Genomic DNA, 72,089 nt, shown 5'->3' with positions numbered 1-72,089 from the left:
GAGGTGATGTTTTGTATCCAGAGCTATGGAGGGCGTGTGCTGGTCCACTAGTTGAAATTCCGTGTTTAGAAGAGAGAGTTTATTATTTTCCACAAGGTCGGTCATACGGACAAGTAAGTGTAAATTTTTATTTTTGTAAGAATTTTGGGTTTATATTTGTTTTGGTTACTTTTAGTTGAATTTGTTAAAAAGAGTAATCTAGAAAAATCTAGAAATTAATGTAAAAAAAATCTAAGAGTTAATCTTTTATATAATTGTAGAGTAATTCAACCACAACCCTCCAACATGCCAATTCTCAAATCTCATGCATTTAGGTTTTTTTTTTGTTTTTTTTTTTGTTTTTTTTTTTTTTGCTATAACCCCCAATTAAATAACTTTCACTTCTTCATTTTTTTCTAATAACTTCCACATCTTATATACCGTGCGTTAGCACAGATACAATCTAGTATCTTAGTAAAATCTAGATTAACAATCTAACATAAGCTAGTTAGAACAATCTAGAGTAGTGTAGCTACATCACCTAAGTCGGTTGACATATACTAAGCCTATTACTATAAATATATACCATGCATTTGTATTGTAAGAGAACTAGGAAATAAACCACTCACATGCACTTGTAAATAAACAATTAATCATCCAATAAAAACATCACATTATCTTTCTTTGTCTCCCAAGTCTAAACCCATTTTAACAATCAACAAAACCCACTACACTTCCGCACACCTAAATTCTAATAGAATTCTTGCTAATTTTGTTTGTGCAGTTGGAAGCTTCAACAAATGACGAATTAAATCAGAGTATACACATATTTAATCTTCCTTCCAAGATCTTATGTCGTGTGATAAGAGCATCAACTATGGTAAGGATATATATATATATATCATTTCCCATTTTCTTCCTTTTTTTCTCCAATTGACACATCATATTCTCTTTCCTCCGCATCACTTCCCACTATCTCTATCCTTTTTCTCATTTCCTTCTCTAATATTTCCAACATCAATGAGGAATTGAGGATCCTTTCCCATTTTCTTTTTCCTATTTACATATACCCCACTATATATTCTAATCCGTATCTTTTATTTATTTAATTATTTATTACTACAAGCTAAGCGACACATGAAAATTCGTGTCTGTGTGAATATATCAAGTACGATTCTCGAGTTGTTTTTAGATGGAAGGTCTTTTTTCTTTTCACATAGTAGTTTTTTATAGGTGGTAGTTTTTTAGATGGTAGGTTTGTTTTTTTTAAAAAAATTACAGCTTTTTTAAAAAAAAAAAAAAGAAACACAAAATTGAGGGGTAATTTGGGAAAGTGAAATGTATCACCCAAAAGGCCCTTTCACTTTATATATAATTACATTACATTACATCAATAATCAATAGTACTATATAAGGAGAAAGGGTTTTTTGGGTGATAAATTTGACTTTACCCATAATGCCCTTCTCAATCTTTAAAATTACCTCAAATTGTACCAAAATAGTTGCTCGATTAAAAATGCATAACTGCTTTTGTAAAAAAAAAGATAAAAATAACAAAATTGAATAATTGCTCTTCCACGTTAAACATGCAGTTTGCTTTAATGGATCAACAAAATTGACGGTTACCATATAGCAACACCAAAAAAAAAATCATTAAGCATATCCACTGCTAACTGTTAAGATATGCCAAAAAATATTCTAATAATAAAAATATATACAGTATGTCAGTTCTCACTAATAACTATTAAGCATTTGACGTTCTCTTACTCCATCCGTATTTTTTTTAAGTGTTACAGTTTGACCAGCACATAGTTTTAGACAATTTAATTGATTTAAATAAAAGAAGAGGTAAGTGGGGTAGTTGGAGTATTAAAAAAATTGTTAAAGAAAGATAGTGAGGTTAATAGTATATTGAAAAGTAATGAATGTGAGAAGAAGAATGTAATAATAAAAAAAAGTAGTAGTGGGTTTGAGTTGGGACCATGAGAGGAGAGAGATAAATATTTTATTTTGCCAAAAAAAAAGTGTAACACTTATTAAAACACAGCCGGATTTGGTAAGTGTAACACTTATTAAAACACGGAGGGAGTAGCTTTAATCCTTAAAGACCATAACTGCTCTTTGATTATACTAGCCTCATTAACCTTTCATAAGAAACTTGATTAACCCCAAAAATTTATTATTTGGTCTAATTAATAAACCATAAAAATCGATTTTCATGTTTCAAGAAACCATTTTTTATTTAGAGACCATCTTTTATTTCAAGTTTTCATCTATTTCGAGTTAATTTGATTTTTTCATAATTTCAATTAAATAATGGTATCAGTTGAATTTGCAGGAATTGTTGATTGTTTGATTGGTTTATTTTTTGAGTAACATTATCTTCAAAAAGATTTTTTTTTTAGTGTATGTAAAAAATAAATTTTATCTACCATTGATTCACGGATTCTAAGGTTTGTTTAATGATTAAAAAAAACATGATTATAATAGCATGATATTATATTTTTTGTTTATGATTAGGATAATGTTTTAGGATAGAGGAACTTACTCCGACGATTAATGCATCCATGGGTGATGTGTTGTGTCCTCCACAATCCAAAACTAAAGGGCGTCCCAAAAAGAAGCGTGAGAAGAGTGGAAAAGAAGTAGCAAAAAAGAAGACTAATTGTTCCATTTGTAAGCAACCTGGTCATACAAAATGTACATGCCGTTATAAAGAAAATATTTTCCCCTCACAAACTACAAATGATGGTGATTTTACTGTATCACATAAAAGGAAGAAAACATCAGAGGATTTATGACTAAACCCTATCTTTTCTTTGAAATTTATGTAATGTTCTCCCGACTTTTTTTATATAAAAGTTAAACATGTATATCTTTTTTTTTGACATAATCTATATAATGTATTAATGTGCAGCTTGAAGATTGATAAAGAAAGACTTGATGATATTTGAGAAATTATGTCATATGGAAGATAATATTTGTGAGACATTTGTTTAGGATCTAAGATTGGCTTTTTGCTCAATTTTTGTCATATATATCACTTCGTATTTTTATGAGGTAGATTTCCTTTCATGATAATATTGAGACAATTGTTGTTTATGTTTATTTAAGTTGTATAGTAACTTTTGGATGATACACTTTCATGATTATCAATTTAAGTTGTACAGTAACTTTTGATCTTTTTTTTTTTAATAATTTATTTTAAGGAGGGAAAATTATTTATTTTAGTAAAGTTGGGTGGACATAATTATTGACAGCTTAATTAAAAGCATTCAAACAACATTTAATAGTTTTATTATCAACCTAATACAATGTTTAATTAGATTCCATTAAAATAAGTAAATAGCAGGACCGATAATTGAATTATAATGGAAGATTAGAAGCAATGAAGAACGTAGTTATATCAAAAAGAGGAAAAAAATGGAGATTTACTAAATTTGAAGAAGAAAACAGTCATACATGCCAAATTGCCAAATTCTTTAATGTAGGTACTTCAATGGAGGAAACCCAAGCTTTAGAAAAAGGACGAAAATGGTGAAGAAACTAGTTTAGGGAAATCAACCATGTGTTTATATGTACTTAAATAAGAAAACTAGGCCCCACATGAGTAATCAATATATATATATATATATATATATATATATAATATTAAAACAAACACCATGAATGACACGTGTCACTTCATGGCAAGGGCGGAGCTACATAGGGGGCTGGCAGAGGCTCGGCCCCCTTAGCCTAGCCCCGCGGCCCATAATTTTTTAACTTGGCCCTTGCAGATTTATTGTATATGTATTATTAAGTGAAGACAAGTAATACATAAATAGTTTTGCTTTAGTGGTAAAAAGGTGAAACATGATGCACAAGGTCACAAGATCAATTCTTCTAACTCTCCAACTTTGTTTGGTTTTTTTTTTTTTTTTTCCTTTTATAATCCCACTTTATTTATACTCGGTCTTTTATTTTTGTTGTATAATTTGGTTGTTTTTTTCTTTTATAATCCCATTTCTTTATTTATTTCTTGTACAAGTTGTTAGATAAATACTTTGTCTAAATTTGATTAATTAATGACCATCATGATTTTGCCTTTAAAAATGATGTTGTGACATACATTCAGAAAAAAAACATTGTTTTCTAAAATCTAGATGTTGCATATTGCTAGTTTATATTTCTCTTTGTTTTTGTTAATTGTCAATGATTTAAGAGTAGAATTTGCCTTGATAAGATGTTGTAACATACATTCAAAAAAGCACGTAACTTTTAATATTTTAAATGTTGTATATTTTCAGTTTGCATTTTACCTTATTTTTATTAATTGTTACTAATTAAAAGTATTTTTTAACTTTTACATAGAAGTACGTACTTTATATTTGTCTTGTGATTTGTCATAATTTTAAGGTATGTAGAATGATGAGCTTTGTTTTTTTAGGGGATTTTTTTTTTTTTAAAAAAAAGAGGTAAAATGATGAACTTTGAATTTTGTATAGAAAATTTGTAATCGTCACTAACATGAAAATAATCCATACAAGTAGTTTGGATTAAAATGAGAAGATAATCCATACAAGTAGTTCGGATTATTTTTGTTAATTTTTCCTTCTTTCATTACAATAGATATTGAGAAAAAAAAAAAAAAAAAAAACTTCGTAGACAAGAAAAGAAAATAAAAAACAATAATGAAGAAAATTTCATAATTTTCATTACCAGAAAACAAGTGAGAGAGCCAAAGTGAGCTGTAACTGTAATATGTTCAATTGTTCTCCACCTTCTTAGATCATCCATCACAATTCTCACTCCCTCCCAATTTTCTCTCTCCTCTTTCGTCCTCAGATTCGTTAAACCCTAATTTAACCCCCAATTTTCCCCAGATTTGCTTCTAATCTCAAGCAATTGATCATCATCTTCGTGCTTTCCGTCCCTAAATTCATAGCTATTTTGAGGATTTACATTATTTGTCAATGCAATGGTGGTCTGTAAATGCCGCAAAGTGAGTCCTCTTTTTCTGCTCTTAGATTCGTTAATTTTTCGCAATTTTGTAGTTTGTGATTTGATCGCATGCTTAATTTTAGCTCTTATTGTCAGATTAAGCTGTAGAATTGGATGGTCTTGCTGTTTTAGATCTGATCGAGGGATCTCTGAATTTATTCGCAAAATTAGGATGTATTTTTTGTCAGTTTGTCTTAATTTAAGAGGTTGTAGGACGAAATTCTAATTTTGATTGGGATCAATAATTGGTATATGAATGTTCGGATGAAGTATCGTGGTTTATCAATGAATTTGATATGATATACCTCACCCTTGCTGTGGAAATGATTAATTAGTATGTGTTTTATTGGTGTTGCATGATATATAGCTCAGGAATTGATTCGAGGAGCGGCCGAATGCTTGTTGTTGGTTCCGTCTTTATTTGCTTTGTTGAATTAGTTAGTAGTGCTTACTGATTTTTCTGTGGGTTTCAGGCAACTAAATTATACTGTTTCGTGCACAAGGTCCCTGTTTGCGGAGAATGCATATGCTTCCCTGAACACCAAATTTGTGTGGTAATTATTTCACATTTATGCCTTATGCCAAGTACATTGTTATGTTTTGAATTTCCTATGTATCTCTTTTATTTAGATAATAGACTAATACTATTTCATGTTTTTCTATGAAATAGTATTAGTAAACATAGAATGTATGGAGTAGGCCTACCAAAAGATGATTTCCTTTGGGAAAATCCCAATTTAACTTTCCCTCATGGGTCTATTGCTAATTCGGCTATGTGTAAATGATGGTTACCTTTGTATTGCGCGGTATGATGCAGACAGAGACTGAGCCTCTGTCAATTGTGCCTCACTTGCGATTGTTGTGAGATACGGTTTAACTCTTAACAGGGTTCAAATCATATGTAGATTGTGTCTGTTCCAAATCTTGCTTTGGAATATTCATATATCCAGCTAGCTCTATTAAAATTGTGATTGGTGTCTTACTACACTTTCCTGACTTGGGCTTTGACAAAATCCCTTCATGAAAGCTGCAATTATACTTATAGGTAGGGAAGATATATTTTCTATAATATGACCAATGATAAGACGGGGAATGCACTTCTTCATCTGCACTCTTTAATAATTCCTTATTGCATTTGGGAAACTATAAGTGGATTGTTTCATAAACATTAGTCCCTAACTCCCTACATAATTGCATGAATTTGATTGGCACACTTGCCATTGCACATCTTTTACCTTAAATATCAATAATGGTATATTGATAAAATCTTTAAAGGTTGAATTTATTAAAATGTACATCAAGAGCTATTAAATAAATTTTTCATAATAACTTTTGTCTTGCATATATTAGTTATAAATTTAACTTAAAGTTCGTATAAAATAGTGGAAATATTAAAGAGGTGCTTTATTAAGTAACAGAGGGGATACCTCCTATAAATGTGATGATCTAAGGAAATATCTCTTCCCTAGTCCACTGCTTGCTAAGTTACTTCTGAAGAGATGGGAGCTTATGGAAATCAATCCTTTGGGTTGTCTTTATCTTGTTGACCAAGTATTATTTGAAATTACGCTTCACATGCATAATAAAAAATGTGCTCGCATTATGCTGTTGTGCATCAAGTGGCAGATCCAGAATTTTCTACAAACAAAATACTCTATTGGAAATTGGTTTTTCTGTGCACAAAAAAAAACTTGTTTTTCCTCACCATTTCTTGTTCTGCACCTTGTGGTGGATCCATCATTCTCATATTGAATATGCACAATTGTAAGAATGGAAATTAGGCCTGTACTTTATATTTTTGCTCCAATTTTTGTTTTCGAAAACCGAAGAAACAAAGAAGAAAAATAGGAGGAAGTAGTAAACATACCTTGGCTTGAACTGACATAACTCACTAATCAGCACAGGAGATTATTTTCATATTACATCAGATAATTTATAAAGAATGACAGTGTATGCACATGCATACTCTTAGGAAATTCTGGAGACTTTTTTCTATGCTCCATGATGCCATTATAACAAACTAATGTGTTACTAATTTTGTTTTGTATGGAATTCAATAATTTTAATGGTATGATAATGGTTAAACACATATTGAGTTGAGGTATAGTGCCTGTGACTAACTATACTTGAAAGTTAGATCACTTGGTGTGCTCACTAAATATCTGTATAACATAAAAACATCCAGGCTGGATAATGGTACACTACTAAAATGGAGTGTGCTATGAACTGAGATTTCTAGAGAAGAAGAAATTATAGGTTAAAGAGAGATTTAGATTGATACTTCTGGAATTGCAGCAAAAAGCAGGATAGAATATCAAGTTCTTAAGTACCTTGATTCACTCCCAAGAGCTAACATAACTGAAGACAATAATGCACTATCCAGAATTCTTTTCTCTTTCCCTACTCTCCCATAATTTAACATATTCTAATTCTCATTTCCCTCTGATAGCTGTCTATCTTCCTCTTCAAGGTACTATTAGCATAACTATATTGCACTACCTGTAATGCTCCACCCCTTAGGCTAATTCATAATTAATTGAAGATTATCTGTATACAAATTGTAATACAGATGTTACGAGATAATGGAATGAGATGACTAATCTTCATAAAGATTGAGACTAGTAAAAGAACCCTCGTATCTTGATTATAATATATTATCGTGACAGATCATAAATCATGATATATATACTGAATTATAGTCTTTTTTTTGTGTCCATGGAATTATTGTCATCATATTTACTTTTTACACTTTCTATACTCTTGACTGTTTTTTATTACTCATATGTACAATGGATATCATTATTTTGTAAATGATGCAATTATTGTGAGATGGAGGAAGTATAAGATTATTTGTTTGGCAATTGCTACAGTAATTTTTTCCAATTATTTGTGTTGTTTGATGTAGAGTCAGAATTGTTGCATCCCAACTTTAGTGTTTGGTCAGTGTTGTAATAAATGAAATTCATTGTGGACTGGTGGTAAGTGGTGAAATTTTTATTAACAATTTGAATTTTATGCTTCTTTAGTTGCTATAGAATCTGATCCTGTAATTCTTAAGCAAACTAACTTTACTGTAGAGACTGTTTGTGCTCAATGTTAAAATTATATTTATTTACATTGTAATATATAATGACTTGAATTCATCCATTCTTGCTTTCTTATGGGTAATTAATTTGAAGGCTTAGGTACTGTGCTGACTTATCTATTAATTTGACTTATTTATGCATGTCCTATTCATATAGGTCCGCACCTACTCAGAATGGGTAATAGATGGAGAGTATGATTTGCCTACTCAGAATGTGCTCAATGTTAAAATTATATTTATTTACATTGTAATATATAATGACTTGAATTCATCCATTCTTGCTTTCTTATGGGTAATTAATTTGAAGGCTTAGGTACTGTGCTGACTTATCTATTAATTTGACTTATTTATGCATGTCCTATTTATATAGGTCCGCACCTACTCAGAATGGGTAATAGATGGAGAGTATGATTGGCCTCCTAATTGCTGTAAATGCAATGCTGTGCTTGAGGAAGGAACAGATCCTCAAACTACTCGCCTTGGCTGCTTGCGTATGTTGTTATTGAGACTCATTCGTGATTTGAGTATGCATTCTAATTAGATGTTAATATGAGTTGTATGATCTTTTTACAGATGTTATACACACAAATTGCTTGATTTCACACTTAAAAAGTTTTCCTCCGCACACTGCACCAGCCGGATATGCCTGCCCTGCATGTTCAACTTCAGTGAGTCCTGTTAGATTTTTTTAATGCTCATGTCTTCATTCTCTGTTCACCATGTTCTTTGTTATTGTAAATGCCTTAAAATTGTTGGATAGATAATGTCAAGTAAGGTAGTGATATTTTCATCAAATATGTAACTTGTGGGAATGTTGGATAAAAAGTTATGTTGTATTAGTGGATGTACTCTAAACTTGAGTCAATAATTGCTTAAATGTGGTAACATAAAAGGAAAAAAAAAAATTGCTCTGTTCTCTTTTGATTGCAACATGGGGGAACGTACAATTTATGAGGATAGGAGATAGATAATAAGAGGGACTCATGCTATAAGGATAGAGATAGAAGGAACCATAATTTATTTAAAGAATTGTTGGATTTCTTTGTAGTATCCATCGTAGCAATGTATAAAAAAGCTCAAAGCGCGCTGAAGCGATGAGGAATATGCAGCGCCTAGGTGGGCCTAATTTAAATCGCACTATATAAATCACACTAGGTTCTCTTTGAAGTGAGGCGCACTATATAAACAGCTGAAAAAAATTGGTAGAAATTTGCCTCAGGTGCACCTCAGGCGCCTAATTAAAATTGCCTCACCTAGGCCAAAAAAGTGCTTACCCCGTATCGCCTTACGCCTTAGCGCCTTTGGCACGCTTTTTCAAACACTGCTTAGCAGGATTAAGATGCAATAAAAAAGAACAAAGGAAGTATATATTTTAAATTACAAGTTTTAAAAGAGCTAAGAGAGGATTATATAAGAAACTAGATTAGATCCCGTGCAATGCACGGATTTTACAAAATTTTATTATGAATTATTACAATCTTTGAAAAGTTATTCAATAATTTACACAAAAGAGAGAGTAATAGTTTCTTTTTATATAAACAAAATTACTTAGTTTTATACCCGTTCTTAATTTAACAAAAACACCAAGGTTAGTACCGTGCAATACTCTCTTTATTATAGCCTTTAGTTAGCTCTACAATAGTTTACAAAAAATAAATAAATAATAGAGAATCATAACATTTATAATACGCTTAAAATAGCATGATTTTTTTACCAAATTCATCCAGCGATCTAGGTTTTTAATACTACACTCACTCCCTTACCAATTTAATTAGTCGACAGACTTTGATCAACACATAGTTTGGGCAATTATAATGAACTATCTTATATATTTTTTTTTTCTCCTTTCTGTAAACAATGAATTACCTTATATACAAGGTATAAAAGATATGAAATTAAAAATATGGAATATATATGTTAACTAATTATTGAAAAACTATCTTCGTTGGTAATTGGTATAGTAGAAGATTGTTTAAGAAGATTTGACAAAAAAAAAAAAAAAAAAAACCCAAACACTTTGGAGGGAAAAAACAGCACCGGGATATGAAACGTGTCATTCCCGGTGTCTGTTTTAGTATTATGTTATTGATATGCCCCTCTTATTGATTCATCTAATGGGAATGTCTAAGGTCCACATCCAAAGCGATCCAACATGGGATACAACAATGTTGACCCTTAGGGAAGAGCACTGTTCCCTAAAGAGAAAGGACTTTTTTAAGTCTTGAATTTCAGGCTCCACTATTTTCTTTCGTATCCATGATTAATAATGTGGTTTTCAATTCGGGTGCTCTTTTTTATAGTTTGAAATGTAGTCCACGTAGGATTCATTTGAAACCAAAGAACTTTCCCAGAATGCTGGGCTTTGAGTCAAAGAATGATGACAAATGATATATCTCTTAAATTATCTTAACTGGCATCTTTGATTATGTCGAGCAATTTCTTTCATATGAGGTCTCTCCTATCAAGCTCACATGCTCATTACTGATTTTATTGAGCTTTATTTATTTTTTAAAATCCTTTTTTGTTTCCCATCCTCCATGTGCCTCTAAAAGTTCTTAAATTGACTTTTCGTGAGACGATCATCATTTAAACAAGTAAAGCGTCTAGAGACAGTGGGAATACATTTTTATCGCAGAAGGTTGTGATTCTTTTGAAGGTGTACTGAAGTTATAATAGATTAAGATTTTATGGGTATGGAAGTGTTGCCTAAAGTTCCTTGCTTTCTTTGTTAAATAGTTTGGGAGGTTACTTTTTGTTTCATTTTCAAAGTTTATGTCCTTATAATTGTTTGTTTTGTTGATTGTTTAATACTAATCTACTCTATTTAATCATCATCTAACTTCCAAATGAGTTGATAGCAGCCGCATTTACTTTATTATAGTAATCATATGAATTCAAATTTTAGAATATTGTGATGGGTCGAACAAGAACTCCCCGGGTGGTAATTTTGTGAATTTGGTTGATAAAATGTACTGCCCTCCTATTGTAAGAAACCCAAAATTTTGTTTTTCAATTGATTTAGCTCATTCTGATTTAATTCACTTATACCTCACTAGATACTTGAATACATTATGACTCTTAGATGTGTCATATTGTGCCAGATGTGATACTTGTGACCCACAGCAATATCTTGTTGTATTGCTGTGAATTTATGGGCGATTCCAAAGTAACATAGGTATCATATAACCCTATTATTAAAAAGGGGGGGGGGGGGGGGGGGGGGCGAGGAACTGTTGTGTGTTTTACTTTCTTTTTTTCTTTCTTTTCTGACTTTGCCATCTTGTTATTGTGTGTTCTTTTTTTTAGAGCATTCTGACTTCATTATCTTTAGTATAATTCTTGTTTTTAATTTATTACATTTAACATTATTTTGTGGGTGTAGATATGGCCTCCAAAAAATTTTAAGGATTCAGGATCACACCTTCATTCAAAGCTTAAGGAGGCAATTATGCAAGTAAGGTTTTTTGATGTTTGCATGTCGACTACTTTTCTTCCTTATCCCTCTTATCTAGAAAAAGTTAAAAATTAAGTGCTTTCTCCGTACCATACCTTCATCCCTTTTGTAATTTATATGAAATGTGATATTTTATTGTTTCTACCTATGTTACTCGGACTTGGGTACCACGTTTGTGTCCAAGTGTTTGACTCAGCTATTTTGTGAAGACTGAAGATTTTCCATGATTTTGTACTAAAATGAATTGTCTAAGTGTCCTACCCACGTTTGAGTGTCCGACATGGGTACTTGAGGTAAAATGAAGTGTCCGAGTAACAGTCTACATTTGCTGAATGAGCTATTCTTAGTTATCAAATAAAATAGTTTCTCCATACTCTGCCTTCATCCCTTTTCATTATTATCATCATAATACTAATGTTTCTTTTTCAATGAAACGCTTGGAATGTTTTAATTGTTTAACCTAAAAACATTTTAAATTTGAAGTCTTGCAATCTTCTGGGTTTCTTTATTCTAAGCTGATTGTCATATTGCAGACTGGTCTTGAGAAAAATGTTTTTGGAAGCCATCCTGTCTCGATGACAACGCCAGACCGTGGCCCTCCCCCTGCCTTCTCTTCAGATCCCTTGAAACGTGTATCAGGTGCTGGAGGCATCGAAGGAATGAAAAATGAAGCAATAATTGGGGTTGGAATTGGCTCATCTAATGCTACTACACAAGACATAGTAGAGATAGATGGTTCTAGTCATGAACCTAATTATGTAAAAGCTGGAAGTCCTGCAAGTGTAAGACTTCTATACAAAGGTTTTAGTGTTTAGATATTGTATTGGCCTTGAAATTAACTTAATTTGATCCTCTTTGTTCATTCGATATATGATCGCTTTGCTGTTCATAATTATTCTTTTAGATACTTTAATATCTAAACTTGATATTTATGCAGGCTGGGGCTAGTACAAGGAAAGGTGCCATCCATGTTGAAAGGCAAAACTCTGAAATTTCATATTTTGCTGATGACGAGGATGGAAACAAGAAGAAATACTCTCGAAGAGGTGAGGAAGCTTTGCATTTGAGTCAAAATTAGAGCTTGTTTGGTTGAAAACAACAAATGGGGGAAGGGGTATGTGTGGAAAGTCATGGGAATTAATAGATTAGGTAGTTGTTTGTTGACACAATACAATAAAATGGAGGGATTAAAATTCATGGGAATTTACACTTCCCATAAAACGTGGAAAATAAATTACTAAGCAACCCTTGGTCAAATTCATGGGAATTACAAATTCACTTACTGTTAACCAAACAAACAAGTTAAGAAATTTTCTAGGAGAATCCACGTTAAAATTTCTTTTTATAATACCCACTCTTTTTATTATGGAGTAAGTTTTAAGTATTGGCAAAAGGAATAAAACCGTATAATAAAAAACGTAATTTCTCCCACTACTATTTAATTTAACTTCCATTCACTACTCAATTATATGTAGGAAAGTTTAGTTTTAAAAACTTAGTGCATAATATGATAATATTACAACGAAAAATTTGTCAATTACAACCGGTAAAAGTACCCATTTGCGGATTACAATCATCAAAGTTTATTTTTGCAAATTACAATAAAAAAAAGTCCCTCAAAATTTTAAAGTACAACCAAATCTCAATTTCGGCCATTTCACCGGAATATAATGTCAATATATCAATAAATGATGCCAAACTAGTATTGTATGGGGGTTATTTTTTATATCGTTAAATGATTAATGATGCGGTGAAAGGGGCCGTAAGTCGGATTTTGGTTGTGGTTTAAAATGTTTGGTAATTTTTTGATTGTAATTTCCAAAATAAGTTTTGATGGTTGTAACTTGCAAAATGAGTACTTTTACCAGTTGTAATTGCAAATTTTTCTACTACAATTGGGCAATCTTAAAGTGCAGAATTGACATTTAATCCAATAATCAAAAGAGGGGGAGTATTACTTATAAAATATTAATTAAAATTTAAAAATTTTAAGTGAAAGTAATCGTTAAGGCTTGACCTTATAGAATATGGCAACACCTTTTGTATAAACCTGTTGGGGTAATCTTAAAGTGCAAAATTGACATTTAATGTAGTAATCGAAAGAGGGGGAGTAGTACTCATTAAAAATTTATTAAAATTTAAAGTGAAAGTAATCGTTAAGGCTTTGACCTTATAGAGTATGGCATCACCTTTTGTATAAACCCATGTGCATATAGAGGTAGGTGCACCCAAGGGTAATTTTTTACTCATTTGACATTCTTTTGCTCATTTTAGATTTTAAAATGAGCAAAGAATATTAAATGAGCAGAGAAAATCCTTGGATTGCTGAAGGTTAAGGAAATTCCAAGCTAGCATAGAACATGCCTTCTGAAAGAATCAATCTGTCTTTGAGACTACTTAATTTGCTTTACTAGGATTATAATTCACTTGTTCTCTCAGCTTCATTGTGATAATCACAATTAAAAAAAAAACCTGATTTTTTTTGCACGTCTGTTGATATCTAATTCATTTGTTGTAATTGTTAATTACTCTCTCTGTTCCAAAATGATGGTCGCTGAAGAAACACATTTTAGGAAGTTAGGAGAGAGTGTAGGAAGTAGAGAATGTTTAAGAAAATGTTGGAGAGATAGTGTTAAATGTGGGTTTGTGTAGGAAAAAGCTGGAATGAGTGTTGTATGTAGTGTTTGTGTATGAAAAAGTAAAGAGGAGTGGGTTGCATGTGGGGCCTGTGAGATTAGGTGGAAATAAACATTTGCAAAATTAGAACTATAAAAATTATCAATTAATTGTTCAACATTTGAGTTCCCTAGCTTTTAAAATAAATATTCAAAATCTACCTTAAAAAGTACAAACACTGTTTTTTTTAGACTCCTTAGTCATTACTATTTACCGTCAATGGGCCCACTTCTTTGCTTCATTTTTTTCTCCACTCGAAATGGCATGCTTGGTTTTAAGCTCGATTTATGAACCCGTTTTGCCAACTGAATGCCCCTTAGTATGAGTTAAGAACCTAAACAGCCAATTAAATACTCAAAGTCAGGATTGGATATAAACCCAACTTAGATGTAAACTGTGGAATTGCAAATGCACATCAATTTCTCAGAAAATTTCAGAAAAATATGCTGTAATAACCTACTCAATTCAACTTTTCAAGTACACCCAAAGTTATCAGAATCGGGATTCTACTTTGAATCGGTGAGTGGGGTAGAATCGAATCGGTAAAATCGAATCGTACGATTCTACCAAATTTTAAAATTGGGCTTCAAAATGTAACAAATGACTACATACGTAATTTTATAGCAATGAGAATGATAATAATATGTATTGTTAATAACATAATATCGACAATACAAACATAAAATAGTTTTTGAAGTAATTCGCATGCGCATAATTAAACAGTACACTATAATCTATAAAGTCCAATTATTGGTACACATTTTTAACCATGAGAGTACACGACAATTGTGGTTAAAATATGAAAAAATAACGTTGTTGACTCGTAAAATTGTTTCCCCTAGACCCATTCATAATAAAAAAATCCATTAATAATAGAAAACTAAGTGTCAAGTTAGTTCATTTAACGAGATAACTAAAGAATGACAATTACAACAAACTCATGTTATAAAAGTGCTTTTTATATGCCCAAAGTTGAGTGAATAAGACTTGTGAATACATTCTTATGCCCACAAAATTTATTTGGCTGGATGGAATCTTAAAAGTTATTTAAATTGATGTTTTATAAGCTTTATTATGATTTAGATTGAATAATATATGTTATTGACTAAAGTTAGGTTCGACTATGACACCCTTACACTCTTTAGTGTATAACATAAAATTTATAAATGATATGGGTACGAAACCAATTCTATTAGAAAGTAGACTTCAAGAGCTTTCCAATGATATATTATAAGCCTAATTTCGACTTCGGAATCAAAAGTTATGGGTATTGAAAAATCAGGTTTTTTACAGGAGTGGAATCGGTAGAATCGGTACCGATTCCACCGATTTTTACCGATTCTATGAGCAATTCTACCGCACAACGATTCTACCAACGATTTACATCGTTTAGGTGGATTAGGATCGTAGAATCGTACGATTCAACGATCCAAATCGCGATTTTAATAACATTGAGTACACCTCATAGCTTAGTCTTCAATAAGGCAAACTTTTCAGTGATTTTGGTATATGGATTCAAATTAATGGGGGTAAGGAGACTTAGGGGGTGTTTAGTTGATACGGGAAAGGGAATGGAATCAAGAAAGGGATTGAGACTTGAGAGGGAATGGAAAGCAATTCCCTTTGGCAAAAGGTGTTGTTTGGATTATTCAACCTAACTTCTTTCTTCACCTTTGCTCCACCACACTCTCCCTCATTCTCATAATGTTGTTGTCAACCCCTTTCCGTTTCCACTATTACTACCACAAGTTGCTGTCGTTAAATTCTTTCTCATTGCCTCCACCGCCACCCCTTTCTCTCCTTTCGTTGTTTCACCAACACCATGGTTAAATTTGAGGTATTAAAGGTCAATTTCGAACGTGAAAACTTCGGATCTAGATATTTCATTGTCGAATTTGACCATATCAATGATATGTAATTATTTTTTCCGTTTTTAATCTTGTAGGTTTAGAAGAGTGGTGGTGATTTATAAGCGGGTTGGGTGGGTTTTCATGGAGGTGGGTTACTTCTCCTGTTGTGGTTTTAGGTGGGTGTTAAGGCTGGTTTTGGTGGGTGGGGTAAAGTTTAATGGAGGTTTGGGTTTGTAATGGGTAGTGATAGGGTGGCGATGGTTATGCTGGCGAGGTGGCAGTGTTGGGGTAGTGAATCAGGGTGGCCGTGGTGGTTGCAGTTGTGGTGGGCGGTGGTGGTTGTACAGTTGTGATGGGTGTGGTGATGTATGGGTGGTCTTGAAGATAAAGGTAAAGATAAATATCATGGGGGTATAGGGAATGAGAGGAGGAGTTTGGGGGTAGAGGTAAAGATAATGATTATAATGACAAATCAAATCATAAAGGGAGCTAGCCCTACACGTTCTCTTTCCCTTTGATGAATACCCCAGACCAAACCCCCCTTAAAAGTCCTGAAGATAGAGAGAATTCCTAAATGAATAAAAGGTTAGCTGGGGAAAGTGAAGAAGTGGGGTCAATCAATGGTAATTGTAACAAATTCAATCAAAGGCAGTGCTACTCAAAATTTTTTTGATTTTAAGGCTATTAATTTTTGTAAAATTTAACAGGTTGCTGTTTCCAATAGCGATGTTTAATATGCATTTTGGGAAAAAAATATATATGAAGTAACTTGTATAACCTACAAAAAAGAATGGATGAAACTAGAAAGTGTGAAAGTGTGAAGATCATAGTATGGAGGGTGAGTATTATTGTCATAAATATGCAACATATTTAGCTGTAGTAAATTAACTCAACACGATGATTTTTATGAGACAAGCAGATCTTCTATGATGCAAGCCATGCAACTTCTGTTAGTGGAAAAGTGGGGTTGGTTAAGTACAGGGTTTTGTATTTATCAACTGATTTGGACATTAACTTCAACAGGTCCTTTCCGTCACAAGTTCCTCAGAGCACTGCTGCCTTTTTGGTCCAGTGCTTTGCCCACTTTGCCAGTAACTGCCCCATCTCGTAGGGACTCATTAAATGCTGACGATGGTAAAGAAGGGCGTGTGCGGCATCAGAAATCATCAAGAATGGATCCAAGAAAAATTCTCCTTTTCATAGCCATAATGTAATGTTTACAAATTTCTGCTGTTCGCCGTCTCATCCTTTTATCTGCATTTCTTTGTTCTCCTTCTGTGCTCTTTTTTTTTTTTTTTTTTTTTTTTTTTTTTTTAAAGCTTTCTCGGTGGTTGCAGGGCATGCTTGGCAACAATGGGTATCCTATATTACAGACTCGCTCAAGGTAGCCTGGAGGAGATGCCTAATGATGAACAATAATGATTTGCTGTGTAAAGGTATTAATACCATCCTACACTGACAGTCTGTCTCCGGTAGTTTGATTCATCTAATTTGTAAACTCATAGCTAGGTGGTTGGTGTTTTTTGTTATCTTTTATTTATTTTTTTGGGTTCTTTTAAATGTCACTACATCATGTCTCTATATAGAATTTTTTTTGTTCTTTTCTTCCATTTTAATGGGGAATTAGGGATGTTTAAACTGTTGTCTGCACTGTTTGCTTGAAGAGCTCCTATATGCTCTTCTTCAGCAGGATGGGTTAAACTTCACATTTTCCTCTTCTTTGACCCCCTCTTCTATTTTGGGACTTAAAATCTGTAAAATACTATTCATCATGCCCCCATGTGTTCAATACGCTAAATGTACTCGATATGCTTGGCTGTAGGGGCGTCATTGATTGGACCCCTAGTTTGTTCTTGCCCCGGTTTTGATTTAGAAATTTCAAATATATTTTTTCCGCATTTTAACTCCCTTAGGGCTGTAATTAAGCATCTAATACAGCCTTTAGGATCCGTTTGATGTGAGAAAAAAGGAAAGGATGAGGGAGTGAATGAAGATAGTAAGAAGTGAGGTAGAGAAAAGAACAGCTCGTTTTGTGTGTGGCCGTTTGTAAATAAACAAAGTAACTTTTATAAGCTATAACACTATCTGAGTAGCCCCTTTAATATTGACTGAGTAACTCCCATCATACTGAATAAGTAACCCTACAAGGCTACAATACTGACGAAGTAACCCTGTGATATTGACTAAGTGACCCTTAAAAGTAAAACTAACGAAGTGACTCCCATGATGGCTAGCCACACGGTGTAACCAGCCACATATAAAAATTTGTGTTCATTTTTTGGTTTTTGATTTACCCTCAAATAGAGTGAAGGAACTTATATTTATATACTTAGGTCATGGTCTTGTGAGAACACGTACCTAAACTTCTCCATATATCATACTTCCTCTTCTTTCTTCTTCTTCCCTTTTTTTTTTTTTTTTTTTTTGATGTGGAGTGAATTTTTTTTATTTTTTATTTTTCGTTTATTGGCAAGTCAAATGCTAATGTCAGTTAAATAATTAAAAGTTTAAGTAGCAAATAAAACGTATGTTGCACTTGACAAATGACTAATTAAAGAATATAGAATTTTCACTAAATATCCCCGAGTTTTTTTTTTTTTTTTTCACCAATATACCCATGAAATTTTTCAAATTCACCATGTCCCTGAGCTTACAAAAATTGTTACAAAATACCCAAATGATAATGGACATTAGCATTTGACTTGCCATGTCATTTAGGCTTAACTTGCCATGTGGCAATTTATGATTGGCTGTCATTTATATTATTTAATATTAAAATAAATATTCAATTAATTATCAAAAAAAAAATCAATAAAAAAATAAAATAAAAAACATACCAACCACAACCCAGCCCCCCCAACTACCACCTGCGGGTGCGGATTTCGCCTGAACCAATGTCGGCGCCATCCCGAACCCCGGCGCCACTCCTAACCTAACTCCCACCAGCCAGCGCCCCTTTGCCGATCACCTACTCCCCTATCCTAAAAGGCTAAAAACCCCCTTCTCTCTCCCTCGAAAACCCTTCCCCTCCCCACCACCATCAGCGTCCAAAATACCATCCCGCACCGGTGAACCCAACACGCCCCTCCCCTTGCCGTCTCCACCCCCTGAACCACAACGTCGAACCCCAAAGTAAAAGAAAAACCCCAAAATCGAACCCCTTGATTTTGATTTTTAGGGTTTTGATTTTGGGATTTTAGGGTTTCAGGGTCTCGATTTTTGGATAAGGTGGGCGGCGACGACATGGAGAGGGGACTTGGGTTGCCGACGAAGGGGCTTAGGGTGGTTGCGTGATGTTAGGCTAAGGTGGAAAGGGAGGTGGCTTTGGTGGCGGTTGTAAGGAGGTGGCTAGGTTAAGGTGGCTGGTGGTGGTGGGGGTTAGAGGTGGTGTTTTTTTTTTTTTTTTTTTTTTTTTTTTTTTTTGACTTTTTTTAACTCTTTTTTTATAATAATTATTTAATTAATCTAAATAATAACCAATAACATGCTTCCACGTGGCATAATTAACTCTAATGACAAACGGACTTAACTGTCGTTAGTCATTAAGGGCGTTTGGTGACATATTTGTTAAACTCAAGGGTATATGGTTTGAAAATTTTCATGGGTATATGGTGAATGAAAAAATAACTCAGGGGCATTTGGTGGAATATTCGTAAAGAATAACAATTGCGATGCATTAAATTAGAGATGTACTTTAAGTTGGGTTGGTACTAAGGTCAGTCGAGCATGACATGACAAGTTGTGGCTTGTGGTTGGACATTATGATCAGAATTTGACATGAGTTTAGGCACGAGCACGATGAACTAGTCTTTGTGTTGGCTCTTGACCATTTTGGAGAAATATTGAAATTATAGACTATGCTTGAGCTTCATTTATAAAAGCCCAATACAACTCCGATACTACCCAACTAAACCTTCTATCCCCATGGAGTCCGAGCAAACTAACAAACGAGGGCTCTTCACAAGATGTCCTTTGTTGACTTTTTGTGTGTGTGTTTGAATGAGTTATAAGAAAAATACAAATTATGGGAGGATTTTAAAATGTGCCCTATCATACGCATGTCCTTAATCTTAACCACCGTTGCGCTAAATTGAAAAATTTTCTCCAATTATTGATGTGAAGAAGGATTTACTTTTTTCTAATCTAAAGGGTCATTTGTTAACACAAGAGGTTAATATATGGAGTTGAATTTTAACCAGAAATTTGTAGGTAACCCAAATTGCTGAAAAAACAAATGAGGTCGGTGAAGATAGGCAAATGGTAAGTTCCCAAACATATGCTTAACTCTCATTCTAACTAAATACATTTCTAACTAATATTTAAAGTTAACTGACCAATTAAATCTTAATCTCATTTTTTTTAAAGGTTAATCTTATTTTTAATTTTGCCAAATATGACCTTATTCCAACCTAAACCGATAAGGTAAATTAAAAACAAATAGCCAATTCAATCCTATTATTTGGATAATTCAAGTGACTATATTATTAGCTACAAAATAGGAAAATCAGTGTTAATCAAGAGGGAGGTATAATGAGGGGAAGTAATAAGAGTATCATACTATAATGAAAATAATTAACAATCCTTTAAAACTGGTATATAATTTAAAACCTACATACGTGTATAGAATTAAGCCAATCAAAAACAAATAAAAAATCTAATTAAGTTAATGAGGGAGGCTAGTGGTTCAATTAATTGATGAGTCAAACAAATAATTAGTTGTTATCTGATCTAAATAATTCCCATATTGCATTAGATTAAGATAATTGTACTGGATATTAGAGTATAATCTTAGCATATCCTTAATTGAAAACATTTTAGTTGAATGATGCTAACATGGAGACATAGCTCCTCGTGTGAGTGTAATTCAATTACTTTTGTTAATCAACGCCGGCTTTCCAAATCTCCATTTTGGACCGTATGATAAAACTCTAATTAATTAAAATTAGCTATTGATTTTGTAGGACCTGGTGTCCTACATCAACTGACAATTGACATAATTATTAGAATTAATAATAATAATACTTGTAATAATATTTCATAATAATTACAATAATAATCTTTCAAATATAAAATATAAATATGGTCAAGTGGGATCTTGTTTGGTTCGTTTAAATGAGTACCTTTAGAGTATCAAATTATATAGAATTTGGTTATCATATAATTAAAGACATTAAAGATTTAAGATGTGTATTGGGCATGTTAATGGAAAATGAGAAAAATTTTAAGAAATAAAGAGAGTTATAAACATTAAGTAAATTATACAAGTCAATAAAATTCAACAATAATAAAGGATTATGTATCTCAGTATTTACTTTAATGTAGATAACAAAAAAAAAAAAAAAAAAAACCCTTAAATGTAGTTATATTTTAAGATTAGGTTTACTTAGACACATGAGACAAAGAATGTAGATGATTAGTAAGGTAGGTTTAGGCAATGGTGAATACCCAAATGGTTGGCGGAGCAATGACAAATTAAGTTTAGAATAAGGATGTCAATGAGCCGATGCATTGTGAACCTCAAACAAACTCTGATCAAAGCTCATCTGATTTGTTAAACAAGCTTGTACTAGAATTTCGAGCTGTCCAACTCGAACAAAGTATTACGTACTTGGCTCATTTAGGTTCATGAACGGTTCATGATTTGGTTTAGGTGCTTTTTTGTGTTCATTTAAAAATTTATAAAAAGCTTATTTGTATCTCGGTTAAAGCTCGGGTTTAAATTAAATGAGATACTTGCGAAGTAAGATCATATATCAAAAAACTTATATACATGGGGCAAGCTCGAACAAGCAAAATAAAGCTCGGTCAAGCTCGACTGTACTCAAGTTTGAGCTTGCGTATTACATATCAAGCCCTAGGTTAAACAAGCTAATACTCGGCTGGGCTCATTGACATCTAAAAGCCAATTGACGCACTTTGACCTTTATCATAACTTTGACCATCTTTGTATTTCTTACTCCTCCTATCATATAAAATGTAGTGTTAATGTGTAAGACAATAATCGGATTTATCCCAATATATATTATTGAAATAAAGAGTTTATTAAATATACATAATTAAAAGTAGTGTAATGTTATATGCAGCCCTAAGAGCTGCGTATAACTATTTAATATACTTTCATTTTTAGTATGAAGTTGGAAATTTATCGACAATTCACGAGTAAAAATAGTGTCACTTAAAAAAAAACACGGAGGGAGTATCCTTTCTACGTTTAGCTTCTTATATGCAATCCTTAAGGCTGCATATATCTTTTTCCTTAAAAAGAATATGATAGTTGTTATGATAAAAATCAAAGTGTATTGTGCTAATTATTATGGAACGGGTATAGTATTGTTTTTAATCAACTTCTATCATTTTCACTTCATATAAACAAACGGGTAAAAAGGGGGAAAACATTGGTATTGTACATTGACTCCTCTTACGCAAAAGAAACGGATAATAGTCTTTGTTTTGCACAAAAGAAACTGATGGTTTACTATTTTATTTTTGGAGAAAATGTCAAAGAAAATTATGTAATGGTTTTAAAATTATTAACAAAAATATCTAATCTTCTAGAAACGGAGGTTACATTCGCATTTCCTATTTCTTCAACAGAAAAACATAAGTTTGCACACTAGCACTTTGCAGTTTGCACCCTTGTGGATTTGTGATAAGTTGGTAACACTAGTAACTAGTAAGGGCCTGTTCTCTTACGTTGAAATTCAGTTCAGTTCAGTTCAGTTCAGCTGAGTTCAGTTCAGTTCAGTTCAGTTCAGCTCAGCTCCTAATATCCTTCTCTTATAAAATATTAATTTCAGTTCAGTTCAGCTGAGTTCAGTTCAGTTCAGTTCAGTTTAGCCGAGTTCAGTCAATGAGAACAGGCCCTAAGGCTTGCTAACTCCTACAGTCATACTTCGTCGACACAAAACCAACCCTCATTACGTTACGGGTGGTGTATAGACTGTTAGGAGTATAGGACGCAATATTATTATACACTTGGATGAACTAAAGATAGACAAATCTATTTATACCGGTTGCAAATAAGTGAAAAATAACTTCAAATAGATCGGATAGTTTTAGGACTCTTAGCTCAATTGGATCGGGTGCACAAGAGATTTCTTGGTGTTACAACTTACAAGTCAATTACATTTGGCCTGCAGTACGTGTTACCATAAATAATTAAAAGGTTCAAAAAAAAAATTACTTGATTGTTTATGAGAGTAACTAAGCATAGCAAGCTGTGTTATAATTTGTTTATTGAGAAAGAAAAGCCACATGTTCCACATGAACTAACACACACTTGAATATTAACCATTATAAATTGTGCAAGAATTAAGTAAACATTCTTCATTTTTAAAAAGCATAGCAAGCTATGTTATAATTTGTAGAGTCCCTAACTTGTATGTTGAGACATAACAATACTTGGTACTCCCTTCATTTTTAAATACTTGCTCCATTTCTTCATGCGCGGAGTTTTAGAATAAATTGGAGAAAATAATAAAATATGAAGGTAGTGGGATAGTTGAGAAAATAAAAAATTGTAAAAAGCAAAAGTAGTAGAAGAATAAGAGGAGAGAGAGTATTATGTTGGGTCCACTAAGTGTGAGAAATGAATAAAATATTGTAAAAGCTTTCTAAAAAGGAAATGGAGCAAGTATTTAAAAACGATCGGAAAAGAAAAGTGGAGCAAGTATTTAAAAACGGAGGGAGTATAATGCAACGGGTTAGTTGAAATTTCAAAGGTTAACACTGCATCAGCCATGTTAGAAATCTTATATGATCTATATTGATAGCAAAGAATTACTAGTTGATGAAATCGTAAATCAGATATTAAGTTCAATAATACTCTTGGGGTCTGTTCTGTTCACCTTATTTTCACTTATTTCAAGTGTAATAAGTTCAGATAAAGTTTAATAAGCTCTGATAAGAGTTACACAAGTACAAATTACAACTAAATAAGTTTTAATAAGTTCAGATAAGTTCAGATTAGTTAAGATAAGTTCAAATGAGCGAAAATCAGGTTACTTAAGTTCATTTCTATTTAATTTAATTGTTGAAGTTCCACATAAAATAGTACAAGTCAACAATAACAACATTTTATGACATTATTGCAAAAACAAATTAATTTCATTTGACAATTTTTTACTCGTGTGCAGAAATCAGTTTCAGTTAATTAATCATCATTGGTTTCTCTTGTCTTATTATAAAATCTGAATGATTATTATTGTTAATCATTTCTACCATCTTTAATAATCATTACTGATATTATTTGTCAGCTTTTTTTAATTTCCATATCCAATCAGAAAAAGCAAACTGGCCCAATCATTGTTTAGTTTTTAGATTATCTGAACACTGTCTTATATGCCACCAGTACTGCATCTTTCATTCTGTCAAAATGATGTTATGTACATTATATTAATGCATTACTAAACATTACATTCAATAATGATCTCTACAAATATTTTTGAAAATATCATCGGTTGCATGGAAATGGATACAGATACTAAGTACTCGCACCGTATGAACATAAGAAAAGGACATCCGAAAATGGACATGGGGTTATTAGAGTTTAAGTCAAAAATAGTCTATAAAATCACGAAAGTGTTAGTTAATAATTAATTACCTGTCTTAATTCATCCAGCTAATAGATTTTGACAGTTGAAATTTCTAAGTATTATGGATTACTGAGTTTATTTACTCTTAAGAATATTTTGCCTTATTCAATGTGTTTTATGAAGGTTCCTCTGATGTCCCGGTCCTTAGCTGAAATTTATCATCATTAACAACTAAAAAGCTTGTCAATTGTCAAAATGTACTTGTATAATGAAATAATTAATCGAGTTCATTCGTTTGCAATAAAATATAATTCCACGTCGTTGCAATTCGTAGGATAACATTCCCATTTTGCCTCACACCAAATCATACTTGCATTATGAAATAAAGGTCCCTTTTCGTTGATTGCAATCGTTTAGACTTCGTAATCATACGTGTTTCATTTTTATTTATATTTTATAATATATGCTTGAGGCCTCTGAGCCATCAAAAGGGTTTCTTTACTTCTGTTAATCCTTAATTTAATCTACATTCGCCTGCAATGGCCCCATCAATCATTTCGAGCTTAACTACACAACAAAAGTGTCGTTTTAGTATTAACGAAGTCAATCTGCAAGTTGCTGCATAGGCTTTTGAGTATAAATATGTCCTTCGATATCTTTATTTCCTTCAAGCTCGAACAAAATCTAGCAGCTTCCTAACACACTTCTAACACACTTAAGCACAAATAAGTATAAAAAAACATTAAAACAATGATGATGGAGGCAGAGTGGGGATCCTTTAACGGAATTTCTGTCAATGATGAGGCCGATTTTATGGCTCAGTTGTTTCCTAATTGTTCGCTTGAGCAAGAACTAGAATCGTGTAGCTTGGCATTGTCATCCTCTTGCTACTCCGGTATGACAGAGGATGACAGGCTTGACAGCAGTTCATTTTTTAGTACCGATGATAAGAATTTTAATTCATATTGTTTGTCACAGGGAAGTAACTATAGTGGTGGTAGCAGCAGTAGTACTGTTGGCTTCCCCTATAACGAAAACTTCTGTTTGAGCGAAACTCATCAGATTTTTGCAGCTGATGATAATAGCTGCCATTTTCCTGTTGATTTATGTCCATCTGCTGCGAAAAATTTTATCCAGCGCTTTCCAGGAAATCCGATGGAAAGAAGTGACAGCCTGAATTTAGAAATCAGCTGTGGTGGCAACTTTGAAGATCAGTCAGAGTTTTCGGAAAATAAGCATTTACAGCTGAAACAAGAGTATGAGATGTCAGAAGTCGAGCCAGCTTCTGAGGATAGAAGCAGTGGCTTGTTTGAGAGTGGAAAGAAAAGATCTCGAGTTTCAGAGGTAACATTGACAAATTTTCATTCTGAGATTTTGAATGTGTTATTATTTTGCATTACAATGTCTGATCATGGTATTGCAATGTATGTTCAGAAAGGAAAGAGGAGCGTCAGGACAAAGAGGAATCAGAAAAATGGTTCTGATGATGAAGATAATGCTCCTGACTTTACTAAGCAGAACTCGAGTACTAGTTCAGAAGAGCTCGAGGAATGCAATGGGTCTCAGGAGCTGGGTTCAAAAGAGACTCCAACTGTCAAAATGAATGGTAAAACAAGAGCCAGCAGAGGAGCTGCAACTGATCCTCAAAGTCTCTACGCACGGGTAAGTGTTAACATTTTACATATCAATAACAATGCTTATCGCCTTATTTGTTGATCATTGATTAAATATTTAACTTATTTTCGCTATATCGCAGAAAAGAAGAGAGAGGATTAATGAACGATTAAGAATCTTGCAGAACCTTGTTCCTAATGGAACGAAGGTGAGAACACTTTGATTTTAGCATATCTTATTTTTACTATATTCTAAGTCTTTATCAAGAAGTGAAAATCTTAAGGATCTGATTTTGGTTGACAGGTTGACATAAGCACAATGCTTGAAGAAGCTGTCCATTATGTCAAATTTTTGCAGCTTCAAATCAAGGTAAAAGGGATTATGATGACATCCTTAATGTTTGAATTTTAAGACCAGAAAAACGCGTCATGGTTCTTTTCAAAAAATGACTTCATCCAAGAAATAATATTCTACTAATCATTTAAAAAATATTTAATGAAGTCAAATATATGGCAAACCTTATTTTGAATGTTTATGAAAGATACGCCAGTCACAAATATTTTAAAGAATAGTTTATCAATGAGTCCCCTTACAATATTGAAAACATACAATGATCAAAATGCAATAATGTAATATTATATTAATAGGTACTAATTTCTTTCTCTTTGATTTCTTGCAGCTATTGAGTTCTGACGAGATGTGGATGTATGCGCCTCTTGCATACAACGGAGTGGACTTTGGTCTTGATTCAAAGATCAACGCGCTACTATGATGTACCTAAATATATATGGCTCTTGTAACTTCATAACACATGATACCGACACTAATAATAACTAAGCCCTTGTAATCTTATCAGTAAACTAAGTTACAAAGGCAAATATTTTTTGCTGAAACCTGTAAGAATGTTCGGGTGACAGTTTACATTTGATCTGGACTGACATGGATTACCAATTTGTGTCCGTTAATTTTTGCATAATGGACCTTGTTCGAATATACATTGTTTCTTAATGACTTGTTTTGATCACATTGGTTTTATTCTTGTTCTACTGATGGACTCGTTGTTGCGTGGTGTGGGTGATCATGTAATGTGTAAATAAATATGATTGGACAATTAAAACTTATCTCTCAAAAACAATAACAAAAGAGTTACTTTGGGAAGATATATAGAATATTGACAATGTTTCCAAAACTATATGTACTACAATAGCAAAGCCTGTTTATATGGCTTAGAATCTGTAGCAAAGTTTTACTACTCGAGAAAATATGAGAATGGAGTCATGGACTAAATTTCTGATTCAAATGTCAATTCCAAGCTGTTTCTGTTTGATTTAAAGAAGCTCGATTTCCTGGTATCTATAGGTGCACTTTTCATTGCATAAACAGAGAAGCTACTTTCAAAAGAAAAAGAAAATTTACAGTAAAATAACCTCTTTTAAGTTCCTAAAATTGATGCTCACTAGTTCTGTAACTGTCATTGAAATGGTAGCTGTAATACATGTCAAAAATAATTTATAGCAAAAATCAGCAAATTGGAGCCAACACGGCCAGCTGCCAAGTTGTAAGGCCTGTTAGGGGAGGAGCTCAGTTCACCCCAACTTTGATGGCTGACTCAGGTGGTCTGTAAGTGCAATAGTTGTCTTCTCAACTTGTAAACTTCACCCACCATGACTGTGTCAACGGACACAAGTGTCCGCGGTGGGCAGGTTTACCATCGTCTTTGCCTCAAATGCACCACACCTGTGTCATATGATATATAACAGAGGTGGAACCTTCATTATCTTTGGTTTCTTAGACCAATTCCAACCTACAATGGCCGTTTGCAGTTGACATGGATGCCTGCAGGTGGTGAAGAACTCCGCCTTCTCCCCTGCAGCCCTGCTCTGTCTTGGACAGGACTGCTGCCATGACCGTGTTTATAAGATAACAAGCACAAGTGCACAACGGCACATGGCAGCCAATTTGCTCCTACTGTACAATTTTCTTCCTCGTGTTTGTCTATAACCCATTCAGAAAGCTCCATGTTGACAGTCACAGATACATTATGGGAAGGATCTCTTCTTGCTGGTCTTGGTCTGGTTATCAGATATTCAGTCAAACTACTTCGTGGCAATGTTTCTCCTACCTATCATATTGTTAATCAAGCTCAACACAATAGAAGCAGGTACATCAACATTGAATATAACTTTGTCAACAAGCATGTTGATCATAAGTATGTAAGGATTCATATTCAACTAGCTGATAATTATACAAAATGTCTTTCAAGCAATTAATACTATCTATTTAAAGTCGATCTAAACACGATTTCCTCTACACATACTGGAGGATCAAGTATAAAAAGCTTAATTAGTAAATATGTAATAATGCAAACAGTTTTATTAAACAACATTCATATGTGTATTGCCTAAAATATAAAGAAGGTTAGAGCCTTTACTATGGTGTCAAAAACAACCTTTTGCGACTAGTCTTGCCTAAATAAGGGATGTAATAACAGATCACCTTGAACAATGTAACAAGTTTTTATTACAAAGATCTTTAAGTCCCAAATCACAAATTATTCCGAGACAGACGGATCACAAAGAAAAAAATAATAAATCGATCAGACAAAAGTTCTTTGGTGAATTTTTAATACGATGCATGAACTAGTACATGTAAAAGTACATAATCTGGTTGCCAAGTCACATACGATCTTGTTCCTCTCGAAAAATCCCTATAACTGTCTAGGGAGATAGTATACGAAAAACGTTCATTAGCTAACAGATGCAGTTGTTGATCAGGGGATATTGGGTAAACAAGTCATCAATCAATAACAAGCCCTAATCCAATTATTATAATTATTAACAAAAATACAGAACATTGAAGAAGACATTACTAATCAAAAAATGGCGTAAGCAGATATTTGTCTGTATCAAAGTATATTCTCTAAATTATATTATATATATTTAATTTTTATAATAAGGTCTCATTTGTAGCTTGAAAGATCTTAATCTTAGTCTATTTTATTTTTGCAAAAAAACATAGAGAACTCATAGCACGTCCTTGCAAGTTGCTAAGAGGTGGGATTCTTTCTCTAACCCTCCATCCAAAAATTTATTCCTTTTCTTTTTATTATTCTAAAAAAGCAATTAATTGTCTGGTACTACCAATTATATAACTCGTACTACATTCTCTATTCAATCATTGGATTGTATTTGTAACCATTTCTCCATCCTTGTTCATTATAATGTTTTTCTAGCCCCGGTACATTCTCTGGTCCGTCTGGAACTAATAGTCACATATACTAACTCAATTTCTCATTTTACACACACATTGTCACCTTTTAGGACGGGGGATAGGTCGGGTTTGGGTAAGATTTTGGGTTGTGCTAAAAATGTATTGCAAATACTGTAATAATCATTATCATTATAAAATATGATAAATGGGTCAAATTAATGTGATTTTGCGTTATTTGAGCTCATTTTAGGTCAGGTTCTGATTTCTCTCGATAGCTTCAGGTCGATCCAGGTTAGGGATTGCCATCCCTTTGAGGGAAAGAATAGAAATAACACGACTATTACAAAGGATTTATATTGTAAAAGTTTTGTTGTTTGTTATTACAAAAGATTGAGACAATGTGACAACTAATTTTAAACGGACGTGTTATATTATTTTAAGACCACCAACCGAAATACTTAAGTTCCTGCTATTAGCTGTCATGGGTCCCATCGTAGTAGACTCGTGTTGCTGATGTACATGGATAATGACATTAATATTTGTTAATCTTCTCAACAGCTAATCATTTAGTTAAACAGAAAACAGTTTATGGCAAGGTCAATTTTATTCTCTACTTTCTTTGTTCTGTTATTGACATAATATATAAACTAACACATGATCATCTCATCCATCCTCATCCACATTATTAACTAAAGTTTATAAGCTTCGAAAAAAAATAAAACTCGAAACTTAAATAAAACTTTACAAAATTCTAACTATATAATAACAAACACAGCAGCATCCTCCTTCTCCTCCTGCAATACTCCGATCCTACTAATAACTCGAGACAGTATGGAAGGAGGAGAATGGAGCAATTTCAATGCTGCTGTGTGTGTCAACGAAGAGGCCGATTTTATGGCTCAATTGTTTCCTAATCCTAACGACGTAAATCTCAATTACAGCCACCATCATCATTACCACATTATTGCTAATTCTAACAATAACAATAACAATAACAACAATAATGCAGAAGGTGGTTCATCTTATTATTCATCTGATTCCACCTCGAACTCTCAAAATTTGTACCGTTATTCGCAAGAGAGTAGTTTTAATAGGAGCAGTCATGATCATGAGGTTCATTATCACAATTATTTTGGTGATAATAATCATCATCATCATCAACAATTAGCAGCCGCGGCTAGTAATGCATCCTCATTGCCTATTGATTTCCTCCAGTGTCATATGGATGATCAGGAAAATGGCGCGATCAATAATGCAGACGTCGACGAAGATCAGTCTCAGTTGGATCCTGCTGTTGAGGATAAAATTTGTGATTCCTCTTACCATTCTAAGAAAAGAGGCAGAGTTTTAGAGGTAAACAAAATTTCTTACATTTTCTTTTGGTTACATTATTCAGTTTACCAGTTTATTACAGTTTATCTTAAAATAATTTCGTCTCAAAATAATATGACCCTTGTCTCAGAAAATGATATGCCCCTGTCTCACAATGTCTCACATTTTGGTTCGTCTCAAAATAATACACCACTTTATTTCTGTTGTACATTATATTTTGTAACATGATAATTAATGTAAGACAGTACTTGTATTCTTAAGTCAATTCCTATAAAAAAAAAAAAAGGGGGTCGCGGATCAAATGTGGCCTATCATTTAGTAACAGAGGGAGCACAATATTATTTCGGGTGATTGATAGTATTATTGAAAAATGCAGGGTGTTCAAAAGGGAAAGAGGAGTGTAAGGGTGAAAAGAAGCCAGAGTCTATCAGCCTTAGGCGGCGATGATGATGAGAAGGAGAATAACGGAATAGCAGTGAATAGACAGAGCTCCAGCAGTGGTAGTTTAGAGGATGATTGTAGCTCTAAGGGAACTACAACGACGACAATGACAACGACGACTACTGTTCTTAATTCTAATGGTAAAACAAGAGCCAGCAGAGGGTCTGCTACTGATCCTCAAAGTCTATATGCAAGGGTAAATAACTTATCTATAATTTTTACCATAATTATCTTTTTTTTGGCAATGTACATGAACTAAATTGACCCTTTTTTATGAAACAGAAAAGGAGAGAAAGAATTAATGAGAGATTGAAAATCTTGCAAAGCCTTGTGCCCAATGGAACTAAGGTAAAAATACAAGATTGAATAATGTTTTTAATTTTTTTTTTGAGGGCAAAATAATGTTTTTAATTGTTTTTAAATGTTATTTGTTTTTCTCTTCTGTTTCAAAATTTGACATTAATTGACATTACTTATTTATTACATATAGGGTGACGATTTTTACAAGATAATAATTATCGATGTCTTTAAAATTTTACTTACATATCATGCTCGTAATTGCATTTGTATTTGTACATTATAAGAAAAAACAGTCTTGTTATATGTTTCAACCAGAGTTTTAAATATATCCAATTTCATACATGATCAACGATATACATTGAGAAAGATGGACAAGTCAAACCAACGTTAAAAAATAGAGGAAGTATTACATTTATATGGAGTAACAAGACATGTCAATATCATAACCGAAAATGTGACAATTACATTCAAACCAATGTACATTATTGTTCAACTTTAGGTTTTTGTTTAAAATAAAATTGTAAAATCATTTGCAATATAATAAGAGTATTTGACTAATTTATCATGCGGCATAGTAGCAAATTCGTTGAACTATATTTTATTGAATGATTCAATATGGTTAAGGAATGTTCATAAAGTCAACTAATTGTTTACCTGATATGTAGGTCGATATCAGCACCATGCTTGAGGAAGCTGTGCAGTATGTCAAGTTTTTACAACTTCAAATCAAGGTAAAAAATTACAAAAACTATTTTACTTATACATTAAATAAAGTTATTATCGCGTCTTTAAAACTTTGTTATTCTGCAATTATGTGATTTAAATTAAATAATAACCATAATTCGCGTAATTTTTGCAGCTACTAAGCTCTGATGAGCATTGGATGTATGCACCAATTGCTTACAATGGAATGAACATCGGGCTCGATTTCCAGTTTAAATAACCCTCCTAGATGATTTAATTAAAATCGCGACAAAATGTTCCCTTGCAAATTTTGTTCATGATATACGAAGTATACAATCATACATGTAATTAGTAAAACCTTTATACTCCTATACAAAGTTTTCTTCCCATTCTGTTGGGTAAGGAAACATAACAAATCTCATAATTTGTTTCATTCATTCTTGTAATCCTTTGTTTAATTGATTTTTTGTTACTCCATACTATAAAAAGAAAAAAGAATATGAAAATTTATTGTCTACATTATATGGGTCAATGACAATTTATTAGATATTGTCATTTATGCTAAATATATGCATGAATCCATGAAATAATCGACAAATTATTGACATAAAAACTTCTTTGGTTTTAGTGCACAATTATTAGAAATAAGCTTTTTGAAATTATCATATATATACATGAAATGATGAAATCATTGACAAATATTAACTTAAAAAGTTCTTAAGGTTTTTGGTGCACAATAATTGGATGGAAAGAAGACGTTAAGCCCTCATTCTATGAATATTAAAAAGTCATGCAATAATTGACTAACAATTCATTGAAACAAAACTTCCCATCGCACGAAGATGAACTCAATCTAAGGCTCCGTTTGTTTGACAAAAAATCTGATCTTTTATTGAATATCATTTCGTAACGAAAGCAATTATCTTGTGGAATATATGATTATGAAAAAAGTTGTAAGGAAAATGTAACATACTTTTTTTATAAAATAAAGAAAAAATTGTAAGGAAATACTCGATTAACAAGTCAATTTGTAAAAACTACTCGCTGAAAAGTTTTATCAAAAAATTTACCCTCTAAATTTAAAAAGTTAAAGTTTTGGTAGCACTATTCTTGATCGTTTTCCGGCAATTAAATCGAACAAGTGGGGCCCATTTGTGATTCTCTCCAAAAAAAACATCTCACCCTTGCTTATATTAACCAATGTTCCTCTTCTTTGCAAAGAATCAATCCAAAGATTTGGTTATTTGGATGGTCTCCCCTCCTCCCAGCCCCAACCAAAGAGGATGTTATAAGCTAAACACGGATAGCTCGTGGATATCTATGGATAATGAGTGAGCAGGAGGCATAATTCGCTGTCTTAAAGGAATGTGGCAAATCAGATACTCTATGAAGCTAAAGACATCAAAGTTGTAGAGCTAGAAACTGATGCTCAAGCATTGATATATACTTCGTATATGTTAGAAAATCCTGCACACTGAAATTCCTGTCATATATCATCACTAATGTGGTTCAGCTCATGAGCTCAGCTCTTTCATAGAGCCTGGTGTGTGACTATTCTTCATGTCAAAAGAGGGTGTGTGACTATTCTTCATGTCAAAAGAGCAGCGAACTCAAGCCTTTTTTTAAAAACCCCTTCCGTATTTTATAAGTGTTACTCTTTCATTTTTGGCAAACAGTCCTATTTCAATATTATATCTATTCACCCCCAAGTAGAGATGCTTGACTCACACAATAAACATCAACCCAACAAACCAGAAAAAGAATTTAAAGCTTGGGATAATAGAAAATTGTGCATCTCAACCGTAAAATTTTGATTTCTATTTCCACCAAGAGGACTTTTGAGGGTGAGGATCTTTATCCTTGCCACCATTGTGATGATAATTACCCAACTCGTGTGAGGTTCCGACCAAATAGGACCTTATCCTTACCCTAATAAAACGCAAGAAAACCCAATGAAAACATAAGAGTTTAAGTAGATACAGAATTTCTAATTGAACAGAGAAACCGGTAGTCAGCACAATCCTTTTGGCAATTTCGTCAATTCCACTCGGCAACGCTGCCCTCTACAACACTACATGTCATGGTCCAAATAAATATATGGGAAAAAATCCTATGGTAATCTTATTATCCAGCATAATTTACAAAGAGGTGTTGTACACTCAAATCCACAGGATAATAGGGAAGGGCAAATAAACAAGCCCAGATCCCCTCCGATCTAGAGCACTTGTTCTCATGCGCGGTCATCAGAATGATTCACAATTTCTGTCTGGCTATCCAGCGGCATGTACTGAGCCATAATAGCCCTAATTTCTGAATCCATGTATTGCTGCAAGTAGCAATAAATAAATGTTAGGATTGTCTAATAAAAAGTGATATAAAGGGCTGGCATAATGACCTATGTATGATCACTGTAAAATCCATCAAAGTTAACTTCTAAAATTTGAATTCCTTAAGTGTCTTAAGTGTCAAATTTGCAGGGGAAACAGTAAAAGTTGGCCAAGTAGCTTCATGTAGTCAACCAAACAACTTAGCTAATTTTAATCTTGTAGCCTGAAAATAGCAGACACATTATCCCAATGTCTCATAAGTCATATTTAAGGATATTAAGGAAATGACAGAATCTTTTACTAAATGATCGTAGTTGACTGCTTACTAAAATTTGGGATTTGGAAACGAATGTCACCAGCTCACTTTATAAATAAAAATAAAATAAAATAAAAACCACCAAAGAGTAACTTAGTTAAGCAGTAGAACTTACCCTGATCCTGTACTTGTAAAAGAGATAGCCCCCAGAAGCAATCATACCCAGACCTATCAAACTAAGCCAAACCGCAGCCCAGGTTGATTTTGCCTGTGCAGCCGATTTGCCTACGTGACACAGATGACACAATAAAGTGAGCCATAGTTGTAACAAATTATTGAAACAAACCAAGCAGCAAAGTTAATCAGCTCACTTATGCAGGTATCATGGTCCTTCATGTACAACAGATCCCCACTGCATGAGCAGTCGTAGCTACCCCATGTATTCTTACAGCTACAATCAGGGCACTGGCAAGCTAGTTTCTCTTTGCATTCATCGATGTCTGGAAAAAAACAGTGCACCATTAGTAGGATATAAAATCAATTAAAAGACAACGTAAGCAAGCTAGAACAGTAAAAAAAATTCATGACAAATGGCCATAAAGTCAGACGGATAGAAACAGCAGACATGTCAAACTTGAATACTTGATTATAAATAAAAAAGAAACCTTGACTTAAAAGAAACCTTGGAGAATGAAATATGAAATGAGATTGCTGCAAAGATAAAACAAGGTAACTCACCTCAATATGTGAAATTTGACTGAGAGTAATTACAGAAGGTTTGGTGACAGGAATAGAAACCTCAAATGAAATATGAAATTTGATGGTGAGACAGAGAGTAACGGGCCTTGCAGATTATTCCTCTATGTACTGAAAAACATATGGCTCTCCCCTCCACCTCCCCCCCCCCCCCCCCCCCCCCCCACCACATCCATCCACCCAGTTGGTCATGTACTCATGTGTACTTCTATAAAGACAAAGTAGACATCACCAACGAGATAACCCACGGATCTAGTATATGGGAATTACCACAATTTAAAGCAGTAAGGAGAAAATATATGAACAGTTTATTTATTAAAAAAAAATTAAAAAAAAAAAAAAAAAAAAAAATCCTGTAAATTTTTTTGTAAGCCGACCCCCACTTATGGGATAAAGGCTTTGATTGATTTATATATCCTGAAAATATATAATATTAAAGAGTTGCCACAATTTACCAGTGATTTTCTATCTTACAAACACACCAAATGAACTTGATCCATCTTAGATTCTTAATGGAGCTAATGGAAGAGCATCTAGAAAGTTTAGATTTTTTACTAGCATCAAATTATTTACAAAACCTTTTTCTTCACAGAGAAGCTTTTAGCTTTTATTACTCCCTTTGTTCCACTTAGCTTTTTTATACTCCTATTGTTCTATAAAGACCTTTCAATTCAGGTAGCAAAAGGGACCAAGGGAAAAAGTAGATCAATGATCAATTTATTGCCTTTAGGATTAGATATAGAACATGGTTTTGAGTAAGTGGATTCAAGAGAGTCTAACAAGTGGGGTAAGGAAGAAGGGTAGAATGGGAAAAGTAATCATCTGAACTTTAGATTACTATGTTTATTCCTAATCAATAACCTATCACTCCTATACTTGATTGGTTGGGTGTAAGTGACTGAGGGAATCTTTAATTCCATTGAAGTGGAGGAGCATATATTATTCGGTAATTTAACTTCAAATGCCTACCTAATAAGTTCCCGTAAATCAACACAACTTGCTTAGCTAAGAAAGAAAAATTAAGTTATACTTTCCAAGATCATCTATGATATAAGTGTTCTTAGTTCACTAAAATCAATAAACTCATTTGCATATACAGCATAAACACCACCAAAGCCTTAATCCCAATATGATGGGCTTAGACTGCAATTAGGTAATCGTCAACAAAGAGTATATATTATACTTTGTATGTACTTCAAGCATAAAAGATTAGAGACAATTTACCTTCACAGCTATTCACACCATCACCCTTGAACCCTGGAGGACATTTGCAGGTATCCTCGTGATCCTGCCAGCAAAAAAGTCAGAAAAGATTCTGAAGCTATTTCCCATATTAGATTGTCTGAATCTACCTGACCCTTAAATAACTGACTTACCACACAAGCAGTAAATGACTGTCCATGACGAGACTCATGCCAACAGCCTCCATGGTTTATCTTGCATTTACCAGGTCCATTTGCTGACAAAAAATAAACACTGTTAGCTTAATGACATCAAAGCAAGCCGCCAGATGCACTCCTTGTGACATTTTAGCACTTCTCTTACAAGATTTACATGTACAAATCAATCCCTAAATGCAAAGAGATCAAAACTAGATCATAGAAAAAATGGCATCTGAATGTGCTCTTCCTTTTTGTAATTAAATTGTCTTAAACAAAATCTTGTCACCCATATAAAAGGTATCAAGCTCTTAAGCTAACATGTAAAATTTATCTTCTAGAGAAACGTCACAGGCTGCTCAATAAACTCATGAAATTTCAGTTTATCACTTGACTCTAGCTGTGGAAAAAAACCCCTTAAGCTGTATATCAGTGAACCAACCCCCTATGTTAATAGTAGGTTACTTGAGTTAGAATTGTTACATGCCTGAAGATTTCATAGTAATAAACCTCACATGCTCTGATTCTATCGATTTTTTTTTTTTTTTCCTTGATTAGAAGAAAGAGAAAACTTATCATAGAACATAGACTTACATAGAAGATCGATACATTATCAGAAGCATAAAACGGAGTCAAGATAATTAAGAGATGAGGGAGGGAGGGTGAAAGAGCACAACACAGAGAAGCTCAAATATGTAAAATGGATAAGAATCATGTTTGATTAATCAGTTTAAATTTCATTGTTCACATCAACAGAACAAGTTTAAAGTTCATTGTTCACATCAACAGAACAATATGATGGGGCAGTAACACTAACATCTGCATGATCATTAACATATAAATGTATAATATACTCATCTGTACCAAACAAGTTTAGCTCTTAATTTGCCAGAAGTGACAAGTAGTCATCCAGACTCCTTGTGAGCAATAACTAGAAAGAGATCCTTAGTGGGCTGCTGGTTAGATACAAATTTTCTTTTGACATAGATCAGGCCTTTCTAGATTTGAGTTCCTAGTAGGAAAGAATAATAATTGAAGAATGGCTTATTTTGATACCCCCTTGTCCATTATGAGCTAATAATTCACTAGCTTCTTTTGTAAATTATTTCATTGCTTGCTTATGTGCCCAACTGATGACATCATACAGAAAAGAAGTGCAGCAGCCCTCCATTAGGAAAAATAGGCAAGTAATAGACATTGGTCACATGCGTGAAACAACTCAGCCCTGTCCACGTATATTGATGATAAATTTAAACATGTAATTTGATGCAATGCTAGGGACAAACCAGCAGGCACTTACCAGAGACTTACAAAGGGCATAACAGAACAGATTAACGTATTACATTTACATATCTTTTACTTTGATCAAACTGAATTTAAATGCTGTATATTTGATTTATTTATTTCATGGGAAAGGGGAAAATATTTTTGAAACATTATAGAATATAGACAACACTTAAATGCACATCATAAGTCATACCCAAATGGCCAAATCTGAAAGGGAAAAAAAAAATAAAATCCTTTATTCTAACAGAACCCTAATGTTCTGATATTTAAAATTTAAGAGAATATGTAAAAAGCATCCAAGAGTGGCACAAATAGCAACAGTATCTATTGACAATTAATTTGCATCAAAATCATCTTGAATAGCCTAATACTCCCTCCATCCCTTATTTTTTGCCCAATTGCATATAGTTGGGTCAAACTTTCAAAACTTTGACTATATAGTCTCGTTAACCTATATGTGATAATATATTCATGGGATTTTTGTAGGAATTGTTTCACTGTATATTTTATTAATATCAAAGTTTTACAATTTTTACGCGTATAAAAATGGAGATATATACATTTATAGACGTGTCTTGGAGGCCGTGAAAAGTCAAATGGAGCAAAATATAAGGAACGGAAGGAGTATGTATGTATCATACATGAGAAGGAATGATAACACTGACAAAAAAAAGTTGACATATGACCACATAATAGGCTAGATAGCATAAGAGCAAAATCTATATGGCATCAAAATATCAAGCAAATACAGACAGATCATGCGAGTCATGGACTGCTAGCCTGAAAGATTCTTCAAGGTCAAGAGGAAATGACAAATATGCTGGCTATTGACAACTAAACTACCATTCCACTATGTTATAATTTGACAATTCTGAAGCTTGGAATAATGAAAATGAAAGTCAAACTACCAGATTTATAATTTAGGAATGCAGATATTACAAGACATCCATTGTTTACTCTCTCGGGAAGTTAACTTGAGCTAATGAAGTCAGCTGATGCCAAGCATGCACAACATAAATTCCTACTGTGGATTATTAAGAATCTAGTGAGCACAAATATGCCTATGGAGAAGTCAAGATCAAAGACATACGTTTGCATAGACTGTAGCCATCCCCTTGAAACTGCACGCCGTTTACGAGGGGGCATTCACATACTCTTCCACGGAATGTATCCTATATATAAAATAGGGTAGGAAAAACAGCTAAGCACCGAATTATATGGAAGATGGGGAAGAATGAGACTATAAGCAAAGAGATACCACTGATACCTTGCAAGCAGTAGCATTAGCGACTTTGTCTTCCCAACAGCCACCATTGTTATCCAAACACTCATTTGTTTCAATCTCTGCCATGCAAAGAAGGAAAATTTTCAACACAAATTTAACTATCAACGAATAAGGAATTCTACTGCTAGGTACAAACTGCAAAACACCATGACCACAAAACCTTACCATCACTCAAACAAACACCAGGTTCAGTAGTTTCTTCAAAACCAGAGCAAATAGCCTTTAATACAGCTCCTTTCTCCAACTTCCCTGTAGTAATATTGTTTAGACTTCAGGGGGGCAAGATCAACAATGATAATGTGAAAATAACAGATAGACAAAGACTCACCTCGGTATTGATGATTGTTAACAACAAGGGTGGGCAATATGGTTACATCACCCCTAGCTCCTTTGCCAATCTAAACAAAAGTTATCACATCAAAATTAGATAACTGAAAACTGACACATTATGATTTAACCATAAGCACATTGCACATAACACTAGTTCCAAAGACATAGGAAAGTGTCCAAAGTGCACACCTGTGCCTCCTGCTCTTCTTTAAGGACCGGATTATCATCATCAGCTTCTGGATCTCCCATACATTTCTCGATCTTTTTCAGATCAATTCCTGCAGAAAAGATTAACACTAAGCCATCGTCTATTGCGGAATCTTTAAAAAAAAAACAGAAAAAGAAAAAGAAAAAGAAAGGGGGTTGATTCATTGACCCATAATACTTACCCAATGACTTGATCACACCTTCAGCACAATCTTTATTATACTTCTTATCCTTCATGGGACATCTAATCTGGAAATCAGTGACATAATCCCACCAAACCCAGGGCTTTCTTGTCTCATTTGCAACTTTAAATACACAGAGCTGCCTCAAGTTCTCAACCACAACATCCTTACCCTCATAGCCTCTGCTGAAATCTTGCTCAGGATCTGGTGCACAGTATCTTCCATGATTGATGCACTGCGACTTGCACTGTTTGCTTATTGTGAAAGCCTGAGGACAATACCATGTTATATAATGTGGAGTGAACTGAGTATAACCACCCTTTTCAAGTATCTGAGCAGCACCCTTAAATTCCTTCATAAATCCCATCAACATCTCACATTTGACACCACATTCATCATTACTAGTTGTCCATAGCTCATATTCTACTCGATCATCAGGATGAGGAACAGCTTCTCTCCAATCAAGATTCACATTAACCATGTCCCCCCTTTTAACAGATTTCTTCAGTGTGTCACCAAAGCTTCTCTCTATAAGGGCAGAGGGAATGGTAATGTTCTCTATGTACTTTGCAGATACACTATCTTCTTCAGGTGTATCCATGGTTATCAATGCTTCATCAACATCATCTGCAACAAGGACAGCAGCAGCACCAGCCTGCTGTGCATTCCACACCTTCAAAGCAAAAAAGCAATCTGGCCAAAAACAATTTCATTAATATTTTGAACAAGAAAAACACTAATACTCTAACAATAAATGGAACCCCTACATGGGCTATGCACAACCTTGATCAAATGTTGGATTGAGGGTAGGGACGTGTCTTACTCTAACGTGAGGCAAGCATATGGTAACTTATTAAAAGATATTACCAAGCTTATGGTAACTTATTAAAAGATATTAACGGCCATTTTGGTAGGTGGAATAAATTACAATAATGAGAGAGAATTTAAATGTAATCTTGCATCGAAAGTATCGTGCAAATGTCAATGGACATTATGAATACATAATTTTCAGGATAAACCTCCATTACCAGTCGTCACTCACTCGAGTAAAATGAATGACAATGAAACGAATAAATAGTGATATTTTGGGACGAGTTAGCATTACCACTGGCACTGATTTGGGAATATCCTTACAATTTACACACATATTCATTCCCATCACTACCATAATCACCCCCTCCCAAATAGGCCGTAAATTTTATCTAAGTCGCCCTTAAAACGAGAGTTCACTCCCGTCTCAGCTAATCACCATAAATTATTGTAAGTCCATCTAATAAATCATTTTTCCATACAAACATCCATCCTTCAATGAGTAACCCTCAACTAAGCACACAAAAACCCATCTCTTCCTTTTAACTGCAGATTCTACCACAAATTTAATCAAACAACTCTACGCGCAAAGGGTAGCTCAGAAGTTCATCCAATAACACATTAGTCAACAAAACCAGTCCAATCTCACACATTAAATTTCAACCAATTAAGTGATTTAAGTCCAACAAAATTCAACTCCACTTAAACTAATTCAATCAACAATCAAATATCAACAACTAACATAAAGATCAAAACCCAATAATCAACAAATCAAAAACAATTCAATCAAACAACAAATAATTCACAAGATTGAATCAAAATATCACCTCCACGATCGAGAAGAACAAAGGTGGGTAATTGACCAGGCTTCTTCTTGAAAGAAATGCTGAAATCACTGAAATCTTTACACCCTTTATTATTTTCCTTAGGATAAATTACAGTCCCAGCCATACTACCACCATATTGAGGAATCCCAAAGTTTCCAATAGCACTATCATAAGTACCCTTTACGTCATCAGGTGACGTAACCCTCAAACTGTTCTTCTCCACAACAAATCTGGATTCAATTGAAGAAACCCATGTTAAGATTAGAAACCCTAGCAGAGTCAAACTGGTTTTCCTCTGATTTTCTCTCTCCTTTGACCGTGAAAACATCTTACAAATTGAGGGAAATTTCAGGGTTTTTGGGGTTTGATTCCTTGCTATGAAATAAAGGGTATAAGAAGATAATAACAGTGGAAAAGATAGATGATGAGAGAGAAAGAGAAGTGTGGAAGAAGGGTCAAGTAGAGAGAGAAAGGTGTGTGAAATTTCCAGAGAAATTGTTGATGGAAGAGAGAGAAAGAGAAACAATGGAGTTTAAATTTTACTGTACCATGAAACTTGTTAGACTCTTCTTGCTAAAAGTCGTCGTTTGTGAATTTTTTTCTACCATTTGGAAATTTTTGTGCATTTTTTTTTTCGAAATGGTAAAGGATAATGTTGTAGACGAGATTTTGTTTTGTTAGATAGAAGTGATCTACAAAGTAAATGAGGTTTGATATTAGAATTTTGTCGTTTTACAATAAATCGCGTTTGTTGATGTTTATTTAAAATATTATTATATGAAGTAATTTTCTTTGATGATTTATTATTATAAGTAGAAATCAAATCTTAGTAATAATGTAAAAGTACATATTAAAATAGAAAGGCATAATTTTATTTCCTAAATATCAAAAGTGATAAATTTCGTATTATTTCAAACATTATAAAATGAAAGTATAGTGATTAAAAGTGGGACATAACTCAAAAGTGAGATTGAGATGGAAAGAAAAATAGGAAGTACTCCAATTGTTAAATGTGTAACAAACTCAAAATGGTCAAATTTCACGTTCATTACAAAATAATACATTAATATGGAATACTTAGTACAAAGAATATAGTAAAAACCTAAATTTTTGCCAAAATATATTCATCAAGTTCTAATTGGAGTCTATCATTGTCAATTTGTCATTGACAGTATTCATGACAAAACAAAATAAATAAATTAATTAATTAAATTAAATTGTATTGTCATATGTTGATTTCTCTTAACTTGCTCATTTTTCATAAAAGTAAAAAAATTATAATATCAGTTGGAGCTATACAAGAATTATAAAGTCTATTAAAAAAAAAATACAAGAATTATAAAGTTATATAAATATGGACTAACTATTTTAACCAATATAGTTCCATGGATTTTTTTTAAACAAAATATGCAAAATTATAAGAAAATTAAAACAGTGATTAATGAAGTGAACCACTTGCTGTGTGACTTCAAGATACTATATGGAGATTTATAATCAATATAATTTGACTAAATTACCTAAACTATCAAGAAATACAGAAGATATATTAATAATTTAATATAGTTAAATCAAATGTGTTATGTGTAGTATGTCCTACTCACTCCTACTAGTAATTGCTGTTAGAATTGCGTACAATAATTGTGATTTGTTTTATTATCCTTCAATCACAAAATGGATCTTTAAACTTTATAATACTTGTGAATAATTTCCCACGTTATACACGTTATTATTCTTTTTATCTACTTTATTTATTTTATTTTAAATTTTTGTTTGGATGGTTCCTCGTTCTCTTTGATGCTTTAGCGTGAATTTGTGATGTGTGATTGTGTGAATACTGAATAGCCCAACATGGAGACATAATATGTGTGGGCCTCTTTCTTGGTGGTAGTATACTACTATGCATGGCCTCCACACCATTAAATTTGCTACGATTTAAGATTTTTATTTTTATTTTTATTTTTAATTTATTTATTTTTTTTTTTTTTTTTGAAAGATGCTACGGAGTACCATTTAAGATTAAGAGAGAGAAAAAAAAAAAGAATTTAACATGATTAGGAATTTTTTTTTTTAAAATTTATTTTGTATGGAATCCGTAAGCATGATCAAATTTTTGTTTGATCAAATTTTTAAATTTAGTTATCAACTACTTCTTCAATTTTCACTTATCACAAAATGTATGTCACCAAAAAAAAAATATGAGCCATATGATATCACAATGTGTTCATTTATTGTGTTATGAAATATATTATTATGAATGGTCATTATAGCTTGTAAATATCTCTTTTTATGACTACCTTAAGTATGGTAGTAATAACATCCTTGTAACCCTCTATATGTCATTAGGTCACATTAACCCTCTCATGAATGGACTTTTCATTGTCCATATAGGTTACAATGTTCTATCATGTATATATATAGGTGATTTATGAAATGAATGAATATAGACATAACACAATTACCTCTCTATATCTTTCTCTCTTATTCTCCCTTTCCTCTTATTATATAATACGTTATCAGCACCACGCTCTAATCAATTGCATTAGAAGGTCTTGATGGTTCAGTTAAGTGATATCACATACCTTTGAATCATAATACTACATTATCGTCAGTCGATATGTAAGTATCTTATGATGTTAATATTTTGAGTTGAATAATTATGTTTAACTTGTGTGCGTGCACTAACAATTTTAAAGTATTCATCTTCTTGATATTTTAATGCTGCTTTTGGTTTTTAGTATTAAACATTCACAATTTTATTCGTTTTCTAGCTTATTGAAACATTAGTACTTATGTTAATTAAGAACTAGATGAAAGCCCGTGCGATGCACGGTTTTTTCATATATAAATCTCAAGAAAGTATATTTTCGTATAGATTCTAAGTCTTTTTTTAATTATTTGATTTATTTTACTGTTTTATAATTTAATTTAAGACAAAAAAACTTATAATATTTCAATTAAAGTGTTATTCCTATTACAAAAGTATATAATTTTTTTAATGTAATTTATAATGCGACTTTATTTATTGTTGTTTTGTATTTTATTGTGGTTGTTAATTATATGAAAATTGAATTTAAAAATATGACTAAATTGTAAATATGATATCTTTCTAAAAAAAATTGTAAATATGATATTTTGACGGTTACATATTAGGATAAAATCTTTAATGTGAAAAGATATTTTTTTAAAATAATTTAAATCCTAAATCATTATTCGTTGTTTTTTTAAAAACTAAAAATATTTTTAAAAAAAATGATAAAAACATGTGTACTATTTATTTTCTATTTCGACATAATCACCAACTTCTATCAAACTCATATCTCTTTCATCAAATCAAAATGGATAATTAAAACATGTTAGCAAAAATAAAATTTATATAAAATTAATCTTTATATTCTTATAAAATAAATCAATACATATTTACCGAGAAGTGAAAAATTGTTGTTAAATGTGATAAAAAATTTTAATTGTATAAAATCAAATCATTGCATTGGAATTTTTTCATTGTCCCCAATTGCTCGAACAATAGTATTTTGAAAAAATTAAATCATTATTTTGTTGTCACTGACAATGTGTGCAATATTGATTCTTATTTGTAACGATTGAAAAGTATCTAATGGTGTAAATTTTTCTTTCAATTAATTTTGGACGAAATTGTACAAAGTTAGCTTTAATTGAGGCATAAACGTAATCACCCTGTAATTAAAAATAAAAATTAAGTTAATTTGATGACTTGATTATGCTACCTAAATCACAAAAAATTTGATTTAATCATAAATTTAATTAATAAAAACTGAAAATATGTAAATTATTTAAAAAGATATAATACCTCTTCGTACTTTTATTTTCCAATAATTTTTACTCGAATTTAATTCTATGATTAAATTATATCTACATGTAAAAACATAATTTAGTGAACAAAACATAAACATAAAATCATTAAGTATTTCAAATAAAAAGTGACATTAAATTCGTTTGATTTGATTTTGTATTGATATGAAATTTTATTGGTGTGGTAGGATGATAAGTGTTTTATTTGTCCACTTATCATGGCATTTTAAACACGATTTTGTACTCTTTCCCCACTTCAATCCCTTTTTCTAACTCCTCTTGTGCTAATTTGCATCTTTTGGCTTCCCCGTTCCTTTTTATGTGTGTGCTCATGTTTGTAGGTGGAATGAAAAATGGGTTAAATAGCATAAGCATGAAGAAATACCTTTTGGAAGCAAAGGAAATCAGGAGCGGGCGTGCAGCCTATAAGGAGCGGGCGCTCCTACCTGAACTGCTACAATCTGCCTCCCCCTGCACTTAGAGGAGCGGGCGTGCACCTAAATAGGAGCGGGCGCTCCTCCCTGATCCTCTACATTCTGCCCCAATCTGCTGCAAGAGGAGAGGGCATGCAGAGAGCCCAGGAGCGGGCGCTCCTACTAACTGGAGCGGGCGCTCCTCCAGTTCTGAAGCCCGATTTTGACGGATTTTACGATGTAACTTTTGGGCATATAAATAGGACGCTTGACTTCAGATTTGGAGATCTTCTTTTCCCTTTAGTTTTCTTAGGCCCTTAGTTTCTCTCAACCCTCATTAATTAGCTTAGATCTTCTCAAACTCGATCATTGTAATAAATTAATTGAAGATTGTTCTCTTGTATTCCACAGTTTCTCAACTTTGAAGCATTTTAAGTAATTTCTTTCCTCTATCTCTTACTCTTTAATTTCAGTTTTATTTACTTTGAATTGTTAATTCCTCTCTTGATCTTGCTTAATTGTTGTTGCATGTCCAATCTACCTTATTGCTACTACTCCTCTCAACTTGTTAATTTAATGTTTGAATTGGAACTTGTTGTTTTGATGTCCTTCACCATGGTTAGTGAGTAGTTAATTAGCTATGGGTTGATTGATGTATGTGCTTGCATGTTCATTTTGGGTTGATGATTAATTGTTAAAGAATTGGTTAATTGCATGTGTAATTGAATGGCCACTTATTGCTCATGTATTCACTTCTATGCTTGCATTGAGAGATGAAGTCTAGTTGTGAGCCTTTTCTTATATGGTTATGCTAAATTCCTCTTGATTATGGTTCCTTGTTTGAATGATGTAGTAGTATTAGTTGCAACAATCAACAATTAGGTGAGAAATCTCAATTGTTTGTGCCTTAATGCTTTCTTGGACCGATCGAAAGACAACCCCGAGTTAGTAGTCTGCTTCTCATCGTTAAGACTTGGTTGGCCTATCTTGTTAGTTGAGTTTGGTTTAAGAATGCTTAGTGTTGTGGCTTCGAAAGAAGGCAACATTGAGTGCCCTCTCTATCACCCAATTTGTGTTCATGCTTGCCTATTGTTTGATCCATTGATTTGGTTGGAGTCGATCCCTACTTTCCCCCTAGTGTTTGTCTCCATAGTAGTTACCTAATCAAAACCCCCAATTTGTGACCGAATTAGATTGCAACCGTTTCATACTCTCGGTGTACTTACCCATTCCCTGTGGATACGATCCTCTACTTACCCTAGACTTGTCTTAGGTTGGTTTAGGTAGAATTATTGTTTGGTTTTAGGGTGATTGTCCAACGACCGAGATATCCTTTACCATAGGATGAGTCAATTATTTATAGTAGTAGGCATCACAAATTTTAATTTAATTATAATTAAGAAATAATTTTTATTTCTTATTATAAACACTATAAAGATTATTTTAGATATATAAATCCTATATCTAAAGATGATTTTTTTTAAAAGATAAACATAAAGATTATTTTAGATATATAAATCATATATCTAAAGATGATTTTTTTTTTTTGAAGATAATTTTTAGTTTTTCAAATAAATTAAATCCTAATAAATCATTATTCGTTGTGTTTTACCTACGTGACAAATTTCATAAATCTCATTCGTCGCTTTTATATAGGTGGCAAGTGAATTTTTTAATTCTAAAATAAAATAGAAATCTAAATTTTAATTGGTCAAAAATATACTTTTGCTTATGTGGCGCTCCGAATGCTCCCAAAAAATGCCTACTTTATTTATATATATTAGATTGTATGTGGGCTCCTTTTTACATGCGACTTAAGATTACCTCTTGTCACTTGCGTTTAGCCGAAATACTAATTTTGTGCTATATATTTATGTGCGTCGTCTGTTTTATGATCAATTATTCATTGTGATTTGTCTATAACTTAAGATTTTGTTACATATGATTCATGTATATATTATTCTCATACGTTTTTTTGCCTAGATATACACTCTATCCAATATTGCTTTCTGACATTACAAGTTTTGCCATAATTGTGATAATCTGATATTTCTATACAATTTTTATACTTATTATTTCATGTTTTTTTTTTATTTTATTATCCTTATTTGTATACATTTTTAATATCAACCATTATGTTTTGATATGTATATGTTTGATATTTTATGAGATCTTATTTTGAACAATGTTTTGTATAGTGAAAAATGTTGAACCTTGTCAAGTTAGAATTTGTGGCCCTTGATATTACCGGAAAGAATTATTTATCATGGGTGTTAGATGCTGAATTACACCTAGATGTTAAAGGACTTGGTGAAACAATCAAAGAGGCTAATAAGGCAACACCTCAAGATAAGGCTAAAGCCATGATTTTCCTTCGCCATCACCTCCATGAAGAGCTCAAAAATGAATATTTAACTGTGAAAGACCCACAAATCTTTTGGAGTAATCTAAAGGAAAGGTATGACCACCAAAAAACAGTGATACTCCCTAGAGCTCGTTATGAATGGTTGAATTTGAGATTGCAAGATTTTAAATCTGTTAGTGAATATAACTCAGCTATGTTCAAATTAACTTCTCAATTGAAATTATGTGGAGAAAATATTACTGATGCCGAAATGCTTGAAAAGACATACTCCACTCTCCATGCAAATAATATTGTTCTGCAGACACAATATAGAGAAAAAGGTTTTAAAAAATATTCTGAATTAATATCTTGTCTTCTTGTGGCTGAGCAAAATAATGAGCTATTAATGAAAAATCATGAATCACGTCCTACTGGCTCTACTCCATTAACAAGGTCATACTATTCAATAACACTAAAAGAACCCCTTTTAAAAATTTTAAGGAAGCTAGGCTATACCATAGTTTGTGCCTTTCAAATCAATATTTGTGTCAAACATTCAATGACAAGAAAAGCTACTTCTTGAAGTATGTTCTTATATATTTCTCTTATACAAAGTGTTTTAGTCCCTAAGCTTTGAGAAGGAGATGCAATAGACAAGGTGATTAAGAGTTCATATGTTTTCGTTTTCTTGGAAGAGTCAAGAGTAACTCTTAGATCACCCAAGTTAGACAAAAGGAAAAGAGGAAGCCCTGCACGCTGAAAATAAAACTGTTGATTTGGTTCCCAAAGGGAGACCGGAATAAGGGGTAAGTTCCAAGTTCTTTCATCCAAAAAGACAGCCTAAAATAGAAGACAGAAAAATAATTGGAACTAATAAAACAGAATCACTAAGAGTTTGTCCCTGCCGAAGTGAGTGCAGATCACCTCCAGCCACAACTCCATCACCAAACAAGAGTGATTTTCTGTTTCAAAACCAAATACCAAAAGAAATGAAACCTATGCAAAATTCACTAATTAATCACCCCTCAAAACCAAAACTTTTAACAAAACTTAAACATGAAAAAAGTGCAGCAGGGAAAAAGAGAGAAAAATACCTGCTAGGGATTGGCAATGGTTTCAAAGTAGCTACTAATCCAAGTTCTCCTTATTAAAAATGATGGGCTTTGCTAATCATTCTATAAATAAAATACAAAGACAACAAAAAAATTATGGATAAACAAAGAAAGTGAGAAACAGAGTGAATTGTGTCTTAAATTGCTCTTATTCTCTGCATCTAAGATACCTAACTAAATCACATATCTTAAACACTTGGGAGTTGAAACACACAAGTGACAAGTGTATAGCTAGTTGCTTTCATTTCCCTTGACAACCTTAGGGTAATAGTTTTATTTGAAGTAGCATACTATGATTACCCATAAGCACTTGTGTATGGGATTATATGTAGGCAAGGCCGATATTCTGAAGAAACACATGATCAAGCCTAGAATAATTGCAAAAATACGCTGATATGTATCACAAAGTAAACATATCGGCCTGTCGAAATTCGGCACGTGGCAACAGAAACTTGACACTTGGCTCAAGAAGCTTTGCATGGTTGAGAGCCACCTGTCAAGGAAAGTCATTATAAATAGTAGGTAAGACCTCATTAATGAGGACACGAATTACTCTCTCTCTCTCTCTCTAATTTCTCTCTCATACTTATCTTCCTTTCTTCTTAAACACATTCTGACTTTATCATCGGAGTGGTTATCCCCGGATCACCCCGGGGTTAGCTAACTTCTTCTCATTGTGTAGGTTCTCAGCTTGCCGATAGGAGTATCAGGATCTCCGGCCCGAGTTCTTGGGAGATCAGATCCAGACAGATACAATTTGGCGCTAGAAGGAGGGGACATTGATCACTTCTATCGCTTAAGAACCTCACACAAAAGATAGCAACAGTTATGGCCGGAAATAGTGAAACACCAGTGACAAGAAAAGTAGTAAACCAGTTGATAGAACAACCTCAGATAGAGATAGAAGATGAAACTCATACCTTGGAGGATAACTAGTTTCATATACCGCTAACACCCTCTGGAGGTGGAGGAGAGGCAGACCTATGGCAGCATTCACACCAGATGAACTGGAGATAGCAGCAAGAGTGATGAGTGCAATGAGTAAGAAAAGGAAGGAGGCTGAGACGGCACAGGCTGAAAGGGGGGCCGCTCAGGCCGATAGGGGAACACCACACAACAATCAGGGAGAGCAACATAATCAGTTGGCAAACTCACCCAGGAGACCCCGAAATGAGTCGCCGGTAAGAACGCACACTATGTCACGGCGGGTTGAACAATCCTCAAGTCATACCGTTAGCACAAGGACTTAACAGCAGAGAAGTTCGCAGGTAGACGGGCTGGCAGTGCGAACTGTGGTTCAACTAAGGGCATCTCCGTTTGCACAACATATTCTAGACCAGCCGATGGAAAAGGTAAAAATGCCGACTTGTAGGTATGATGGAAGGGGAGACCCGGCTAGGTTTATAACATCCTATGAGGGCCACATGATGTTGTATACCAATTCAGATGCAGTTTGGTGTAAGGTCTTTCCGACTACTTTGATTAGGGCTGCGGCCGATTGGTTTAATAACCTTGGAGTTGGAACGGTGGATAGTTTCGAAAGAATGATCGAGATGTTTGTGGGTCAGTATGTCAGCAATAGTGTGCGGTAGAGAACTTCTGGAGAACTGATGGCCATAGAGCAGAGGCCAGATGAGTCTTTGAGGGATTTCATTAGGCGATTTAATAATGAGGCAAACACCATCCCAAAGCTGCAACAAGAAATAGCTGTGATGGCTTTGATGAATGGATTGGTTGATTCTGATTTCAAGCGTTACCTTACAAGGAAAAATTTGCCGAAATTGGCGGCAGCATTTAACAAAGCCCATGATTACATAAAAAGTGAAGAGTTGATGAAGACAAGTGGTAGAAATGCCGTTGTCGGGAGAGGACAAAGTCAGCACAAAGGAACATCATCTGGAAGTGGAAGGCCGAGAGCCTCTGCCCTAGGAGGGGGGGGGGGAACCGGCAGGATCCAAGGGCGTCAAGGCCACCGATGAGATACAGTTCTTATAATCCTTTGAGTACACCGAGAGCAGCAATTTATTCGGTGAATCAGAATAGAGAAGGGTGGTCAAGGCCGATTCCAATGAAAGCAAGGCCAAGGGATGTGAAGAAATATTGCATGTTTCATAGAGATGTGGGGCATTATTAAGAGGAATGTACACAGTTGAAAGATAACATTGAGGAGCTGATAAGGAAGGGGCATTTGACACAATATCGGCTGAATACAGGTAGGAATCAGCAATCGGCTCAGCCAGTTGAGAGGCAACAGATAGAGGCAAGACCGGAAAGGGTGCAAGGAGGAGTAGTCCGACAAGGAGATGTAGGGCTGCCGCTGTTATCTATTGGAAGGGGAGTAGAGGTGATAACAGGGGGGCCGATACATGGAGGAACAGTTAGTGGAGCAAAGAAGCATTTGGCTGAGCATCGTCATCTAGTGTGTGCCTTAGATGTGGACAATCGTCCTCGGCCAGCTGCGATACCTGAAATAGTGTTCACAGAAGAGGATGCAAGGGGTGTAGTGTTCCCCCATGATGATCCATTAGTTTTGATAACTAAGATAAATGGGGCTGACATTAAAAGAGTGCTGGTTGATGGTGGTAGTTCAGCAAATGTGTTGTTTTTACAAGCTTTTAATGAGATGAACATAGGGAGACAATACCTAAAGCCGGTATCATACCCGGTCATTGGGTTTAATGGGTCTACAGTAAGACCAGAAGGAAGCATAGTGCTACCAGTCAGACTGGGTGATGGTCCACAGGCAAGGGATGTGATGGCAGAATTTCTGGTGGTAGATATTAAATCAGCCTACAATGCAATTATCGGCAGACCGATAATACATGATATGCAAGCCGTTGTGTCAACTTATCATCTGGCGATAGCTTATGTGTCAAACTTGGGAGCTGTAGAAAAGGTGTATGGAGGTCAGGTGATGTCAAGTCTTGCTATGTAACTACTTTGAAAAATCCAGTTTTCAGTGGTCCGGTACCATGCAATCCGGTAAGAGAAGGTGAGCCAACGGTTCAAGACTTAACAATGAAGAATTTTGATACGAGGCCGGAAGAGACCCTCAGGCCGTTACCAGGAGGAGAGACTGTTCAGGTTGAGCTGCAACCAGGTGATCCGAGTAGAACAGTAAGGGTTGGGGCCGACATGGATGTAGATACAAGATGCCACCTGATAAGCTTGCTGCGTGAGAATGCAGATGTTTTCGTATTTTCGGCAAGTGAAATGCCGGGGATACATCCGGAAGTGATGGAGCATAAGTTGAATGTGGATAGAAAGTTCAGGCCGATAAGGCAAAAGAAGCGCAATTTCTCAACAGAAAAGACAGAGGCAATTCAGGCTGAGGTGAATAAGCTCTTAGCGGCAGGGTTCATTGAGCCTTTCACGTATCCAGAATGGATGGCGAACGTGGTGATGGTGAGAAAGCCAACATGGAAGTGGCGAATGTGTGTGGATTTTACAGATTTGAGTAAGGCTTGCCCCAAGGATTGCTACCCATTACCTCGGATAGACAGGCTAGTAGACTCAACCTCTGGTCATGCTATGCTTAGTTTCTTGGATGCGTTCTCGGGTTATCATCAGGTCAGCCTACACAAGGCCGACAGGAACAAAACAGCTTTTATAACGGATGCTAATGTATATTGTTACAAGGCAATGTCGTTTGGGCTGAAAAATGCAGGGGCGACGTATCAGAAGTTGGTGGATAAGATATTTGAGAAGCAGAAGGGCCGGAATGTTGAGGTGTATGTGGATGATACTATAGTAAAAAGTAAGGAGAAAGAAGACCATATAGCAGATTTGAGGGAAACATTTGAGAGGCTGCGAAAATATCAGATGAAGTTGAACCCAGAGAAGTGTGTGTTTGGGGTTAGATCAGGAAAGTTTCTAGGCTTTATGGTTAGTGAACGGGGAATAGATGCAAATCAAGACAAGGTCTACTTGTTATAAAGTCTGGGAGCGAAAAACTCCGTTTTCCGCCCCAAGTGACCTTGTGTGCCGATAGCAGACAAGGTCTACTTGTTATAATGTTGTAAGTGGAAGTGTAACCATTTTTCCCCCTTTTTTTTGTTTTGTTTTTTTTTTTGTTTATTTTTTTTGTTTTTTTTGAGCGGGAAAATAAATACACGTGTTGCAAATCCTGCCGTTACTTTTTTAAAACGATTATTGATTCTAAGCCGTTGGATGTCTGAACCGCCTTTCACTTCAACTGACTTTTCAGTTTCCCCTTTTTAGATCAGAATTCCGCCATTTTTTTTTACTTTTCATTTCTTCCAAGCTTTACTCTATTTCGATCAGAGCTTTTTACCTTTCTTCCCTAAAATCAGTCTGCGCATTTCAGCATTTTCAGCGTGCTTTCCTTCTGCGTCACTTCTTTGTGATTAAAAGGCATCGAGTCAGTGATTTTTGTCGAAGGTATTGTCGTACCCTAACTCCTAATTTTGCATGCTGGTTTTTATTTCTTGTTTTTAAATTAAATGTCTGAAAATAGTGTTGAAGAAGACTTTCCTAATCTTAGCACTTTTAGGCGTCGTTTAATTAGGCAATCCCTAGGTAAAGAAACCGGTAGTAAACAGGGTAATTCTTCTTCCCTTTCTGATAATATAGACTACCCCTTTGAGGTGTTATCTTCTGAAGAAGAAAAACGTGCTTTTATGCTACATAGAACTATTTCTCACCGCGAACAAGCTTATTACCCTACTAACCCTGATATTCCTGCCGATACTGAAATTCTTTACGTTGAGCCTGTTAGTGTTCGTTATCACTTACGCAACTTTGCTAGGAAACGGTATTTTAATCAATACGGCACTAACGTTGGCAATATAGGTATAAACACTATGCCAAGGGTAAAGAGAACCAGTTATCAGCCTGAAGCTGCTGCTCGTGAGGCTGCTAAGGCCGCTAAAGCCGCTAAGGCAGCTGAATCTAGTAAAAGACCTGGGCAAGGTCAAGTTGTGAGTTCTTCCGAAGAAGAAGATGCTGATATCCCCCAAAACCCCCGGGAAGATCCGGTATCTCCCGTTCATGATTCAGCTGTTAACTCGGTTTTAGGAGATGACGAAACCCAAGAAGGTAGTGTCAACACTGAGAGCAGGGAAGATATTGTTGACATGACTGCAGAGGTTATCCAGGAAGAAAATCTAGATGAGGGTTACAATTCCGAAACGGATGGCGCTGAATTCCGACAACCCATTGTTCTCCCTAGTGATGGGAAGGTTGCAAAAGGCAAAAATAAGTGATGCTTTTAGGAAAGGAAATTTTGACTTTTACCACCAAAAAAAATCAAAAAATTGTTTTTTTACCACCAAAACTTCTAAAACTTTTATTTTACCACCAAAAAAAATTCTAAAAATTGTTTTTTACCACCAAACGTCAAGAAAACCGTTAAATCTAACGGTTTAAAATAAATTTCTTCGAATTTCGTGCGCAAAAGATTTTTTCATAGGTTTAGGGGGGCACTTTGGTCTTTGGAACCAATTTGAGGTCAGAATTGACAAAAAATGATCGGAAATGCCTCGTTTTGCGTGTTCACGCAAATCGAGGTTTTTTTAAACACGCAAAACGAGGCATTTTCGAACTTTTTTGTCAATTCTGACCTCAAATTGGACCCATAGGGCCAAAGTGCCCCCCTAAACACTTAAAGAGCATGTGTTTGACACGAAAAACGAAGAATTAAAAAAATTCCGTTAGGTTTTTGACGGCAGGTGGTAAAAAACAACTTTTAATTTTTTATTTGGTGGTAAAATAAAAGTTTTAGAAGTTTTGGTGGTAAAAAACATTTTTTTGATTTTTTTTGGTGGTAAAAGTCAAAAAATCCTTTAGGAAAATGGCAATTGAAAAAGATTATTGCCGTCGTGCTAAAAAGTTTTTCAACCTACCTGATGGGTATGAACTATCAATTCCCCCTTCTGGAACTTCAGTGTTAGATTGTCCGGCAGGCTCTGTGGCCGTTTACATGAAACATTTTGATTTTGGCCTCCGTTTTCCTTTACATTCTTTTGTTGCTAAAATTTTGAAGGCCTGGAATGTTTGTTTAGTTCAAATGACCCCTCCCACCATCCGGGCTGTTATTGCTACTGTTTGGGTTATGCTATATCGGAATTACCGTCTAACCCTTACCGTTTTTAAACGACTGATCACCTTGAAGAGGGATGGTCAATCAGAAGGGTGATGGTCTTTATACACTCAACCCCACAAATACACTGTTCACCCAAAGCTATCTAGCTGTAAGGGTTGGCAAGACGGGTTTTTCTTCATGTCGGTCCCAGAGGACTTTCCTTTGAGGAGAACCTTCTTCAGGCCTCCTCCTCGTTTTGATTCAATCCCCGAGAGAGATCTCGGTAAACACGTACAACGAGCTGCCAATCATTTTGACATCTCAGAATTTGATGATGGTGACGGCAAGGTTCGTCTAGTTCCTAAGGTGTGGGTGCCGAATGTGAGTTACATTCTAGGCAACGCGCCGTTATCCCGTGTCGGTCTCTGTTGGACTGACCATCATGGTATTATCTATTTTGCTAATTTCTTACTTTTTGTCTCATTTACGATATTGTTCATCTTTAAGAATCTTCTTATTCATTGTTTTCAGGCATTGATAAGTTGGACAACAAGCTACTTGGTCTGTCGGCTGACGGAAAGAAAGTTGTCAGGCGCTGTCCTAAAGCTTCAACTTCTTACGACACTTTAGCTTCTGTTTGTGGTCGTGCTCCTGCCGTTAGCGCTAAAAAAAGAGCTAAAATCATGGCTGACGACACGCAAAAAAGAGAAAGCTGACATCACTCGCCAATCGGCGAGGTGGTGGGGTTGTGATTTCTAGCCCTAGGCAAACTGAAGGGCGTGGTGAGAAGAAGAAGGACAAGTCGGAAACCGAGAAGGTTCCCTCCACCACCAAAACTAAAAGCCTTGAGGCCATCGTAAAGAAGGTGATTCAAGGGATTGAAATCGAGGATCTCACTACTGCCGAGTCCCCTCGTCAGCTTCAGCCAACCACTACAGTTTCCCCTACCACCGTTGGGTCGGATTCAAGCATACCGGCTCTGACTTACCGGTCCAACCAATGGATCGAAAGGGTTTCTGGTAGTGTAGACACCCATTTGTGTCTCCCCAAAACCAAACCCGGTGATGAATGCCTTTCACGTCGAACCATAATCGAATGAGGTGAAAGTGGTTGAAAGTCAAGTGTCGCGGTTTAGTTTTTATTTAAAATTCTCTTCTCTCTGTTTTTGAAAATAACTCTATTTATTTTAAAATAGCCAAACCGGTTTAGTTTGGTCCATAATTAAGGTCCAATAATAGTGTAGTTGGATGAGGCTCGAAAAGACCTTTCTAACGATATATTATAAGCCCAATTCCGATGAATATTGAGGAAGTTATGGCCAAAATACTAAACTGGGCCCGGTTAATTATTTACATACGGCCCAATGATCTAGAGGAGGGCCCAATATTAATTATTATTCCTAAAATTATTAAGATTAATTATAATTTTCTAGAAGTTTCTGGAAGGTTCTTTTTAATTCTAATATTATTAGATTTAATAATTATTTATTTTTAAAGTAGACTTTTATTTTGAATAAAACATTATTTTATTATTATTATTATTATCTTAAAAATACGCATTTTATCTTCTGTACAGATTCCGTAGATCAATTTGATTAAAGATTGGATTCCGCGTGAAGAAAACGCGCTAATACAGGTTATCGCCAAACGACAGACTCTGTCGCCTCGCGACAGACCTTGTCGCGTCGCAACAGAGTCGATTCCTGGCGACAGCATGTAGTTTTATTCCTTATCAAATTCTTTATTTTTCCGGACTATTTTCCTTATAAATAGGGTCCCGAATCTCTGTTTTCATTCATCAACTTTCATCAATTCTAGCTATCAATTCTTGCTATCAATTCTCTCTATTCTCTCATCAAGAATTACTTAATTCTTATTTTCTCTCTCTCTTTCTAAACCAACCTTTCAAATACAATTCCGCATTCACAAGATTTAGAATCACCTAGCCAAATTCGAAGTTGCCTTCGCCCTAGACGTGAAAGGTTGATATTTTCTGAGGGTTTGGTCCAAATCTAGTCAAAACTTTATTTAATTTGATGTCAATTTGATTCTTTAATTATTCTTTATTATTTTCATTGAAGTTTACTAACTTGTGTATTTTATTATTAGAAAGATGTACGAGGCTTCAAAGTATGTAATCTTATTACTCTCTTTCAATGTAGAAAGCATGCTTATTATTGTTTAATATTCCTAGTATCATGTTAGGATGTTTTTAATGATTTCTAGTATCATGTTTAGGTGCCTTTACTCTTTTCTAATATTGTAATATCATGTTAGCATGTTAGTACCATGTTAGGTTTAAAGCTTTGATCTTTATTGTTTAGTGACATGCTAGGATTTGTTATTAATCTTGTTAGTATCATGCCTAGGATCTTGCTATTATATTTAAGCTTTATTATGCCTTATCATGTTATTATCATCGTTATTATTTATTATTGTTTATTATTACGTTGCTTGATATATTTTATTGTTATTGCTTGATCACACCTTTTATGCATGTTAAAGGGAATTTGTACTTGAAATCACGCTTAATAAGATAATTAATAATTTGGTTTAGGCTAATGTGATTTTAATTCAAGTGATCGCCAATAATAGTCTTATTTGTGCATTAATTTCAACCAACATAGATTAAACAGGTTAGGTTCAATATAATGTCTGTATGTTATTCGAAAAGCGCACATGAATACGAGCAGAACAAAGTAGAGGCCTATTTTATAGGGCGGGTCCTTTCTTTTGTAGATTGGATTCGTACCCTCATCCCCGGACCCTATTTGGTTCAAGACCTTATGGAGTTGATGGTCCTTTTGGATTATCTTTTAGGTTTACAAGTTCCTAAAACTTGTTGGCGACTCTTTTGCTCTCTTTTCTTTCCCTTTGGAACGCCACCATACTTTAGGGTATGATCACAGTGGGGTTCAAGTTTGGGATCGTAATACTTGAAATATTCCCTACAGGTAGGTTTCTAGATGAAGTTCTAAAAGGCTTCGCTGTTCCGCTGGTCATTCCGGAGACCGTGGGCAACCCAACATGGATGTCGGTCGGAATGAATCCATGATCACCGACGACCCAATGCAAGGTGGGACTCTCGGCTATCGGCTTTTGAGCAACCTTACTCTGCCGATGGACAGACCTGCTGGTCCAATCGCCCCCCTTGCTGCCGCGCACATGCACAACATGATGAAGGTACTGTTATTTTTACACATACTTTTACTATATGCTCCTCATATTTAGTGTATATCTTTAACTTTAAGCATTTCATTTACACCCAGGCCGTCATGTCTGGCACGGAACTTGTTGAGATGTACCGATACTATCAAGAGAAGCATCATCAAGCTTCCTCCAGCCAAAGTGCCATGCAGGAGGTCATTGATAACGCTGAGAAGGCCTTAAATGATCTAAAGAAGGCAAAAGAGAGAGATGACAAGGAGATGACGGACTTGAAGATTAAGGCCAACAAGGTTCCTGGTCTCGAGCTGGAGGTACGTAATCTGAAGGCTCAGATTACTGAGAAAGATAAGGCCATCGAGCGCCTTCCTTCAGTTGAGAAAGATCTCAGCGATGCCAGAGATAAAATCAAAAACCTTGAAGAAAAGGTTCAACAGATGGAAGTTGACAAGCCCGGTATTCGCCAAAGAGCAGTTGGCCGTTATCTAGCTTCTAGCGAGTTCTGCTCCAAGCTCCAAGATCGTTTTGATGGAGGTTGGACTGCTGCTCAGAGATGTATTGCTCATGCTGCCGGTTGGAAGAAGGAAGATTGGGTTAAGGTTGAAAAAGCTTTCAACGATGAAGCTTACAAGATACCTTCCGGCTTTAAAGCACATCAATTCTCAGAGGAAGACTTGTATAATTTGGTGCCAAGTGCTGATGACGGTCCCAATGATCCCAGCATTTTGAACTCTCTAGTTCCTGAGAATTCACAAGCTTGAAGGGGCGGGCAGTCATCACCGTCATCTTCTTGTGGGTCTTGTATAATTGGGCCTTATCAGCTTAATTTGTTTTTTGTTGTCTTTTGTCTGTCCTAACACTTAATTTGACAATGCTGTTTTATCGGCATATCCCCCTTTTTTGTGGTGATGCCTGTCGACTATCAACTTTACTGTCGTGTAAACTTATTATCAACTCATTTCATTATGTTTTATTGCTTATCAATTGCTATCAACCCATATGTTTTATAGATTCAAATGTCTCTTAGCTTGTTAAAGATTTTATATGTCGCGTACTTGCCTACTCTAACAACGTTATCATAACTACGTTGTTTGCAAAAAAACGAAGATATCTAACAACTTTCAACAACACCCAATCATATAGTAATATCGGGGTTTAGCATTATAACAGCATTAACAGCTGTCATTTAAAGATTATTGATATACGATATCTAACTCTTTACTCCCCCTAGTGTACATATTTCGTATTAGAATTATGTATACTAGGAAATAATATGCGTTGCTGGTTCAGAGTACAACATTGGTCACCTACTGCTTTGCTGTTTCAGCCAGTTAAGTACCCTCTCGGCGATCACTTTCTGAGCTACGCCTCATATCGGCGTATACCCGAATTGATTTTGCTGGTATTATATTTTGAACCAGCAACCTTGTGAGTTAATGTGCACAACTGATCAGGTTGTAGATTCATTAACTTCACGAAAGCGGTTTTGAGTTGTCCGTCCCATTTAACGATGTTCTGTTAAATGGAGGATGCCTATTTTCAACACATTTTTTATGAATATTCTTTCATTCATCACTGATATCTTTTATTGATATCAGCTTCACATATTTGAAAAAGTTCATACATTTTATACATAGTACTTCTTCAGCACAACTGAGTTCCATACATTTTTTAGTGGTGCCCCATCCAAAGTTTCCAGATAGAATGATCCCTGGATGACGACATCTTTAATCCGATAAGGTCCTTCCCAACTTGCTGTCAAATTTCCATCTTCGTTCCCTTTTCTAGTTGCCGTTGTCCTCCGCAGAACCAGATCTCCTACGCTTAATGACCGATAAGATACCCTTCTATTATAAGCCCTTGACATTCTTTCCTTATATGCAGCTGATTTAACTGTTGCTTTTTCTCTAAGTTCTGGCAGAAAGTCTAACTGTTGTCGCAAGAGCAAATCATTTTGATCTTCACAGTAATGCTGAATTCTGAATGTCGGCAACCCTACTTCTGCCGGTATCACTGCCTCTATACCAAATACTAAAGTGTAGGGCGACTCACCTGTTTCTTCTCTTACAATGGTCCTGTTTGCCCACAGTATTTCCGGTATCAAATCTGCCCACAAACCCTTTGCATCTTCAATCTTCTTTTTAATTGCCGTTATGATTTGCTTATTTGCTGCCTCTGCCTGGCCGTTAGACTGCGGATGTCATACTGCTGCATAAGCAAATTTCACTTTGTACATCGTCAAAAGATCTTTGACTAGCTTACAATCAAACTGGGTTCCATGATAAAAAAACCATCGCCATTGGCAACCCAAATCTCGTGAAGATATTTTTCCGTATGAACTTCTTCACTTCCGACGCTGTTATCTTTGCTACTGGTTCTGCCTCAATCCATTTTGTAAAGTAATCTATCCCCAGTATCAAAAATTTCCTTCTACCTGTAGCAGATGGGAACGGGCCAACTATATCCATCCCCCATTGTGCGAAAGGGATCGGATTTAATATCGGTGTCAGATCATTTGGAGGCAGGTTGATAACTGGGGCGAATTTTCGGCATTTTTCACACTTTTTAACATAAGCTGCAGCATCTGCATTCATTGTCTGCCAGTAATACCCCCTTCTCATTGCTTCCTAGATAGAGCTCTTGCACCGAGATGATTACCACAGCTGCCCTCATGCAACTCTTCCATCAATCTTGCAGATTCAAAGTCCGTTATACACCTTTGTAATGGCAATGAGAACCCTCTTTTGTATAACTGACCTTGATGCATGACAAACCATACACTGTCTTTTCTCAACTTTTTTGAATCCCCCTTATCCACTGGCAGTGCCCCATAAAGGAGGTATGCCAATATCTTATCATACCACTGAGCGCCGTTATCAATACATAGCACCTCCTCTGACACTTCATCTATGCTCTTCTGCTTTAAAACTTCCACCATGACTATCCTCTCCAAGTCGTTAAAGCTCGAACTTGCCAACCTTGCCAATGCATCTGCCTGAGCATTTTTCACTCTCGGGACCAGCTTTACTTCAAAATACTGTAACTGCGCTGCTAACTGTCTCATCTTCTCCAAGTACCTCACCATAGCTGGTTCTCGAATCTCATACTCCCCACTATACTGGCTTGATACTAACTGGGAATCAGTTGTTAAGATCAACCGCCTTGCCTCTACCGCTATCGACAACTGAATCCCAGCTATTGCAGCTTCATATTCGGCCTCATTATTTGTAGCTTTGAACTTGAACTTCATTGCATATTCATAAATCTTCTCATCTGGTGCTGTTATCACAATTCCGGCCCTTGAACCTGTCGCTATCGCCGAACCATCAACTGATACCTGCCATGTTCCCAATTCCTCTTCCTCATCTGTGTACGTCGTCTCTACAATGAAATCCGACAATGCCTGGGCCTTGATTGACGTTCTAGGCCTGTAATTTATTTCGTACTCCGATAACTCTACTGCCCACGTTAATAATCTGCCCGATGTATCCATTTTGTGCAACGACTTTTCCAACGGATGATTTGTTAATACATCTATCGGATGAGCATCAAAATAAGGCCTTAACTTCCTAGCTGCCATCACCACTGCCAGCGCCATAATCTCTATTACCGGATATCTGCGTTCAGTCGCATTCAACACATGGCTAACAAAGTATATCGGCAGATGTTGCTTCTTCCTCTCCACCAACAGAACGGCTGCGGCCGTTTTTGGTGATGCCGAGATATATAACTGTAGTAATTCTCCCTTCTCAGGCCTGGCTACTGTGGGAAGAGATCTATGATGATTTCTAGCCACTACCAGTGCATCACTTTGTTCTTTTCCCCACTCAAACGTCTTATTCTTCCGTAACACCATGAAGAACGGAAGTGCCTTATCAGCTGATTTACTGATGAATCTAGTTAACCCCGCCATTTTGCCAGTCAACCTCTGTATATCACGAATGGTTTTTGGCTGTTTCATCTGAAGCACTGCATTCACCAAATTATACAAGTCTTCCTCTGAGAATTGCTGTGCTTCAAAGCCGGAAGGTATCTTGTAAGCTTCATCGTTGAAAGCTTTTTCAACCTTAACCCAATCTTCTTTCTTCCAACCGGCAGCATGAGCAATACATCTCTGAGCAGTAGTCCAACCTCCATCAAAACGATCTTGGAGCTTGGAGCAGAATTCGTTAGAAGCTAGATAACGGCCAACTGCTTTTTGGCGAATACCAGGCTTGTCAGCTTCCATCTGTTGAACCTTTTCTTCAAGGTTTTTGATTTTATCTCTGGCATCGCTGAGATCTTTCTCAACTGAAGGAAGGCACTCGATGGCCTTATCTTTCTCAGTAATCTGAGCCTTCAGATTACGTACCTCCAGCTCGAGACCAGGAACCTTGTTGGCCTTAATCTTCAAGTCCGCCATCTCCTTGTCATCTCTCTCTTTTGCCTTCTTTAGATCATTTAAGGCCTTCTCAACGTTATCAATGACCTCCTGCATGGCACTTTGGCTGGAGGAAGCTTGATGATGCTTCTCTTGATAGTATCGGTACATCTCAACAAGTTCCGTGCCAGACATGACGGCCTGGGTGTAAATGAAATGCTTAAAGTTAAAGATATACACTGAATATGAGGAGCATATAGTAAAAGTATGTGTAAAAATAACAGTACCTTCATCATGTTGTGCATGTGTGCGGCAGCAAGGGGGCCGATTGGACCAGCAGGTCTGTCCATCGGCAGATTAAGGTTGCTCAAAAGCCGATAGCCGAGAGTCCCACCTTGCATTGGGTCGTCGGTGATCATGGATTCATTCCGACCGACATCCATGTTGGGTTGTCAACGGTCTCCGGAATGACCAGCAGGAACAGCGAAGCCTTTTAGAACTTCATTTAGGAACCTACCAGAAACCCTTTCGATCCATTGGTTGGACCGGTAAGTCAGAGCCGGTATGCTTGAATCCGACCCAACGGTGGTAGGGGAAACTGTAGTGGTTGGCTGAAGCTGACGAGGGGACTCGGCAGTAGTGAGATCCTCGATTTCAATCCCTTGAATCACCTTCTTTACGATGGCCTCAAGGCTTTTAGTTTTGGTGGTGGAGGGAACCTTCTCGGTTTCCGACTTGTCCTTCTTCTTCTCACCACGCCCTTCAGTTTGCCTAGGGATAGAAATCACAACCTCACCACCTCGCCGATTGGCGAGTGATGTCAGCTTTCTCTTTTTTGCGTTGTCGTCAGCCATGATTTTAGCTCTTCTTTTAGCGCTAACGGCAGGAGCACGACCACAAACAGAAGCTAAAGTGTCGTAAGAAGTTGAAGCTTTAGGACAGCGCCTGACAACTTTCTTTTTGTCCTAAATATTACAAAAACAGGAACCTATGTGCTGAAATCTTCTCAGCAAAAGAATATAGAGCTTAAGGAGCAGGAATAGATCCAGTCGAAATCACACCACCAAGCCAAAGCAAAGTCTTTGAGGTATCCTCAAACTCCATCCACTGTAATACCTGGGTGCAAACCAAATGGACATAGCAAACTGGAGCAACAAAAAGGATAGCAGTAATGTTCCATTGGTACACAATGCTTGACAGAGTGCAAGAAACGTCATACTATGCAAAAATCTCAAAATGAATAAACATTTTTCCAACTTTGATTGTAGAATGAGAAGTGGAACCCAAAGTTTGCTCAGCTAAATTAACTGAGAACGATGATATATAATCATGCGTCCTCACTTGGGGGGGCTAATTGTATGGGATGATATGTAGGCAAGGCCGATATTCTGAAGAAACACGTGATCAAGCCTAGAATAATTGCAAAAATACGCTGATATGTATCACAAAGTAAACATATCGGCCTGTCGGAATTTGGCACGTGGCAACAGAAACTTGACACTTGGCTCAAGAAGCTTTGCATGGTTGAGAGCCACCTGTCAAGGAAAGTCATTATAAATAGTAGGTAAGACCTCATTAATGAGGACACGAATTACTCTCTCTCTCTCTACTTTCTCTCTCATACTTATCTTCCTTTCTTCTTAAACACATTATGACTTTATCATCGGAGTGGTTAACCCCGGATCACCCCGGGATTAGCTAAATTCTTCTCATTGTGTAGGTTCTCAGCTTGCCGATAGGAGTATCAGGATCTCAGACCCGAGTTCTTAGGAGATCAGATCCAGACATAAACAACTTGAAACAAAGTTAAGGAAATAAAAATACGGAAACTAATTGGACATCATGAACACGCTAAATTCTAAAAGAGAATCTGATAGATTGAACAACCTCTAACTTCGTATAAATAATTCTAAAAAAAATAATCAAAATTGTAGATAGCTGCACATTATATGGCATATCACTAGCTTTACTACAAGCAACTGCCAATACAGCCACAATTTTTAACTACAAAAACATGGCCAACTACATGCTTAAACAGACCAAAAAATATGGAGTACATCCATAATTTATGATAATTTTACAAGCGTAAGCATTTTATGATTAGCAATTACATGGTTTTGATACAAAATTTCAAGGTAATTAACTCCAAACTCATGCAATCGTTCAGAAACAATTTTGTATAATGATTAATCATTCATTAGTCTTACTAAAAAGCATTGTTTAAGATAATGTAGTATGTATTTATACCTTTTAACAATCAAAAGACCATAGTTGCACTTGTATAGTTCTCCATTTACTCATGAGCTGGCCACATTGGGAACCAAATGTGAGAGTGTGCATAATTACACCCAATCTAGGATAGACAGCCTATATAACGACAAATAACACACTATAATCATATTATAGCGAAATTACAATGCATTTTAGACCCTCAAACTCAACAAGAACACACCATAATTCGATGAAACTACACTAAGTGACTACACAACACAAGGTGCTTTCCTCATACTTCACATTAGTACTATAATTTCCCGGAAGTGAGACAAAGTCATTTATCAAAATCTTACATACACTAGACCTGGCAATCCTGACCCAGACCCGATGACCCGACCCGAATGACCCGACCCATGACCCAAAATCGACCCGAAATCAATGACCCGAAATTGACCCAAAACCCGAATCAACCCGACTCGACCCATACCCGACCCGAAGTGGAAATAACCCGACCTAGACCCGAAACCCGAAACGACCCGACCCGAGATGACCCGACCCGAAGTTGACCCGAGACCCGAAACGACCTGACCTGAAGTTAACCCGAGACCCGAAGTTGACCCGACCTTTAACTTGAATTAATTGACCCAAATAGACTCGAAACCCAGAATGACCTAAACCAAAATTATCTTATACCTGAAATGACCAGAATCTATTTAAGTTAAAGACTTGACCTTGGCAAACCGAAATAGAAAAAAACCACAATTAAATTGAATTAGTTGACCCAAATCTATTTAAGCTAAAGGATTTTTTTTTATCTTCCTATTTTTTTTTACTTTTATTTTTGTTTTTCTGTATTTTAGAATTTAGTCACTTTACCTTTTACTTATGGAAATTTGGAGGGAGTATTCCCGCTCATAATTTACCTCTTGTCCTCATCATGAAATACTTTTGGAGTTTTAGCCATTTGGGGGGAAGAATTTCCCACAATTTTAACCAAGTTAAAAGTTTTATTTTGTTTCCCTCTTGAATTTTCACTTTTAAGTTGTAACTTTGTTAAAATTGAAATTTTGAAAATTTTTAATTGATCAACAAGTGTATCCGTAATCTTACATCTGAATATGAGAATATTTCCCAATGCATTGACCCGACTCGAAGTTGACCCGACCCGAAGTCGACCCAAAAATTGACCCAACCCGAAAGTTGACCCGACCCGAACTGACCCGACCCAAACTTGACCCGAAGTGTTGACCCGATACCGACCCGACCCGATTTTCAGTCGACCCAAAATCAACTCGAAGCCCGAAATGACCCGACCCGACCCGAACATGACCCGATAACTTTTTGACCCGAACTTGACCCGACCCGAAATGACCCGACCCATACCCGACCCGAATGACCCATTTGGCAATTCCAAACACGGGTATCATATTCAACCAAAACCCCTAAAATCTAAAATAACTAATTTTTCACTAAATCATAAGAATGATCAGAAAAGTAACAAAAAAAATATTAATATAAATAATGATAAAACAAGAGCAAATATACCTGAAACTGCTTTGGTATATAAAGAAAGCATGCAAATTTGTAAATGATGAAGGTTAAGGAATTCTGCAAAACAAGAGATAGAGCAAAACATGAATTGGGATTTTTGTCCCAGCAAAATGGAAGCTATTCATTTAAAAATATTCATTAAGCTGTTTATTTCGTTAATTTGATCAATACAGTATAGTATAAAAGAGATGAAGAATATAGATCAAATATAGTGATTCTTTAATTTTACCAAACAAAGAAAGCTCTGGCACTTGAAGCTACCATTTCATAATTCTCTTTCTTCTTGTTTTTGAGTAAAGCTTACTCAAATTCCTCCCGCAAAAATACAAAAATACATACAATGTTAAGTGAAAAACCATAGATAGTCTAGAAATATTTCATATGCACGGGATATACAGATTTTAAGAAAAACACACAAAACCCAGAAAAATTCGATTACAAACCTCAATCTTTTTAAATACCCACAAAATTCAATATAAGCAAACCATGAATTCCACTGTTCAATGGAGAGGAAAGCTCAGAAGTTGCTTCAATGGAGGATCAGAGAGAGCTCGGGGGTGAAGAAAAAAAAATGAATAAACATCAAATTCCCTAGCCATTTGCACAATTAAATTATAAACAAAATAACTAAGGTAACCATATTTAAATTATACTAGGGGAGCCTACGCACGCGTTGCGTGCGAAATATTCGATGTTTATGGTGGAGTTGTAATGGATAATAACTTGTCATGACACCCAAAATTTGTCGGTTAGGCTTTTGAACGCATAAACCAAGAAATAAATTGTTGACAATTATATCCTTGCGTAGGTACGGAAATAATGTAACACTTGAAAATATATACTACCTCCGGTTCAATTTACTCGCAACAAACGAATATTTTATGTCTCACAAATAATACCCATTTGTTGCGAGTAAATTGAACCGGAGGTAGTATACACTATTCACTTTTTAGTTCTAAGCTTTTTTATGGTGCAATATGGCTTTTGTTATGAATTATAATATACATCATTCGTCACTTTTAGTTGGAACGCTTGAAAATATATATACATTTTTAAATTGTTTTTGATAATTGATCTTTATTTTTTTTGCCTTTTTTTTGTTGAAAATATATATACATTTTAAATTGTCTTTTGATAATTGATCTTTATTTTTTTTGCCTTTTTTGTTGGGCAAAATAGTCATGTGGGATTTATTAGATTCATCTCGATTTATATATATGTTTTAAATATTTAATCTTTAGAGTTTTTTACATGTCTATAATCTGAGATACAAAAGATTGAAATTATGTATTGACAAGCGTGAAAGTTAAAATGTAGTTAACAGAGAAAGTTTCAAAGAAAAATGTCTAATTAGGAGATGAGGTAATTAAATTCGGTGTGTGTGTTTTTCTTATTTCTTTTTAATGAAAATATTAACAAAGTGGATTATATCCAACCTATTCCCCCACCCCCTAAAGAGGACTATTATCAGGTTAAATAGCTTTGTCTTCTAACAAAATAACTTAAAGCGTTGGAAGTTGGAAGGAAGACTAAAGAAGCTAAGAGAAATAAATAAGAGAAGCATAAGAGTTTAATATGACATAAATGGTATATAGGTAAACAAACATTTATAGGGGTAAAAAAGTCATCACACTTATTCATAAGAGTTCTTTTGTACTTTTTATAAGGTAAGGATAAACAAACCAGGAGGGAGAAAAAGAAAGCTGAGCCCGTATAGTGAGGAGAGAGGGAGTTCACTGGAAAACTATGATCGATGGCCGAGAAACCGAGGTCAGAAGCCATTTCCATTAGAGAAGTAGGTCACGTAGCTGCTACTCAAAATCGAAAATCAATAATTGAAATTGAAAGAAACAACAAATTTAACAAAAGCAAAAGTGAGCAGAAAATCAAAACCGAAAATCAATAATGGAAATTGAAAGAAACAACAAATTTAACAAAAGCAAAAGTGAGCAGAAAATCAAAACCGAAAATTATTAAAACAGATCAAAATTTTACAAGAATAAGCTGCAAACCTAAAACAAAACTCCAGAAACCCTAAATCAATAAAATTCTGATGCAAAAAAAAATAAACTAAGAACAAAGAACTCTAAATCAAAAATCATAACTGAAAATAAAAATAAAAAAAATAGAAAACAACAAACTTGGCAAGTTGGCAGCAACATGCAAAAAAAACCTAATTGAAGAACTTGAAACCCTAAATAAGCGAAAACCCCAAAATGACTATGCATAACTCAACATTATAACCCAAATAGCTAAGTATAAACCAATCAATCAAAAGAAAATGCGAAAATCAAAAGCCACATTTCACCAAAAACTCCCAAATCATTAAAACATAAAACCCAATAATTTCAAGATCAAATTCCCAATCCAATCAACATAACCTGCTCCAAATCCAACAAAAATTAGAATTAATTTCAATTTGAAACAATCAAAACCAAAATTACCTGAAAAAGAAGTAAGATCAATGACCATGTTTCTAGGCATGCTCAAGATGAAGGCGTTCCTCGGGATTGACGAACAAAGCGATATACCTGAAATTCGTGATGTTGAGACGGCAGAAATGCTGGTACTGCTGTGGCCATTTTCCGGCGAATGAGAGAGATTTAAAAATGAGGCAGTTTAAAAATCAAATCAACCAGATTAATTAAATGAATTAGATTTTAGATGAACCTTGAAAATTGGTGAACTTCGTCATCTTTCCAGCATTATTTCTAAAACTCCGTAATTTCGAGATTCAAATCTACAAAATCAACAAATTGCTTCAGATTCTAGTTAAACCTCCAAACCTAGCGATAAAAGTATGAAATTGCACATCTTCAAGTAAAATCAAACAAGATCTTACAATTCAAACTTCAGAAATTGAAAATCAACTTACCTGTTCGGAAATTGAAAATGCGCAAAAAATGTGATTGCCATCAAGAGGAGGAGGGGAAAAAATGAGAGAGCGAAAGCATGATGAGAGAGTGAGGAGATGCACTGCTGCAGCAAGAAAAACAGAGAAGACTCATAAGAGAAAGAAGTGAGTGGTAGACAAGCAAAGGGCAAAAAGGGAAGGACAACATTCACCAAGATAAAAAAAAAAGTAGCGGGGGTATAAGCGTCTGAACACTGTTCATAAGAAGATACCCATTTTTTTCACCAATTTGGCTTTTAAGGGTTATATATAGATGTCAAAAACCATAATTAAATAAGATTGAAACTTTGTTTCAATTTATAAACATAATTCTGCAAGTTAATGTATTACTTATGTGACTTGTTTTCTCAAAACATACACAACTTAAATTACATAACTTGCTTCAATCCAAGAATCTTAGTACGGCTCTCATACCTTGGTCATGGAAGAGATTTAGTAAGTAGAGTTCATGAGACATTCTCATAAACATGAATTTTGCAATTTCTAAATTTTATAATAATATTCATCCCCACACATTAAGAATTCTCCTTCAACCTTTCGCAAGGAACTTTGGAATTTTTAATTTGTATCCCAACATCACATTAGATTTTGATTAAAATCTATCATCACTTGTTTTAAAACACGTGAATCAAATAGACGAGTATAGTCCATGACATGCATGATGCATCCTTTGCAAATTGCATAAGGGTCATCACTCACAACCTTAATTTCATCAACCTTTCTCAAAGCATTGAATCATTAATCAATGTGCCATGTTATATGGGGTTGAAACTCTTTCAATATAATGTTGAACCACATAAGAATCTTATCAATATAAGCTTCTTAACCAAGCTCAAACATCCTTCGAGACCTATCTCTACAGATTTTGAATCCCAAATGTACTCATCATTCTCTTCAAGGTTTTTCATACAAAATGCATTAACCATCACTGGACCCTTCAAGCAATGAATAATTTGCTCTCTATACTAGACCAAGAAGACTTCATAGCTCCCACTATACATCTTGTACACACAAGACTTTTTCTTCATTTTACGAGAACATCAAACGATTTGATTATCTCACACAATTAATAACATTAACTCCCTTATGCTAACTTCAATCCATTAAGGATCTTTTATGCATCCCTAGCTAGGATTATTGTTTTTCAAAACCATTCTGATTGCATCACATACAAATCTTATTTCATGAACAATTTCAAGAAAGTGTTTTGAAATCCATCTACCAAATCTTATAAGGTAGAAATCACTAAAATATCTTTAGTACACCTTCGCAACATGATTAATGTAAAGGTTTCATCGTAGTCATAGCTAGTCATACTATGAATTTGTTGAATCTCGTAGCAAGTCTTTGCTTTGTTTAGAAAAATTTTTCTTCCTTGTCTGCTTTGCTTACAATGAGTCTTACTCAATTAGGCAAATTATTCAAGGGTACCCTTGCTTACAGACTTAGAACCTATTTCAGATTTCCAGGTTTTAAACCACTTGGAGTCATAACTTGTCAAATCATCTTTATTACTTGCATAATCATCATGTTCCAAAATGAATATTTTAGAACTCTTAGTCAATATGAAATCATATTTCTTTGACTAAGTTTTACATATGCTAGTCATCGTTGTGGGTTTGATGAAACAATTGAAAATCATACAACAACTTTGTTTAGTTTTCAATGAGAAACGACAATAGAGGATGTGCATTTAGAATGTACTGCCTTCGACACATGGTTATTATTCCCATTACACTTAACGAGACCATGCGTTGTCATTTGTAACATGAGGTGAATCATGCTCATATTGTTACTTTTATTCGATTACTTCTCAAATTTCTTCAAGATTTTTGAAATCACTTTTCTTGAACTCTTTCAAGGTTCTCGAACTTTTAAGATTTTTATACTCCCACTTGCCTTTTGAGGAGACACATTTACCATAGGGTGAACCAACCATGGTTTGGGCCATGTTTGCTTTTTGCTTTTCTCGAACTCTTTTGAGATTCACACTACTCCCACTTGACACTTTGGAACAATTTTCCATAAGGCACCTACTTGAGCAACAAACATTTTGTGCTAAGTATGGCTGTGTAGTAGTACCCCGTGCTTTATATAGGAATCGAACGTGCATCAAACGATTTAATACAACTTTTATTCCTTATTTTTTAGATAGACTTTATAAGAACTTTTCTTATCCATATCACATATGTAGCCTTTGGTACATTTTGATTTGACTTATGTCTCTTTGTTTAGTTTTGTAGCTCTCTTAAAAGTATATCCCTTGAATAATGGTTGGAAGGTAGGTAATTTTCATCCTTTATCAAAATATATCTCATATAGATTGATAATTCCCTTCATAAACACTTCATAAGGTTT

General features: G+C 34.7%; 5 protein-coding genes across 5 annotated transcripts; 3 read left to right on the top strand and 2 right to left on the bottom strand.

Annotated features, from left to right (window-relative positions):
• Positions 1–4,609: 4,609 nt before the first annotated feature.
• LOC145611745 (uncharacterized) lies at positions 4,610–17,909 on the top strand. Its single transcript, XM_081667108.1, has 9 exons — positions 4,610–4,963; positions 5,436–5,516; positions 8,418–8,538; positions 8,621–8,715; positions 11,430–11,501; positions 12,035–12,283; positions 12,439–12,547; positions 17,051–17,237; positions 17,365–17,909. Exons 1-9 carry the CDS (start codon positions 4,940–4,942, stop codon positions 17,444–17,446), a joined length of 1,020 nt encoding a protein of 339 aa, XP_081523234.1. The 5' UTR covers positions 4,610–4,939; the 3' UTR covers positions 17,447–17,909.
• Positions 17,910–25,311: 7,402 nt separating this feature from the next.
• On the top strand, positions 25,312–27,015 carry LOC145610563 (uncharacterized). The gene is made up of 5 exons (XM_081665878.1): positions 25,312–25,905; positions 25,996–26,223; positions 26,318–26,383; positions 26,479–26,544; positions 26,855–27,015. Exons 1-5 carry the CDS (start codon positions 25,312–25,314, stop codon positions 26,945–26,947), a joined length of 1,047 nt encoding a protein of 348 aa, XP_081522004.1. The 3' UTR covers positions 26,948–27,015.
• A 3,201-nt stretch (positions 27,016–30,216) lies between these two features.
• LOC145610562 (uncharacterized) lies at positions 30,217–32,401 on the top strand. The gene is made up of 5 exons (XM_081665877.1): positions 30,217–30,738; positions 31,094–31,354; positions 31,441–31,506; positions 32,124–32,189; positions 32,318–32,401. The coding sequence occupies exons 1-5, from the start codon at positions 30,217–30,219 to the stop codon at positions 32,399–32,401; spliced, it is 999 nt and encodes a 332-aa protein (XP_081522003.1).
• Positions 32,402–34,095: 1,694 nt separating this feature from the next.
• On the bottom strand, positions 34,096–42,324 carry LOC145612579 (vacuolar-sorting receptor 4-like). Its single transcript, XM_081667924.1, has 12 exons — positions 41,789–42,324; positions 40,152–40,844; positions 39,952–40,040; positions 39,761–39,830; positions 39,598–39,681; positions 39,415–39,491; positions 39,238–39,319; positions 36,858–36,940; positions 36,706–36,769; positions 35,097–35,225; positions 34,901–35,010; positions 34,096–34,468 (listed from the first exon to the last, which is right to left on the bottom strand). Exons 1-12 carry the CDS (start codon positions 42,114–42,116, stop codon positions 34,373–34,375), a joined length of 1,905 nt encoding a protein of 634 aa, XP_081524050.1. The 5' UTR covers positions 42,117–42,324; the 3' UTR covers positions 34,096–34,372.
• A 17,995-nt stretch (positions 42,325–60,319) lies between these two features.
• On the bottom strand, positions 60,320–61,286 carry LOC145610561 (uncharacterized). Its single transcript, XM_081665876.1, has 2 exons — positions 60,984–61,286; positions 60,320–60,622 (listed from the first exon to the last, which is right to left on the bottom strand). Exons 1-2 carry the CDS (start codon positions 61,284–61,286, stop codon positions 60,320–60,322), a joined length of 606 nt encoding a protein of 201 aa, XP_081522002.1.
• Positions 61,287–72,089: the final 10,803 nt, after the last annotated feature.

Source organism: Chenopodium album, chromosome 24 (assembly GCF_948465745.1).
Source record: "Chenopodium album chromosome 24, dcCheAlbu1.1, whole genome shotgun sequence".
Classification (NCBI taxonomy): domain Eukaryota; kingdom Viridiplantae; phylum Streptophyta; class Magnoliopsida; order Caryophyllales; family Amaranthaceae; genus Chenopodium; species Chenopodium album.
Note: the sequence above shows the minus strand (reverse complement) of the source record. Positions and strands in the feature narration are given on the sequence as shown.

Excerpts from the sequence above, each read along its gene's own strand:
- LOC145610562 (XM_081665877.1), top strand. The coding sequence starts at position 30,217 with ATGGAAGGAGGAGAATGGAGCAATTTCAATGCTGCTGTGTGTGTCAAC. Across the intron at positions 30,739-31,093 it reads AAAGAGGCAGAGTTTTAGAG|GGTGTTCAAAAGGGAAAGAG; the intron begins GTAAACAAAATT and ends TGAAAAATGCAG. Across the intron at positions 32,190-32,317 it reads TTTTACAACTTCAAATCAAG|CTACTAAGCTCTGATGAGCA; the intron begins GTAAAAAATTAC and ends TAATTTTTGCAG.
- LOC145611745 (XM_081667108.1), top strand. The coding sequence starts at position 4,940 with ATGGTGGTCTGTAAATGCCGCAAA. Across the intron at positions 8,539-8,620 it reads TACTCGCCTTGGCTGCTTGC|ATGTTATACACACAAATTGC; the intron begins GTATGTTGTTAT and ends ATCTTTTTACAG. Across the intron at positions 12,548-17,050 it reads GAAGAAATACTCTCGAAGAG|GTCCTTTCCGTCACAAGTTC; the intron begins GTGAGGAAGCTT and ends TAACTTCAACAG.
- LOC145610563 (XM_081665878.1), top strand. The coding sequence starts at position 25,312 with ATGATGATGGAGGCAGAGTGGGGATCCTTTAACGGAATTTCTGTCAAT. Across the intron at positions 26,224-26,317 it reads CTCAAAGTCTCTACGCACGG|AAAAGAAGAGAGAGGATTAA; the intron begins GTAAGTGTTAAC and ends GCTATATCGCAG. Across the intron at positions 26,384-26,478 it reads TTGTTCCTAATGGAACGAAG|GTTGACATAAGCACAATGCT; the intron begins GTGAGAACACTT and ends TTTGGTTGACAG.
- LOC145610561 (XM_081665876.1), bottom strand. The coding sequence starts at position 61,286 with ATGAATGCAGATGCTGCAGCTTATGTTAAAAAGTGTGAAAAATGCCGA. Across the intron at positions 60,623-60,983 it reads TTGGGTTGCCAATGGCGATG|TTAGACTTTCTGCCAGAACT; the intron begins GTTTTTTTATCA and ends TTGCGACAACAG.
- LOC145612579 (XM_081667924.1), bottom strand. The coding sequence starts at position 42,116 with ATGTTTTCACGGTCAAAGGAGAGAGAAAATCAGAGGAAAACCAGTTTG. Across the intron at positions 40,041-40,151 it reads AGGTGTGATCAAGTCATTGG|GAATTGATCTGAAAAAGATC; the intron begins GTAAGTATTATG and ends TCTTTTCTGCAG. Across the intron at positions 34,469-34,900 it reads TTTACAAGTACAGGATCAGG|CAATACATGGATTCAGAAAT; the intron begins GTAAGTTCTACT and ends TGCTACTTGCAG.